Source organism: Triticum dicoccoides, chromosome 7A (assembly GCF_002162155.2).
Source record: "Triticum dicoccoides isolate Atlit2015 ecotype Zavitan chromosome 7A, WEW_v2.0, whole genome shotgun sequence".
In the NCBI taxonomy this organism is placed as follows: domain Eukaryota; kingdom Viridiplantae; phylum Streptophyta; class Magnoliopsida; order Poales; family Poaceae; genus Triticum; species Triticum dicoccoides.
In genome coordinates this window covers 325,113,907-325,164,834 of record NC_041392.1, presented here as the reverse complement: position 1 = coordinate 325,164,834, position 50,928 = coordinate 325,113,907, and the positions used below count along the sequence as shown (strand labels likewise).

At 44.5% G+C, this 50,928-nt stretch overlaps 1 protein-coding gene and 3 long non-coding RNA genes across 9 annotated transcripts; 3 read left to right on the top strand and 1 right to left on the bottom strand.

The window, feature by feature from the left end:
- The first annotated feature begins 16,911 nt into the window (after positions 1 to 16,911).
- LOC119328960 lies at positions 16,912 to 22,155 on the top strand. 3 transcript variants are annotated; one of them, XR_005159233.1, is made up of 3 exons: positions 16,912 to 19,063; positions 19,287 to 19,350; positions 19,497 to 22,155. It is a non-coding gene; the product is annotated as an uncharacterized LOC119328960 (long non-coding RNA). The 3 variants fall into 3 exon arrangements; XR_005159232.1 differs by having other exon boundaries at positions 16,914 to 17,410; positions 17,472 to 19,350; XR_005159231.1 differs by having other exon boundaries at positions 16,917 to 19,350.
- A 791-nt stretch (positions 22,156 to 22,946) lies between these two features.
- LOC119328959 (RNA-binding protein 42-like) lies at positions 22,947 to 38,349 on the bottom strand. Its single transcript, XM_037601945.1, has 6 exons — positions 37,848 to 38,349; positions 37,663 to 37,760; positions 24,998 to 25,094; positions 24,803 to 24,888; positions 24,620 to 24,717; positions 22,947 to 23,356 (listed from the first exon to the last, which is right to left on the bottom strand). Exons 1-5 carry the CDS (start codon positions 38,212 to 38,214, stop codon positions 24,664 to 24,666), a joined length of 702 nt encoding a protein of 233 aa, XP_037457842.1. The 5' UTR covers positions 38,215 to 38,349; the 3' UTR covers positions 22,947 to 23,356; positions 24,620 to 24,663.
- A 127-nt stretch (positions 38,350 to 38,476) lies between these two features.
- Positions 38,477 to 42,573, top strand: LOC119328961. 4 transcript variants are annotated; one of them, XR_005159237.1, is made up of 4 exons: positions 38,477 to 39,171; positions 39,315 to 39,430; positions 39,524 to 40,718; positions 41,213 to 42,573. It is a non-coding gene; the product is annotated as an uncharacterized LOC119328961 (long non-coding RNA). The 4 variants fall into 4 exon arrangements; XR_005159235.1 differs by having other exon boundaries at positions 39,524 to 41,467; positions 42,281 to 42,573; XR_005159234.1 differs by having other exon boundaries at positions 39,524 to 42,573.
- Positions 42,574 to 45,429: 2,856 nt separating this feature from the next.
- On the top strand, positions 45,430 to 48,839 carry LOC119328963. The gene is made up of 2 exons (XR_005159238.1): positions 45,430 to 45,698; positions 47,908 to 48,839. It is a non-coding gene; the product is annotated as an uncharacterized LOC119328963 (long non-coding RNA).
- Positions 48,840 to 50,928: the final 2,089 nt, after the last annotated feature.

The following is a 50,928-nucleotide window of genomic DNA, read 5'->3' as shown; positions in this document are numbered from 1 at the left end:
CTTGCCAGCTGTTCACAGCCGTCAGGCGAGTGTGCCGGCTGCGACTAGCAGCCGGCTCAGGGTTCCGCTGGCCGTGGCCGCCACCACTTGAGGATCGAGAGGTCGCTCCATTCTCGCGGCGGGTGGAGGGTTTTTGGCCTGCTGGACGGCTTCCATCACGCGGTCGCACACATCTTACTGCGTGTTCGCCACGTCGAGGAGCTCCTGGAGGCGGTTTAGCTGGCTGCGCCGTTCCTCGCCCTCTAGGTTCTCGAGTTCTGTCGCCGCCGCCTGCGCGACACGCAGGTTTTGCACTAGGGTGTGTAGATCGGATGTCCGACTCCCAGCATGCTAGCGATGGTCGCGCCGTGCTGCCGGATGGTGCCGGCTTGGCTGGGCTCCTCCGCAACTGGCGTGCCGCCCGCTATGTGGTCGATCTCGCGCTGGTTGGCCTTAACGTGGTGCTTCATGGCCGCCATCTTGTTGGCGCTGTCGAGGAGCTTGACACGGATTTCTTCTAGCTCCGCCGGGCCAGCGTCGACACCGACGGGAATGGCCAGGCTCTGCATTGCCGCTTGCAATGGGTCCTGAGCGGCCCCGCCAGTGTCCTGGTTGTTGCCAATGACCATCACCTCCACAAAGAGGCCAATGCCGAGCGCGCGTGCGGAGGCGTCCCTGCTGACAGGAGGGAGCGGGTCATCGATGACCACCACGTTGTCGAGGAACCCATCGGTGGAGGCCACATCGGAGAGGGTGAGCTTCTCAAAGAGATCGGCGAGGTGGCTCACGAAGCAGATGGCTCCTGTGCCGGTGGTGACCGCGTCGGAAAGGTTGAGCTTTCCGAAGAGTTCGATGAGGCGGCTCGTGGGGCAGATAGCTCCCACGTCACGCGATGTCTTGATGCATGCACAAACAAACGCATTGGGCTGGCTGGTCAGGCCACACGCGATGCGCTCGTCGGAGGGAAAGGTGGTTCCTGTCCGGAACACAACTCCAACCGACGCCGCGGATGGGCCCGCGGTGGGTGCCAACTATCATGGTAATCTCACGTCAGATGCTAGGGGGTGGCTTATCATGGGTGGAGCCATGAGGACGTCGTCGGGTTCCGGAAGCGAGAGTGAGCACGAGCTCGGTAGCACACGAGACGTACCCAGGTTCAGGGCTCTCCGGAGAGATAACACCCCTAGTCATGCTATGATGACTATGATCAAGTGTATACAAGGTTGCTGCTGGAGCTGTATTGCTAGAGGAGGAAGAAGGGTAGAGCTACCTCTCTTCTCATAGCTATGGTGAGTGTGTGTGAAGTGAAGGATGAACGCTTTGCATGGGTGAGCCCTGGGGGGTTTTATAGGCCAACCCCCCAGGGGTACAACGGTAATACGGCCGGGTGTAGGACCCGGACGTCGGTGTCTAGGGTCGCAGGATTCTCTGCCGACTACTGGGGCCCGCCTTTGGAGGGCCCCGCCGGCTGCCGAGAATCCGACCGACATGTAGGTCCCGTCACCTGTGGGCCATGCTGATTGCCTTTCGCTGTAGCACGGTCCTTGCTGACGAGGGCCACGTCATGAGTCGTATGGCTACAGTCTTGCGCCGTGCGGGTAGGTGGCCACCTGGTTAGCGCGTATTGTAGCCACGCCCCTCCTGGATTCGGGGGGAGCAGGTGCCGCTGTAGCTACGCTCCGTCTTGTCGTAGTGGGTGATTGCAGACTCCGAGGGGGAGGACAGGTCGGCTGCTGGAAGCCGGCCTGCACCTGAAGCCATCTTCTGGGGATGCGCCATCTTCTAGAAGTCAGACGCGTAGTCCTAGCCGATCCAAGGGGCCGGCCACGTGGCCAGTCGGCATGAGGAGCTTTGGCCAGCCCCGATGTCTTGAAATGTCATTAGGTGCGGATGAGGCTACCCGGGGTCCATCCCCCCGACAATGATAAAGAGAATGATGAACACAGATACACAGGATGAAGACAACGGAACGAAATGATCAAGTAAACTATCGGCACAGAGCACGAATAAAAATTGTTGAATGAAATGCAATGACGAAGATGTAACCAGTGGTGCTCGATGGCGCAGAGAGATTTGGTAGACCAGTTCACCCTTCTGCCAAAGGGCTATGTCTGGTTGGAGGGGCTATGACTTAACACTGAAGATAAACTCTCTTCACCCTATTCTCCTTCAACACAGAGCTGATCAGACTCAGGTTGATTTCACTCGTGGTAGATCCTTGTCGGCGATCTCCAAACCTTCCGCCGACCTTTGCGAACCACAATCACTCTTGGTTGCTGAAGATCAGGCTCGGTAATGACAACAACTCTTCATCACTCGAAGCCAAAACCTATCCGTCTCGAGAGTGCGCAGCTCTCAAGAGTAATAGGTACAAGAACTCTCACTCGGAACTATTGTGATGCTAAACCACTATCTAAGTTTGGGCTCTTGGTTTTTCTCTTAGTGGATCTTAAACTCAAATCACTCGCAGAGGGGTTGCCCAAATCAATCTTCTAAGAAATCTCAAGCGGAGCAGCCACCGGACAAAGCCGACGCGGGGTGGCTATTTATAGCCGCGACCTTCCCTGATGGGAAATGACCATTTTGGACATGAGGTCTAGCCAATGGCCAACCAACATGTTCACAACGGTCGGATTTTGGAGCAAAGGTAACATTACTTGAGGAACAAGTAATGCTAACTTCTCGGTATGAGGCAAATCTCTCGCAGCGAAGAAGATCACTGTCTCTTGCTGCCAAGTATTTGCTCGGAGCACAAAGAGATTTCTGTCACAGCTTTCATGGAATTTGGGTAAGCATCACGGCGGATCTAAGCATCAAGAACCTATACCCCTCTTAATAGTACGGAGGTCCTATGACTCAAAAGAATGAAAAGAAGAACAACGAAATGAATACTATGTCTTCACTTTATCTTGGACTTCAATCGCTGCAGTCAATTTCTTTGGACGATAGTACCGAACCAAAAGCTTTACTTCAGCAGAAAACTTTCGAGGGGTCGATCTCTTCACATCAATCTCCTCGACTCTAGTACTTCAACAAATATAGTTCGTTCTTCTCTGCAATGCAGATGTACTTTGGTGAAGTTCTTCGAACTCAGCATCGGAGACAACATTCTCTTCAGTTGTATATGGACTTTTTCTCTCTGTTATGCACTAGCAAACAAATCAGTCCATACGTGTTTCTGTCAACAATCTCCAAAACACAAGGTAGGCAGATATGCACCAATAATGTGACCCGATGTTTGTAACAATCATGACCCGGTATGATCAGTTTCTGTAACTCGACAATTTCGATGGAGCAACTCGACAAGCTCTACATCCTCAAGCCGGCTAAAAATCAAATGAATATCTTAAGTCCAATATTTTTTGTCAAGGCAGAGCATTGGAAGCCGACTCAAATGGATTATTTTTCCTCGATATTTTTTTGCAAAAAAAATAATGTCAACAAATTGATTTTGAAACTTCCTACTGCTATAACAAAGAGACCCAAACTTTACAGGAGGGATTCCCTTGAATATAACAAAGAGACATGATGTCAACTAACTCAAGAATTGCACGACCCGACAAATATTGACTCGGTCGAGTGTTTTCACAGAAGGGAATGATAAGGACTTAAGGATGAATAGATGTCGGCTCAGAAGAACCTTCGACCGGTGCACAACCTTTCAAATTTGTTCTTGTTTTTATTTTGTAGGATAAATCCAAATAAACTGGGGGCTAATGGCGGGGGTATACCCCGCGGTATAATGATACGTCTCCAACGTATCTATACTTTTTGCGTGTTCCATGTTGTTATATTATCATTCTTGGATGTTTTACAATCATTTTATAGCAACTTTATATAATTTTTGGGACTAACCTACATAGTGCCCAGTGCCAGTTGTTGTTTTTTGCTTGTTTTTTACTTCGCACTAAATCAATACCAAACAGAGTCCAAACGCAGTGAAACTTTTTGGAGAATTTTTCTGGACCAGAAGACACCTATTAGGCCAAAGAAGTACTAGAGGGGGCTCCAAGGGGAGAACCACCCACTTGGGCGTGCCTCGGGGCCCAGGTGTCGGGTAACGCACCAGAAAACAAAAAAATTCCGACCTACGCACCAGCCCAGGACCACTATGGAGACTGCATACATGGTTTGATCTTTTTCGTTACTGACTTGTAGCGCAGCGGGAAGTAGAGTCGATGACAATCGGCGGTGTAGATCCCCGCAGCTAGGATTTACAACCTCCCAACTGCAAGGATGTATACCCTCATCTGCTCCTCAGACAGGCCTCCGGGAGGCGGTCGAATAGCCCCCCGAACGGTGTCGCGGACAGCCCTTCGGGAGGATCTTCGAAACTCGAGCGGTCACTCGGATAGCCCTTCGGGAGGACCTTCGAAACTCGGACGGTCACACGGACAGCCCTCTGGGAGGAACTCACGAACTAAGACCGAAACTACGATCTCTCTACAGAGTTGCACACATACGGTGTCATCTATCCGGCAGGGCTTTGCCGTCCAGAACTAGTTCCTGCCGGAACCCAGACAGCCTTTTGGCTCTACGAAACTATTTCGCGGGGAGGGAGAGAGAAGCCAAATCATTGCATGGCACTTGTATGTGAGAAGGGATGAGGAGAATGGCAGCCCCTTCTCCTCCTTTTATAGGCCAAGGCAAGGGGTGGGGTGGTGGAGGAAATACCAAAACACCCATGCTACATGTCCCACATGAAGGGTGAAATGGTAACTCAAGTGGGGCACCAAAGGGACACCATGGAGGCACCCCCTTGGCTAGCCACAACCTTGCCCTCTCCCAGGGGGGCAACAAGCCACCAACATGTCTCCTAGAAACATGGGTGCTCCCTAGACAAAAAGCCACCAAACATGTAACCCCCGATTCGTGGGATCTTGTCCCCTCGTGCTGAGACAAGATGTTTTCCGTGAAACAATTTTTCTAAAAAATTCCGGAAGGTCCCAAAACATTTCTGGCACCCTCTAAAATTCTTCTGGGCATGATCCTAAACATTTTCGGTGTGGTGATTTTTATCAGCGAAAAGCAACAACGGTGGTTACGGCAGCTCCGAAACATTTTCGGTGTTTCTCTCCGAAAATTCCCAAAAGTTCCCAGACCAGTTCTGGGGCCCTCTAAGAATTTCCAGGCGAGTGCCAAAACCATTTTGACCTAATAATATATTCCGAAACAACTTTTCGGTTTTACCAGAACTCTTTCGGTGTTCTCTCTCCGGAACTCTTCCGTTGTCTCCGAAACTTTTCCGGTGACTTTCTCTCAGACTCCCTGTCTAGTATTCAGCAGATAGATGACCCTTAAGCATGTGACCCTGTAGGTTCAGTGAAGTATATACATGACCTGGAACCCCTTCCGATCAATGATCAACATCGGAGCCGTGGACACCCATATTGACCCCTATACCCACACGAATGAATATTCGAGTGAACCTCCAGTTGCTGTGTGCTATTCCTATTACTTCATGATATGTTACAAATACCCAAGGTGAGATTTACTTGCATCCCCGTGGATCAACGACTTGTCCACTATGCTAGTTACCTCGTTACCGGTTTTGTTCTCTTTTCTCGTTTCTGTGTTGCGGCATCCCTGTGATCAAATCACACTGTGTCTGGCCATATGATGATGGATACCGTAACACCGAGAGGGCCCGAGAATATCTCTCCATCGTCGAAGGAGCAAATTCCAATCTTGAGCTATCAAGTTACTTGACACACTTTTCCATGAAACCGTAAGCCGCCGTAATAGCCACCCATTTACGGATGACGTTTAACAACCCCCAAAGTTCATGAAGCAAGTATGAAGAAACTCGATACTCTCATGGTCTAAGGAATTATGCAAACGTTAACCATCTTTGTGTTATGTACCATTAACTTGTGACGAACGAATCTCATAGCATAACATCAATCCGGGTCGATTCAACACAAATGTTCTCTTAACATTGTGCCCTCAAAGTTGCTCACATAGACATGCCCATGACCAGGAAAACAGAATCATCATGCAACACTTGAGCTAGTCTTAGAGGCCAGGCTAGGAATACTTCTTACCGTTTATTATTCCACACGTGCATATGAGTCTTCCTCCGAGCCTCGTGTTATTGCAGACTCGAGAACCATAACAGTTATAGCATGGAACATAAACATAATTATGAACATGGAGATAAGTAATAGCATTTATTATTGCCTCTAGGGCATATCTCCTACACCTGGCGCGCCCTGGTGGGTTGTGCCCACCTTGGCCGCCTCCCGCACCGCCTCTTTGCTCTATAAATACCCCAAAAATCCAAAAAACCCTAGGGGAGTCGACGAAAAACAATTCCAGCCGCCGCAAGTTCCAGAACCACGAGATCCAATCTAGACACCATCACGGAGGGGTTCATCATCCTCATTGGTGCCTCCGATGATGTGTGAGTAGTTCATTGTAGACCTACGGGTCCGTAGGCAGTAGCTAGATGGCTTCCTCTCTCTCTCTCTCTTGATTCTCAATACAATGGTCTCTTGGAGATCTATTTGATGTAACTCTTTTTGCGGTGTGTTTGTTGGGATCCGATGAACTTTGAGTTTATGATTAGATCTATTTTATCCATGAAAGTTATTTGAGTTTTGATCTTTTATATGCATGATTACTTATAGCCTCATATTTCTTCTTTGAATCTTTGGTTTAGTTAGACCAACTAGATCGATTTTACTTGCCATGGGAAGAGGTGCTTTGTGATGGGTTCGGTCGTGCGGTGTTCTTTCCCAATGACAGAAGGGGCAGCAAGACACGTATTGATCGTTGCTATTAAGGTTAACAAGATGGGGTCTATTCCTACATTAATAGATCTTGTCTACATCATGTCATAATTTGTATTGCATTACTCCATTTCTCCATGAACTTAATACACTAGATGCATGCTGGATAGCGGACGATGTGTGGAGTAACAGTAGTAGATGCAAGCAGGAGTCGGTCTAGTAATCTTGGATGTGATGCCTATATAATGATCATTGCCTCGATATCATCATAATTATTTGAAGTTCTATCAATCCCCCAACAGTAATTTGTTTACTCGCCGTATGTTATTTTTCTCGAGAGAAGCCACTAGTGAAATCTACGTTCCCCGGGTCTATTCTTTATCATATTTGCTTTCTGATCTATTATTTGCCACTTTTATTTTCAGATCTATTATTCCAAAAACCCAAAAATACCTTGCTACAATTTTTTGTTATTTATTTTATTTCGCGTTTCCACGAGATCTATTTATCCAATCTACTACAAACCAATCTATCTTTTACCCGAGAGGGATTGACAACCCCTCGTACGCGTCGGTTTGCAAGTATTTGTTCTTTGTGTGTAGGTACCATTTACATAGTGTTGCTTGGTTCTCCTACTGGTTCGATAACCTTGGTCTCATCACTGAGGGAAATACCTACCGTGGTTGTGCTGCATCATCCCTTCCTCTTCGAGGAAAATACTGACGTGGACACGAGCCATCAAGAAAGGATTTGTAGCACCATTGCCGGGGAGACATCATCAACATCTATCAGGTTCCTAATCACAAATCTCATCTCCTTGCAATTTACATTATTTTCCATTTGCCTCTTGTTTTCCTCTCTCCCACTTCACAAAAATTTGTCGTTTTTTTCGCCCTCTTTTTCGTTCGCCTTTTTCTCATCAAATCTTTTGTTTGCTTGTGTTACCATGTTCCTTCTATATGCTTGCATCTTGCTAAAAATCTATGGATCCTCATCCACTTTCTAATCTTTTTAAAAGATCCAATCATGATGAACCAATTGCTAGTGAGCTGAGTGCACTAGATTATCTTTATGAAGTTTTGCTTGAGATTCGTGAATCTGAGAATTGTTATGAAGAAATTTATGAAGTGATTCATGATAGCTCCTTGAATGAAAAGCGTGATTGCAAGGATTTTACTATTAATTATATTAATGTCAATTGTGCTAATAATATGCAAAACCCCAAGCTTGGGGATGCTAATTTTTCTATGTCCACTACATATTGCAATGATCATGATTGGGGTGATTTTTCTTATGATCTTGAAATTTTATTTAAGCCTAGTGATGAATATGATATTGATAATAATGTTTTCAATAATATTGAAAGTGGGTTTGGAAGAACGTCAACTTTAAGTAAAAATAATCCCACATATTTGGAGAGTGTTCATTCTTATGATTTTTTTATGAAAGTGGGTTCGGACAGGTCATGACTTTCGTTGATGTTAATCCCACTATCTTGGAAGATTATAAGACGTTTATGCATGTGGATCATGAAAAGAAAATTTTATATAATTACTATTTGAATTTGAGTATGATCCTGCATGTAACTATTATGAGAGAGGAAAATATGGTTGCAGAAATTTTTCATGTTACTAAATTACCTCTTGTTACGTTGAGATTTTCAGTGTTTTATTCCTCTCCTTTGCATATGCTAGATATTTCTTGTCATGGTAATTTGTTTGCTTATAAAATGCCTATGCGTAGGAAGTATGTTAGACTTAAATATGTTTGTCACATATTTCATGATGCTCTCTTTGTGTTTCAATTATTATCTTTCATGTGAGCATCATTGAAATCTTTCTGCCTAGCTAGGGGCATAAAATGATAGCGCTTGTTGGGAGGCAACCCAATGAATAAATTTATTTTTGCCCTTTTTTTTCTGTTCTTGAGTGTTTGCACAATTATGCCTCTGTTATGATTGTGTTTTTTATGTTTTAATTAGTGGTTGGGCCAAGCAAAGCCTTTGGGATCATGTTGGGTGATAGTTGATTTGATCTTGTTGGAAAACAGAAACTTTTGCGTTCGGTAAAATAATTTTCAAAAATCACATAAGCGGCGAACAATTCTAATTTTTTTACACAAGATTGATATACAAATTCCCACATTGTCCTAATTTTTCAGAATTTTTAGAGTTACAGAAGTATACAAAGTTTTCAGATTGCTACAGATTGTTCTGTTTTTTTACATATTATGTTTTCTTTGCGTTGTGTGCTTATTTTGATGAATCTATGGACTTTATCGGGGGGTATATGCCATAGAAAAATTGGAATGCAGTAGATATAATGCAAAAACAAAATATGAATGGGTTTGCAATAGTTATTAATGTAGTGATTTGCTTTCTTATACTAACGGATCTCACGAAGGTTTTGTTGAGTTTTGTGTGATTGAAGTTTTCAAGTTTTGGGTGAGATCACGATGGATGAAGGAATAAGGAGTAAGAAGAGCCTAAGCTTGGGGATGCCCCATGGCACCCCAAGTTATTATCCAAAGAGAAACAAGCAACTAAGCTTGGGATGCCCCCGAGTGGCATCCCCTCTTTCTTCTAATGACCATCGGTATTTTACTTGGAGCTACATTTTTATTCGTCACAAATCATGAGTTTTGATTGGAGCGTCTTGTATTATATGAGTCTTTGCTTGTTTTGCTTTTTAGTTTGTGTCATCTATCCTTGCTGGACACACCTATTTGAGAGAGCCAAAATTATGATATGATTTGTTAGAATTGCTCTTTATGCTTCACTTAAAAAATTTGAGCTATGGAATTGCTCTAGTGCTTCACTTATATCTTTTTTAGCACAGTGTGCTTTAATATTTTTGAATAAATACTCTCATGCGTCACTTAGATTTATTTGAGAGTTAGTAAACTTTTGAAGAAATTCTCTCATGCTTCACTTATATTATTTTTAGAGATGGAAAAATTTTATGCTCATGTTCTTCACTTAGATTTGTTTGAGCTATCAAAAGCAACATATGAAGCTAGTCCCAAAGTGATAGATATTCAAGAAGGATATAATAAAAACTTTCATGAAGATCATTGGAAAAAATAAACTTGATTCCTTGTAATAGTTTTGTGATATGATGATAGTGATATGTGAGTCATGTTGATGAGTAATTGTGTTTTAGTAAGAATATTGGTGTTAAGGTTTGTGATTCGCTATGCAAGCACGAAAGTCAATAGTTATGCAATGAAATTACATCCTACTAGTGGTGCATTATTCGGTGTTAGTTATGCTCAATGCTCGCTTATGTGATTTTTCGTTTCTTGGTTGGATGCTTCTCAATCTTTTTGCTACCTTCCTTTGTACCAAGTAGGAATACTACTTGTGCATCCAAAATCCTTAAACCCAGTTTTGCCAATTGAGTCCACCATACCTACCTATATGTGGTATTCTCTTGCCGTTCTAAGCAAATTTGTATGTGCCATCTCTAATTTTCAAAATAATTTCCTTTTTGTGTGCTCGTGCCGCTCATGAAACGGTAGGGGTGGCTGATATTTTTCCATGCTAGATGTGCTATTCTCAAGATGAGTCTTTATTCACTTGTCACTGCACGAGAGTACGGCAAAGGTATTAGGGATGCCCAACCCCAAAATGAAAAATCAATTTACTTTATGTTGTCAAATAATAAATTCCTTGGAAAGTGTTGGTATGGACGTCACCCATGGATACGGCTAGCCGTGGAATATGAAAGTATGGTGGGAAAAGGAATAAACTTTATTTTTGGTTTGGGAACCACCTATGATATATCTAGCATGGAAAGTATTGGGAATTACTCAATCGTTTTCGTTGACAGGAAAAGCATGCCACCCAAAATGTTTTATCTCTATCTTTTTGCTTTGAGCTCTAGCACCTCTACAAATCCCTACTTCCCTCTATGAAGGGCCTTTCTATTTACTTCATGCAATTTTTATTTATTTTTTGAGTCTCCATCTTCTTTTATAAAGCACCAACTAAGGGGCACTATGATCGTACTTGATCATTGGGTCTAACTAATATGCGAGTGTGTTTCATGAATGGGTCAATTATTGAGCATGATGGGCTAAGGATAACTTGATTTGGTGTTAATATTTTGAAAGACATGGTTGCTTGTTAATATACTTGACTATTGAAATCTTCATGACAAAACTAGACTATTGCTTTGAATCATATAAAAGTCCAAATGTCCATGCTACAAAAGAAAAGAATATGTGATGAACATGTTAGGCAGCATTCCACATCAAAAAATTTGTTCTTATCATTTACCTACTCGAGGACGAGTAGGAATTAAACTTGGGGATGTTGATACATCTCCAGCGTATCTACAAATTTTTTTCTTGTTCCATGTTGTTATATTATCATTCTTGGATATTTTACAATCATTTATAGCAACTTTATATCGTTTTTTGGGACTAATCTATTGACATAGTGCCCAGTGCCAGTTTTTTGCTTGTTTTTTACTTCGCAGAAAATCAATACCAAACAAAGTCCAAACGCAGCGAAATTTTTTGGAGAATCTTTTTGGACCAGAAGACACCTGTTGGGCCAAAGAAGTACCAGAGGGGGGCTCCGACGGGAGCACAACCCACTTGGGCGCGCCGTGGTGGGTTGTGCCCACCTCGGCCACCTCCCGCACCACCTCTTTGCTCTATAAATACCCCGAAAATCCAAAAACCCTAGGGGAGTCGACGAAACACAATTCCAGCCGCCGCAAGTTCCAGAACCACGAGATCCAATCTAGACACCATCATGGAGGGGTTCATCATACTCATTAGTGCCTCTCCGATGATGCGTGAGTAGTTCATTGTAGACCTACGGGTCCATAGGCAGTAGCTAGATGGCTTCCTCTCTTGCTTTTGATTCTCAATACAATGGTCTCTTGGAGATCTATTTGATGTAACTCTTTGTGCAATGTGTCTGTTGGGATCTGATAAACTTTAAGTTTATGATCAGATCTATTTCATCCATGAAAGTAATTTGAGTTTTGATCTCTTATATGCATGATTACTGATAGCCGCGTATTTCTTCTTCAAATATTTGGTTTAGTTAGGCCGACTAGATCGATTTTTCTTGCCATGGGAAGAGGTGCTTTGTAATGGGTTCGGTCGTGCGGTGTTCTTTCCTAGTGACAGAAGAGGCAGCAAGACACGTATTGCTCGTTGCTATTAAGGATAACAAGATGGGGTCTATTCCTACATGAATAGATCTTGTCTACATCATGTCATCGTTCTTATTGCATTACTCCATTTTTCCATGAACTTAATACATTAGATGCATGCTGGATAGCGGTCGATGTGTGGAGTAATAGTAGTAGATGCATGCAGGAGTCGGTCTACTAATCTTGGACGTGATGCCTATATAATGATCATTGCCTGGATATCGCCATAGTCATTTGAAGTTCTATCAATTGCCCAACAGTAATTTGTTTACCCGTTGTATGCTATTTTTCTCGAGAGAAGTGAAATCTACGGCCCGAGGGTCTATTCTTTATCATATTAGCTTTTCGATCTATTATTTGCCACTTTTATTTTCAGATCTATTATTCCAAAAACCCAAAAATACCTTGCTATAATTTTTTGTTATTTATTTCATTTTGTGTTTCCATGAGATGTATTTATCCAATCTACTACAAACCAATCTATCTTTTACCCGAGAGGGATTGACAACCCCTCTTATGCATTGGGTTGCAAGTATTTGTTCTTTGTGTGCAGGTACCGTTTACATAGTGTTGCTTGGTTCTCCTACTCGTTCGTTAACCTTGGTCTCATCACCAAGGGAAATACCTACCGTAGTTGTGCTGCATCATCCCTTCCTCTTCGGGGAAAATACTGATGCGGACACGAGCCATCATATAACCCGACCTGAAGTATGACCTGGTCGGGACTTGGCGACTCACTGGTGACCCGGCCGAACTTGGCGACTCACTGATGACTCGGCAGGCGGGAGAGACGAACGACAAGACCCAACGGTCTAGAAGGCGGCTCATGAGAAGACCGGCTCAAAGTACAGTATCCGGTGGGCCAGCTTGGGAGGAAAGGCATAAGGAATATTTCCCTTACAAGGGAAGCAAGATCTGGACTAGGATTCCACTTGTAAATAAGAAAATAGAGTAGTCCTAATCCTACTAGGACTCTACATGTAAGCCACCCCTTCAACTTCGCCCAGTTGGTGATGATGGTGTCGTCGGCAGTCACTCCGCGTCGGAGTTATCATCTCTGTTCTTGACGCGTCGAGGATCACCATCGCCACTCTCCTCCTTGTCGCTGTCGCTGGAGGAAGGGTGTTGGAGTCGCTCGAGCTTTCTACGCAGCAACCAAGGCGAAATCCAGACGCCTCGAAGAACTTCACGGAGAGCGTACCCGCTTCCACAAGCTTGAAGCGGAGAAGATGCCCTTCTCCTAAGCAATGGGCACGGACGAAAGTCTTCCATCCATGAGCAAGGTACATGGTACCATGGACAGAAAACTCCACCGTGACCCATGAAGGACCATTGTCGCAGCCGCTTGCGCGCCTCCATAGACCGCGCGAGCGGTCCTCCTCCATCACCCTCGAGAAAGGTCGTGCAAGCCACAGTCTGCTCTTCGGGCGGTGGCGCAGCTCCACGACGAACTCTGGCGCGGTGTCGCCCGTGTGGCCCTCCGCCGGCAACGGAGCAGCCGATGAGGCAATGACAAGCGCGCCACCACGGCTGCCCCTGCCGCGATCATTGCGCCTTTCGTGCCCTAGTCCAGCATCTCTTCCACGAGCGCTTGGTCCGGTGTCTACGACCGAGGATGGGGGCTGCATGCGACTGCGAGAAGAGGCCCTTACAGCAGTAGGCACATGAGCCTGACTCTTCCCCCTAGCCATGGGGACTAGAAGGGTTGGCCGAAGACCAGAAGAAGGAGAAGGGTTGTGACATTTGGGGGGTTGAGATGGAAGGAGGATCAATGAGCATCACTCGCTGTAGCCTGCGATTTATAGAAGGAGCACGGGGGCTGGCTCATCGTCGCTCTTGAGCAACCGCCCAATTCCGCCAATCCCACACCCGAGCTCAAGGGCGGGCGCATCACTCCAGCAACCGTCCCACTACACCAATCCGCGGCACTGTGTCTTCTGCCAAGGCACATGTTCCCGAGCCCTGCTCGTCCACCACAAACCCCGCGCAATGCATGCGGCGCGAGTGGCGGAAATGGCAGAGGCGGTGGGTGAACAAAAGGTAAATTGGCAATTATCCCGGCTCACGCGCGGGTGCCCTAATGGCACCCCATGGGCACGAGCGCCCCTGGTTTTTTTTGGTACGAATGGTCCATGTCGCCCAAACACCGAAGATGCCAGGATAGGACTGGGGGTTGGCCTGAGTCCGGATTAATGAAGCAAAGAAGGTCTCAAAACACAACATAGTTTTCGGCAAGATCAATGCGTAAGTCTGTGCATTATTAGGCCTAGACCAACAATGCTCGGTAGCACGTATGGTCCAGGCCCGGGGGCTCCTGTCGGTGCAACAAATAAGGGTGTTTATTGCCCTGACTCATGCACAGACACATCGCAGTTCCCCCTACGAGCTTCAAGTCCCACACAACAATTAAGCTAGAGAAGCCGCTCTTCGTGAGATAAAGGAGCGCGTTAAGAAGACCAAGTCAACAACTAATCTAAAAATTCTCAGAGAAGTCTGCCTTGCCAACCAGACGAGGCTGGCAGGGTCGAAACTACGGCTAGGATCGAGACCGAGCCACGCCGGCAAGGTCTCCGGGACTGCCAAGGCCAAGGCCAAGGCCAAGCCTCAAGATGAAGGCCCGCCAAGCTCTGTGTCGACAAGCCACCGCCAGTTGCTACCGCTCCACCTCACCGAGTCGCCAGTCGCTAATCGGTGCGGTGTCGAGCCCCCAGGCAGCTAGGTGGATCCTGTCGGGAACGTGGCAGCATGCTGGGGGGAAGATTACCTTTATTGACACCTGCCCCAGAGGCCTGTCAAGTGAATATGAGGTGGTTAAGCAAGCGGTGGAAGGACCTTGCTGTGGCTGCCTCTCCACGCGACACCTAAGATAGCATTTATGGCATTTTGTCCTAAACTGTCAGAGTTAGGTATGATAGCGTTGTTTACTATCTAATCATCGTATAATGACTGTTTTGCCACTATGGTCACTCCTTAAGCTATAAAAGGAGGCCCGAGGCAACCTAGCAAAGGATTCGAACTTTTGATCCCCTAGCACTTGTACGCGCGTAGCTGCACTCCCCGAGCACCCTTGCCGGGCTAGAGCTCTCCACGTCTTCGTGCTCCCACCGATCAATACACCAAAGCAGGAGTAGGGTGTTACGCTGCAAAGCGGCCTGAACCTGGGTAAAAAAGAGCCTCCTCACCACGCTGCTCCTGTTGCCTCTACTCTTTGTGCAATGCGATCACCCCCCCCAAAAAAAACAAAGGGGCCCATGGCCCCATAGGTGATCGTGATCATTCACCACGACACCTGGTCCTGACTTCTGACTGGAAGTACTCTGCAAACTTTGCATTTGTGTTGCACTACACAGGTTGCATCAAGCTAGTGTTTGCCAAGTTGGCATGGAGCTCCCCCCAAAGTGCCAACTCTTTGACTAGCTGGTTGAGCAGGGAGATGCCACACCGCCGACAACCTTATTCGTCGAGGCCACACTAGCAACCCCACTTGACAACTCCACGAAATCCTCGATGCACCTCTTTGCTTCATGTCCATTTGCGTAGAATCTTTGGCGCCTCTCATCCTCAACAAGCGTGGCCGTGCTCCCTCACCCTTTCTATTTAAGCTGAGCATAAAACCTGATACCCGGATCCCGAACCTGAATAATACGATCCCGGACCCAGACCCGAATAACCCGAGCACTAAATTAGGTAGCAGTATTGAAAACCCAAATTTTATTGGGGAAATTCGGGTCTAGATCCACGGTACCCGATTACCCAAATATCCCAAACTAACCATCATGCCCAGTAAAAAACGCAAAGGCCCAAAATAGCCGCAACCCAACCCAAATTCCTCGCTAAACCCGATTTCATTGTGTTCTTGTTCCATTGCCTTCGACCGACATGTTCTTGAGCCTCGATCCCTAGCTCCCAGCCGCCACACCACGTTACCATCGTCGTGCCACCTAGCTCCCGATACCGGTCGTCACTCTCTACTCCCCGCCATAGACTCACGCCGCGCCTCCCAACGCCTGATAACGGCATCCGCCCTTCGCCACTGTCGCACGGCAACACCGCCTGCTGCCCTACATCGGGAGGCCACCGCCCTCAAAGTCATAGGGCCCGGCGCGGCCAGTCGACACTAGTTTCATGTAGGCCCCAGCGCCGCCACCAGATCCTACTCACCACGCCATCCATGAGGACGAGGTCTCCATCGAGGAGACGACAACGAGAAGTCTCCATCTTGCCCAATGCGACACGATGCGAGATAGATGTTCTTCAGTTCCATGTCTCCGTTCTCTTCACCATGATTTATTCCGGGCAATCAGGATTACCCGAATCAGAACCTGGATTTTTAACAAAAGTTAAATTTCAGATGTCATTTCTAAAAACCCAAAATTTCTAAAACCTGAATTACCCAACCAGAATTTTTGGGTAAACCCCAACGCCCAGCCTGACCTATCATCGATTAGGCTTCCCTCGTCTTATGGTCTCAACGCTCCTTGACTGACCTGCCATCGATTAGGCTTCCAGAGAATGCGAAAAGTTGACCAGTGTTTGGACCACACTTCAGCTGCATCACGATCGTCTTGCACGCTCTTCAACTTGCACGGGTAGAAAGCGTGTTCAGGCTCCGATCACTTACCCACTTGAGCCGAACTAATTCTAATCTATAAGGATGCTAGCCGACCCTCCTCCACGGAGCTCCTTCCGTGCGCATCGTTCGTGGCCATCGGATGGGCTTTGACTTCCTATACTGACAATTGGATCGGTTGACCGCGTGCTATAAAGATGCTAGCTGACCCTCCTCCACGGAGCTCCTCCCGTGCGCATCGTTCGAGGCCATCGGATGGGCTTTGACTTCCTATACTGACCATTGGATCGGTTGACCGCGTGGTAATAAACGTGACCGGTGATTGTTTTTCACATCTGGATGACTTGTGGCCCTTGTTGGGTAAGGTTCGGCTGGTCCTTCGCGGGTGAATTGGATGGCCGGTGAAAATCAACCTGTCCGGTTGTGGTTGAGGAAAGGCGGAAGCAACGGGACGTGCGACCATGTCGAGCTTCTTGTCTTCTTGCACGCGCGCCCTAAGATTCTTTCCCCCCCAATCCCCGCGGCCGTCTCCCTCCCACATCCTTCCTCCTCCTTCCTTCCTCGCTCGTCAGCCGCCGCACTCCTCCTCCATCTCTTTCCTCCTGCATCCTCCCGCGTGGGACGCCGCTAGGCTCCTCCCTCTCTCCTCCCAGCCTGACGCAGGCGGATCCATGAGTAGCAGAGAGGAGGAAGGGAGGTAGAGGAACGACGGGGAAGGGGATGGGCAGGAGCTTCATGCCCTGAATCCAGTCGCCCCGGGCCGTGCCTACATGAGCAGCGCCGCGGCTCGATGCTTCCCCGCCCGACGAGGACGGAAAGCTAGGTGTTGACAATGGCAGCCCCAGGCCATCCGATCTGTCACCGCCGCCATTCTTTTGGTCGAGGCCGCCGTCGTCCACGTGCTCCTCCTCACCCCCACGGCTGCACGCTGGCGAGGCCAGCCTCCCCTCCAAGCGCGGGTACTTCCCCGCTCCTTTCCGTGCTCTCTCTCTTCCCCTGATATATCTCTCTCTTGTACAGGGAAGCAAATTTATTCAATTCCCAGTCTAGATTTAATGAAGAAAACTGCGGTTCATACAACGCCAATGGATATGGATCCATCTTGCTGCGCTGGATGAAGGGCTGGATATGGATCCATCTTGCTAATTGGGAAGAAAACTGCAGTTCATACAATGCTAATTATGGATATGGATCCATCTAATACAGTTCTTCACAAAGCCCAAGAATCGCAAGGTCATGTACATGTAACAATGCAGGCCTAGAATTAGTCATGTATCCAAATTGTTCAGTTCCAGTTCAGTTATGAGCTAACAAGATCACCTTAATGTGCAAGGTTCAATTGCTTTCGGGGTCGTACTTTTCCTGGTCCTTATTGGCTGGCTTGTCTTCGGCATGATGGCGGAGTCGTATGGCTTTGCCCTGCTATTCTGGTTATCCTCTATTGTGCATTAATATGATCATTTGATGTCTGTTTTTCAGTGTGCATTAAGAAATGGTAGAAACTTTTGGGTATTGTATTTGACTGGTACTGAATTTCCTCACAGCAGCTTCTGGCCTGCTGCTGTTGTTTACCTGCAAAAAAAACCCCACCATCGGTTGGATTTTCCAGCACCCTTATGTGATATCGGTAAGATCATACTTGGGGCTTTGCTGTTGCCGAGCTTCCTAAATTTTCTTCGAGTCCAACCCAGTCTGGTCGCCACTTTATTTACATGGTCTTGTTCTTGCTAGGGATTGTTTTTATCAAGAGTGATGAACTATATGACTGGATCCCAGCCCCCATTGTTCTTACTGCTGTTACCTACTTCTGTAATTAACCTTTACTGAGTACTGTTAGGTCTTTAGCATAGCACTCTAAATATTTAAGCTAATAAGGATACCATTAGATGACTGACCCTGTAATTAACCTTATTCAGTTTATGAACATATATGTACGCTACAGAGCATGAAATTGGGAAAATACAAATATGATTGGTGGTTGGTTCACCATTTAAAAATTTGATCTACCAATTGTGTCTCAGTGATTTCTACTTGAGCTAAAACCACACCAATAATTTTGGAACGAGGGAGTACTTATTTGTTGTTGTGTATTTGATGGTTTGATAAAAATATCATGAAGGTTAAATCGGGCGTGGTTTTGATATATTTTTGTTACAAGATATTACATCGGCTTTCTGGTTTGGAAATACTTATAATCGTTTTCTTCTAACTGCATGTGAGCCCACACTTTTGTAGATTACTTAGGATAGAGATGATATGAATGTGTGCAACAAAATTCTTTACTCGGGAATGGCTTGGTAGGTCTCTCGACTATTCGGTTTCATCCGTAGGATTAAAATTTCTTCAACTTGCTCTCCTCCCACCTTCAATTTCTTTAAAACCGTTGTATTGACAAGTAGAAACAGTAGCTTGTTTGAATTATGTAAAGTTCATCCATGTAACAGTTGCCTCTTAAAGACTGCTGACAAAGTGCAAATTTGATATAATTTTGCTGATGACGCAAATTGATCGTACACTGAAACCGAAGCCTTTGGAAATTGAAACACAAACCTTACTTAAGAGCAGGCAGAGGCGCAGAGCCAACGGCATGCTCTTGGATCAATATTCTACAGGTTAAACAACATTCATATGTTCTAGCATCTTTAGATTTACATTTTCTTTTTAACAGTCTAATTACTCCATGTAAAAACTGCATCCATTTTGGTATGTGATACTGCAAGTGTAAATTAAGAAAGTAGCCTTTACGGTCTAGCTTCAGCATCTGTAAATCATGAATATGTACATACTACATAAAAATGGAGCATCCTTACTCGATTGCGTTCTTCTGTTTTACAGGTGACGTTGTTGCCTGCTCTTCTAAACTGCCGCTTGTTTATCGTTTGCTTTTTTGTGTATCAAGGTCTGTGCTTTCTCTTTAAGCTATATTTTCTTTTGATTATTGTTTTTGTCTGTAGTTTTTTTTCTTCTCTATGGCAATGTATTTGGATCATGTTTCTCTGTGAAGCTTAGCATATTGGTTGTCTGGCTTGATCTTTTTACTAGCAGGAGGGTAACTACTGGAAGCAGTTGGCAAGACAAGCAGTCAATGGATCTCAAAGCGTTGATCCTGAAGGAAGGTAACTACTCAAAGGTATGCACATATTCATGTTGGAGAAGTTAAGTTTGCAAGGATCTGCTGTTGGAGGGCATGGTATGTGCTCTCAAGAAGTTCTTTATGATCCGGTGACATCTTTTGGCCTATTGAGGAACTGGACATGATTTATATAGCGAAGTTAAGTGTATGGATGACAACTTCCTCTCATACCTCTTTTGGCCTATTGAGGAGCTGGACATGATTTATATAGCGAAGTTAAGTGTATGGATGACAACTTCCTCTCATACATGTTATCTGTATATTTTATATACATGGCTTTTGTGTTCTGTCATGTGTGTTCCTGCTGCAGACTTTTGTAGGAAATTCACCATGGGAATTTAAATAATGGTTCCCTGCCCATCAGTTTACTTTGTTGCATTTTATAGGCCACACTTTTCCTATTTTGTTAAAGAAGTGAACTCATTCCTAAACTTCCACCGTATATACATCAACGCTGGGATACCGTATATACATCAACGCTGGGATACTGTACCAACCCAGCAATACTAAAAAGCTATGAATTGTGTGTCAGTGTAGTACTATGTCCCACTGATGATGCTTCTCTGTAACATGTTTATCTATTTGATTGCATGCCTTGAAGTAGTAGTATATTGAGCACCCTGAGATAATCATCGAGAAGTTTGGCGGAATTTTAAATGATTTATTAAGCGACCTTTTATGATTGACCATTGTACGAGAGCATGTTTTAGTACTACTTGAGCGAGTTAGAATGTATATATTTTCAACTAAGACCAATTTTTTCAAAAGGCAAAATAATTTCTGCATGATCACATATCATGATTATCTCCATGAAGAATGCTTTAGACAGTACAATAACGAAAATAAGCATTTTTGGCCTTCGAAACATATACTGTTGTTGGGACATCTGATTGGACCTTTCTATGTAGAAAATGAGAAGTGCTAAGTGTACAGAAACCCGCACTTCATATTTCTTACATGCGTGATTTATCATCTACGATCCTCTTTTATATTGCTTACTTGCGTGATTTGTCTGATTGCCAGTAGAAATGTTTATGTTAGCATGTCAGTTTGCTAACTTAATACCTTCCATCTTATACATCGATAATGCTTTGAAGACACCGACAAGAATAACTAAATTAAATTGTGCCTGAACATGTCAATTGCAATGACAGGTTCTCACCTTTCAACGAAGGATCTCATTATAAATCCTAATTTTGGATGTCTAGGTGGTTGGCTGATGGAGAGTGTTGCACTGCTGCTTATTTAATGATCAGTAGTGCAGCTCACGATTTGATTTAATTAGCGTTTTCGTAGTGAAAATATGAAGACAAATTTTCTAAACAACTTTAGGATTTCTTCGAAAGAATGTGCTAGATTTGGGTCCTATTATATTTTCTCAATTCCTATGTCATCTCTCACATGGCTATGTGGTCTCCCCGGTTTTGTCTTTACATTATACTACTGCTACCTCCCGCGCCACAGAAAGTATTTTTTATATCAGCTTTGCTCTCGTGTGTGCAAGGATTCCATTCAGGTACGAAAAACACCACCCCTCATGAAGTTACTTCTTTTCAGAGAGAGAATGATCATTGGTTTTTATATGGATTCAGTGCACATAAATAATTAGCTCGCATTTTAAGTTTGGTTTTAGAATTAGCTTTCCAGTTCTGTACATGTTTTCCTCGCTGATGATGGATTTCTTCTTCTAAGATGAAACTTTAGCACCAAATATGAAGTTATTTGGACAAAGAAAATCTTCCTTCCTCTTTGCTATTTTCTCTCTTTAGTGTTGCTTTTTTAGAACACTCTTTAGTGTTGCTTTGATGTTCCTTTGTCACAGTTCGATATTCTGCCTTGTGTGGCCTCTGTCTTGGTTTACAGCTCCATATGGCTACCTATGTATATATACGTAGGTTTTGTTTGAACTGTACTCAAACCATGCAGATGTTTCCACATTCTTGCCTTCATCTTTTTAACTCGTGACATTGTTAGATAGTTGAATATCATTGGCCTCTGTCAGCATTCTATTTTTGCAGTTTGAAATGAGTATTGGTCCATTGATATTAAACTTCACAATAGGTGGTGGCATCTCCAGGAAAAAGTAGTGACAGATATGCTGGACATTTCTTTTCTGCTGTCCTAACACATTTTTTAGTAACGGAGAGGATTACTCACCTTTGGTGCTGCAGGCGTTCAAGACCTAGCAGGGCTGGGCCAACCGGCCCTTCGTGTTTGAAGATGCCTGACACCCCATGCTACCAGCCGGGCATCTTCTTCCTGAGCCATGTCCGGAACCAGACCAGCAGGGGCACCATGAGCGAGTACTCGAGGCATGTCGTCAGGTCGGAGGGGTACAACCAGGCCAGCTGCCGTGTGTGTCATACAGTCAAGGTGTTCGCTCATCTCCCAAGATGAGCCAGAACGAGCATTACAAGATGAACCCCCCATATTTTTCATTCCTTGATAAATGGTGTTGTATGTTGGTTAAAGACTGTTTTTCTTCTCCAATTATGAAACCTCAAACAACAGCAAGATATAACATTTTTGTTTGTTTTGCAATCAAAGCTTCCATCGAATAATTTATTAGAATTATGCTCCATCTTATTCAGAAATTGTGGCTATTTTGTATATTTATACAAGATAGTAGCGAGTTGGCCTCTCGGTCTTATTTCTTTATACATTTTGACTCATACGCACAGCCAACGTGTCTGATTTGGATGAATTTCTCTATCCTATTTTATGTTGTGATATCTTTGATTTTTTGTCTCTCTTCCAGATTTACATAGAGATGCCTCGGTCAGTATTTAAGAATTTTGTGTTCTTTTCGATTGATGGCCTTTAAGTACCTTTTAGTTTTAGAATGATTCTGAAACGAGGTCACTTCCTACTTATCTTGATCTTCACGTCTGGTGGTAGGATGCTAGGTCAAGAATGCAGGGTGAGCAAAAGAAAAAGGAATACTCTGAACGCTTTTATCTCTGGTCATTTGGAGCATAATGGAGGGAGCAAGACAGCAGGCTTTGACAGATTGCATATGGATTCAGCGGGATATACAACCTGTGTGTGTGTGTGTGTTCAGACATATATTTAGTTTTAGATGACTATACTATCAAGTTAAAATGTGTATATTCATCTTATTGTACACAACAATTCATAGTGTTTGCTATTAGAGGGTATTAAATCCTGGGCCTTTTTATTAATTGCGGACATGGCTTTAGCGTGCCTGTATTGATTGACAAAAAAATTCTTATTTTTCCTGTTGCCCCTTGGGCTCTTGACCTGTACTCCCTTGTATATGGGATGAAAGCAGTACTAACTGAATTTCGTCAATAAAAAAATTAGCCATTGCAGGCCATGGGTGGGCTATTCATGCGAGGATATACCAAGACTGCCACTATCAGCATCAGATACTCCCTCCGTCACATAATGTAAGACGTTTTTTAACACCAGTGTAGTGTCAAAAGGTATCTCATATTATGGGTCAGAGGGAGTATAATCTTATATTCCACATTTGCTTGGTTGATCAAAGGTTCGAATTTACAGGTCTGAAAATTCTTCCAAAAAAGGAACAGTGCCTAACCTCTATGTTGCAATACAATGACATCGTTACAACGGAACAAGCTGATTATAAATACTAGTTGTAACTCTTGCAAATGTAAAAATATGCCTGTCACCCAGATGGAACATTGCTTAGTAAGCGTTACAATTCAATAGGTATAGTATCATCCTTGCACGCATTGACCGGTGCCCAGCCTCTGTACTTTTCAGATGTCCTTTATCCAAAGGAGCACTGCATGAAACAAACCATCCATCAATCTTTTGCAGAGGCAAGGCAGGTTTTGCAATAAAGTGTTAAGTATAGAAAAGAAAGAGCCAAGGCACCACAAGTCCACAACTGTTACCACAATAAAGTTCACTAAAGTTAACACGTCATGGTGCTCGTGCAAGTTAAAGGGCCACCAATATAAACATGTAGGAATCCGAGTGAAGACACTCACAAAATCAGGGGCAGGGATAGGCTTCAAGGACAGGGATTATGGTCTAGTGTCTAGCATGCGCACATTTATGGCGATGGGAGGCCAAGGGGATGTTCAATGCAAGCTAGCTAAATGAGGAAGTAAAAGAAACATAAGCAACCTCACAATTGAACACTCTCAAGTCTGCTCTATAGGATCAGACAGACGGTGCACTGTGCTGATTGCCACAGTTCTCCGTATTGCGTAACTGATACTGATTGAAATTTTTGGTTGATTATATACCCTATATGTTATGGCAGCATCACACCAAGCATGGTTGGCACTATTCAAGTGGTTCCAATCACAAGATCAAAAGTCAAGCAATTGCACCTGCGGATAGTCAGATGGTGGGTCTTCTCCTACTTGAGTTGCAACAATCTAAAGTTCACAAAACTGACCGCAAGCTGATATCTCTCCACTTTGTGTTACTTTTGAAAAGACGGGCGTTGTCAACTAGGGGTACAAATTTAAAGTTATGAAGATATTAGTTATCATTCCAAATAGATGAATCATAGCCTTAAGAAAAAGAAAATGGAAAATAAGTCAAAACAAGTTTATTTGAATACATTGGAAACCAACCAGTAACAACCCGAAATAAGCTATAAGCAAGGACTTGACATAATAAGAAAAAATATCAACCAAGTCCTGGATACTGCTTCCACTGCTTCTTTATTTTTATTTATTTAAAACAGGCCTTCCACAAAGTCACCAGAAACAACTACATGGTAGAACAATGTTTCTTTATTCCACAACTTCTCTCCATGGAATCATATGGGCAAATGATAAACCTGAAATGACACAAGGTCGGTGCTATGTACTCCCTTCGATCCAAAATAAATGCTGTGGTTTTTGTTCAAATTTAAACCAAGACCATGACACTTATTTTGGATCGGCGGGAGTATATCTTTAATTTTTTGTGCAAATTATGAACATATAGAATGGCTCAGTGCACTAAAAACATGCTGTGTCACTGTACTTCCAGGGCCCATGTGATTATTTAAAATTAAAACTATCATGTAATCTCAAAAGGAACTTACAGTCTTGTTCTACAGGGCTCAGCCCGGTACAACCCAATAGAGCTTTACTTGTGAAGAATACCCTTCTTTTGTGTTTTAGGTTTCTTCTGAATATGATTCTGAAAGATGGGAAATATGAAGAAAAAAATTAGAGCGGACAAGAAGACACGCGGACTTGGCTAAAGAAGGAAACATGGTATAAACCTTTTGTCTTTGTAGAGCCTCGACATCTGTCCTCTCCTTCCAATTGCTCTTACGCAATTTAATAGGGCGATTCCCAACATACTTTCCTGAGAAAAGTGAGTTCCAAACAAAATAAGTACAAGTATATAACAGTAAACCAGATCATATTGATAAGTGACAGCAAGTGAATCAATAGAGCTCATTGGAAATGCTAACCATTCATTTCTTTTATTGCTGCAGCAAGGTCTGTAGGGTTTGAAAAACTGACGAATCCATAACCTTTTGTTTTGCCAGTCCTCTTATCTCTAACAACCTATAAGGGTGGTCATATACATCAGGTGCAAGCCAGATTTTGCAGATAGGAAAAAGCACACCGCAGCTACGTGTAACTCAATATCTTGGTCAGCCATAAACAGATCATGAAAGTCTAGTCTGTTTAGACAGTCCAACTAAACTACCAAAGCCTTATAGCTATATAGGTGAGGACCATGTTGTACGAAATCCATGAAACTGTGTAGCTTAGCCTAATAAATGAATACACACGCGCGCGCGCATACACCTAGGAGTACATACTCCCACCACCAAACTGCCCTCGCCAACGCAATACCGGGTGGCCCCATGCATGCCCGTTTAGCCTTCTGTTTTAAATAAACTACATAATTAACCACAGTCCAAGTCCCCTTTGCATGGATAAGGCTTACTTCCAAAACTGGTCTCGTGATAGTAGGGATTCTTATTGTGCATTGTTTGCCAAAATTAATACCAGGCAAGGCGGTTACTCGTCCGACGGTGCTCATCAAGACGATCTCCATCGGCATCATGAGACCCGGCAGTGTGCACCTCATCCCGCGGCCATCAGCGTGTCTAGGTGGGATGGTACCTGCGGCGACAACAAATGTCTTGGATGGCAAATTGCAAACGAAAGCTGCTGCTAGAGACGTGAGAAATATTCTTGCCCTTAATTCCAATTGAGTAGGTTGGATGCATGAGGTATTCTTGCTAATTCGCTGCATTCATCTACTACTTATCCCGCTCGATACAGATCAGAGTCAAGAAATCGTGCGGTCGGGCTGCTCAATAGCATTTAGCATACATGAGAAGGCTCCACGAGAAGTCCTGCGGCGTCTCGACGAGAAGGCTCCACGACGATGACGGCATGCGGCTAGTGATGGGCGATGAGGACGACATGAGGGCAACGACGGTTGTACGATGATGATGGACATGATCCACGTGGCTGCACACCGATGGTGATGGATGCAGGGCCATCTCTAGAAATCTGAGGCCCCGGTGCGAAATGTAAAATTAGGCCCTTAAATTTGAATATTTTTATACAACTAAAGTATATTTTTACTTAACTATATAACCTAGTGTTACTTCGTACTCCCTCCGTCCCAAATTACTTGTCGTTCAAATGGACGTATCTAATACAATTTCGGTTCTAGATGCATCCATTTGAGCGACAAGTAATTTGGGACGGAGGGAGTACTATTTATAAAATAGTTTGTTTTTACTTAACTATATAACCTAGTGTTACTTCGTACTTTGTTTTTGCCACTCTAGTTTTTGCCCACTTTGCTTGTGCCACTCTAGAATTTGACATCTCACTTTTGCCACTCTTAGCTTTTGAAAATACATCACAAATGCCATTCAGTGGCAAAAACGATAATTTTTCATTTCACTTTTGCCACTCTTAGGTTTTGCAATGTATCACAATTGCCACTCTGAAAATTTTGCTTTTGCCACTGAACGGCAAAATTGATATATTGTCAAAAGCTAAGAGTGGCAAAAGTGAAATGTTAAATTCTAGAGTGGCATAAGCAAAGTGGGCAAAAGCTAGAGTGGCAAAAACAAAGTTTTCCCTTCAAGTATTTACAGGAGCATAGTATAGAAAGTTACCTAGAATTGGTGCCAGGCTTGAGGCGGCAAACCAGGCGCAGATGGGCTAACAAGTTTTGGATAGCGTTGTTCTGAGCTGGACCCGCTAGCGCAAGAGGTGGGCGTCTATTCCAAGCCTGCACCGTGCAGCAGCCTATCTTCAGATCCAGCAGGGCAGCGCCGTTGCCACCGGCAAAGTTGAAGACACCATCACTGGAAGAAGACTACAACTCCAACAACATGACGCACGACGCCAGCAGCCAGATTTCACGGCAAGGCAGCGAGATCTTTTCTTCTCTAGCATCAACGCCGGCCTCGGCATCGATGGCTGCCGCAGGGGTCCCTAGATCCTACCGCTTCCATTGCTCCGGTCACCGCCGCGCAGGAGATGTATTATTGACCGACTCGATGCGGGGTTGATTGGTTTTCGAGGTGGTGCGGAGTGAATTGGGTGAAATCTTGATTAGGGCAGAGCAACGCTTTCCCTTCCGGCCTAGACTCGACCTAGAAATGGGTGCATGCGTTCAGGGTGCTTGGGGCGTGGAGCGACTCAGGTCAGACATACGAACCAGGCGGTTCATCAGTTTTTCTTTTTTTGCGGTGCTCCGATTTTCTCTTCGATCGAGGGCCCCTCGATTTTGGGGGCCCTGTTCGGTCGCTCACCTCACACGCCCTCATCGACGGGCCTGGATGGATGCATTTTGCATGGGATGGCAGCCAAGTCTTGAACATGGAGCGCTGACGGGTGGCCATGCATGCAACGTAGCGCTCCACGTTCCTTTGGATCTCATATGCACAGGAGAGGCTTAATGGCACAAAGATGATAGCAAGATGATTGCACGCTAAATGTAGCTATGCGGAGTAAGCGTATCACTAAGGTGCACAATGAGCGTGGCCTGACAATTTTCAACTCGCTAGTCAATCGACGCCAAGATGGAAGCTCAAATGGAGGAGCTCAAAGCCCTCATCAAGACCGCCAAGAGATCTTCCTCATCTTCGAGAAGACGCTCAAGTACACATGCTTCCGGCCTATCATCTCCAGCAAGGTCACATCGGCATCGACACCATCAACGACAAGAACGTGAAGGTCAAGAGCTCAACACCAACCACCGCTCTACGACTTCACCATCTACCTTGGCATCTTCGCCAAGCGACTTCAAGGCATCTTTGCCTCTGGACATGCGGCATCTTCGCCGACAAGCACCTCAAGATTACGCTCAAGTGAAGCTCCCCAAGCTCAAGTCCGCGACTTCCACGAGCTAGACCTCAACACCGACCAGATCCATCCGTACGAGGCTTGTTAGAATCCCCTTCCTGCCCGTTAGTTCCTTTCTCTGATCCCCTCTTGATGCGGAGCATCCTATGGACATCACCATGTCAAGAGTCCGTTTGGCAAGTGACACACGCGACATCTACTTCACACACATAAAGGTGAATCATCTACGTATTCACTTGACCCCTTTCAGGATGGTATACTACTTGACACTCCTCTCGTGTGCATGCATAGGTATTACCAGAGCTTCACCATCAACAAGGAGTGCGAGTGCATGTGTATGCTTACACCATCCGCGAGGGAAGCATGGAAGAGAAGACAGAAGAAACGAGAAGATGGAGCGGCTGCCAGAGACAGGCCGGACATCCGGGTCCCCTCCCGGATCATCCGGGCTTCGGCCGGATCATCTGGACGAGCTCCCGGATCATCCGGCTAACTGCGTCCGAAGACACCCGAAGGCTTCCACCCAAAGCCGGATCATCCGGGACTCCGTCCGGATCATCCGGCCTTACCTGTGCGCAATGCGGCCCAAGTGGCCTTGTATCCCCTCCTCACTTACCCCTCCGTGCCTAGGACTATAAATAGACCTCCCCTTCCTCATTTCTAGGGTTAGTAAAGTTATAGCTCGTTCTAGTTGAGGTTTGCTCCTTACCTCTACTCCTCTTGAGAGAGAGGGACACTCCCATGGAGTTCAAGGCCTCCATGTGAGAAGATCCCGAGGGATTCAAGACCCCCATGCGGGAAGGATCTACCTATATCATCAAGACCTCATCTCCTCTTGGATTTGGGATGAACTCTACCTTGTATCTTTCCCTTTGATTGTTCATGTACCTTGTGGATCTTGTGTGTTTGATTGTCTACTGGATGTGTGATTGGACTTGTTCTTGAGTGTTCCTCTTGTGATTTCCCCCTCTTGTTCCTCCTCGTAGCACCCTCCAAGTCGTGAACATCAAGACAAATCGGGTACTTTGGCCCGTACCCTTCATCATCTTGGTATCATGAGCCACGTTGACACGAATTTGGAGCCCCCCCCCCCCATGTTCTAGCCTAATTTTGTTTGACTTCGTCGCAATTTGAAAATCCGCACCAAATTTTTTGCATTTTGTTGGTTCTTGTGAGATTTTGTTGTGTTTGATCCACGATTTTGTTGTTTGGCAAGTCGATCTTGGCTTTCCCCACCTCCCCATCACAAAATTCCTCCAAAAATTTTCTTTTCCCGTCAATTTTGACCCCCTGAAATCGAAAATTTCCGCCCAAATCGCGTCCCCGAGAGGAAATCCCGAGCAGTTTGACTTGCCCGGATCATCCGGACATCCTCCCAATCAGCTGGCCCCTTTCCCGGACGTCCGGCTAACCCACACACCCAAACATCAACACCCGAGTTGACAAACCTGGATCATTCAGACCTACTCCTAGATGTCCGGCTACCCCTGAAACTGACACGACTGGATTCTTGTTTCGGTCATAACTAATTCATCCAGAGTCCAATTTTGACGTTCTTTAGCTCGTTTTGTAGCTATTGACATCCCATAAAAATACTTCCATCACCATTTGACTCCATCAATTTTTGTGTATTTTGGCATCTTTGCATAGGCCATCCACCAAACTTCCGCACCACAACCCAAAACTTCCGCAACCTAACCCATTTCGATCCCCATTGCATTTGTGGTTGCTTGAGTTGTGATTCGAGTCTTCTATGGTGTTTCGGCTACTTAGGGACGGCTACTTCTTCACAACCACCACCATACCATTCCACCAACTTTCCCCAATTTTGTTTGAGATTTTGAGTTGCGATTTTCCGTTTTCTAAGGTGTTTCGGCTAATTAGGAATGGTTTCTTCCTCCGCCACTCATCATCGCCACGGACTCAACAACGACCACTTCACCTTTTGACACCGTAACCGTAAGCAAGGACGGTAACCTCGACAACACCATTGTACATTTCCTTGCCATTGCATTGATAGCCCCGAGCCTATTGCGTACCTTTCCCATCGAGACTAGCGAGTTGAAAATTGTCGGGGCACACTCATTGTGCATCTTAGTGATACACTTACTCCGCATAGCTACCTTTAGTGTGCAATCATCTTGCTATCATCTTTGTGCCATTAAGTGTCTCCCACGCATATCTCACATACTTGTCTCATATCTTGGCTCGAGCATCAAGCATAGTGGCAAAGCATACAAAAAAAGACGAAAAAGCTTTTAAGCAAAAGAGGAGATACAAAAGAGCATGTAAGCAATAGAACTAGCATTGAGCCATTTTGCATGGTACATCATATTGGATCATACATGCATAGCATACTTGGGACTGAAGACGGCACGTTTACTCTCATAGGTTGGTGCACAAGCGTATCTAGCCCATTTGAGCAATCGAGCTATTGTCTCTCTAGTATCCGTGCAACACGAGCTTTTGCGTGGTTACACATTTTGTGCTCATTCCTTGGTTGTGCGAATCCCACTTATCTATCAGTGTGTGTTCCTTGTGCCACAATATAGCTATTGATCTATTTGCTTTATTGCGATTTTGTGAATCTTCCTCGACCTTATTGATATCATTGACTAACACTTGCTTGAATTTTGTGCCACTTGTCCTAACAAAGCCACTCAATAAGCTTTATTTTGTAGGTGTGAGTGAACAAGTCATGTACCAATTTGACTATTCTCTCAATTCACATTGAGTGACACGGGATACATCCTCAACTTTGGGAAAAGGTATCTTGGTATTGTTTATCTCATTTCCTACTTACCTTTGCTCGAGTCTTGTGATGGATAGGCAAGCACATCTACTTCGGTCTACAACCACAGCGACGAGTTCGATGCCACGAAAAACTTCATTGACGCCAAGATGGATGCTCAAAGCCCTCATCAAGACCGCCAAGAGATCTTCCTCATCTTCAAGAAGACGCTCAAGTACACATGCTTCCGGCCTATCATCTCCGACAAGGTTACATCGGCATCAACACCATCAACGACAAGAACGTGAAGGTCAAGAGCTCAATACCAACCACCGCTCTACAACTTCACCATCTACCTTGCATCTTCGCCAAGTGACTTCAAGGCATCTTTGCCTTTGGACATGCGGCATCTTCGCCAACAAGCACCTCAAGATTACTCTCAAGTGAAGCTCCCCAAGCTCGAGTCCACGACTTCCACGAGCTACTACGACCTCGACACCGTCCATATCCATCCGTATGTGGCTTGTTTGAATCCCCTTCCTGCCCAATAGTTCCATTCTCTGATCCCCTCTTGATGCGAAGCATCCTACGGACATCACCATGTCAAGAGTCCGTTTGGCAAGTGACACGCGCGACATCTACTTCAAATACATAAAGGTGAATCATCTCCTTTACACGTGTTCACTTACCCCTTCGAGCATGGCATACTACTTGACACTCCTCTCGTGTGCATGCATAGGTATTATCGGAGCTTCACCATCGACGAGGAGTGCGAGCGCACGTGTACGCTTACACCATCTGTGAGGGAAGCATGGAAGAGAAGACGGAAGGAAGGAGAAGACGGAGCGGCTACTAGAGATAGGCTGGACATTCGGGTCCCCTCCCGGATCATTCGGGCTTCAGCCGAATCATTTGGACGTGCTCCCGAATCATCCGGCTAACTGCGTCCGAAGACACCCGAAGGCTTCCACCCAAAGTCGGATCATCCGGGACTCCGTCTCGATCATCCGAAAGATGCCCGGATCATTCGGCCTTGCCTGTGCGCAATGCGGCCCAAGTGGCCTTGTATCCCCTCCTCACTTACCCCTTTGTGGCTAGGACTATAAATAGACCTCCCCCTCCTCATTTCTAGGGTTAGCAAAGTTACAGCTCATTCTAGTTGAGGTTTGCTCCTTACCTCTACTCCTCTTGAGAGAGAGACACTCCCATGGAGTTCAAGGCCTCCATGCGAGAAGATCCCGAGGGATTCAAGACCCCCATGCGGGAAGGATCTACCTATATCATCAAGACCTCATCTCCTCTTGGATTTGGGATGAACTCTACCTTGTATCTTTCCCTTTGATTATTCATGTACCTTGTGGATCTTATGTGTTTGATTGTCTACTGGATGTGTGATTGGACTTGTTCTTGAGTGTTCCTCTTGTGATTTCCCCCTCTTGTTCCTCGTGTTCTTCGTGTTCTTCGAGTTCCTCCTCATAGTGTGACGCCCCAAGACCGACGCTCCAGAAGACTTCCATATTTTCGTGACCTCCGTGTGTTTCATTTGTGCTTGCTCTATTTATTTTTGCATTGCATCATGTCATCATGCCATCATGTCTTTTAATTTTGTAAAACTCAACTAAATAAATTGCATGGATCTTCGGTCCATTTAAACCGAGGGAATTCACATGGTGATTCTCTTTATAACATACCCTCTCGATATTTAGAGAGCTATAATAAATATTCCATTCTTTTGGACTTAACCATAACACACGTGCAAAAATAATTCCCATGCCTATTCCACTTCAAGTTTGACCTTCAAATCTTGTCCACAATTCTTTATCTCTTTTATTATCGAGGCTCCTCTAAAAAACCGAACAATTTTGTACCTTCTTTTTACCAAGTCCTAGTTCAAACCCATTTGAATTAAATTCAAATGAGTTTGAATTTACATCTTTCAATTATGGCCTTCTCTATTTTCTAGGAACAAACTCATTTTTATGAGTCCGGGAAACTTAACCGCATGTCCAAATTCTTCCTCTAACCTTCTCTTCTCTCTTTTCCTTTCTCTTAATTCTCTGTTAATGAAAAGAGAAGGAAATAGGGGAGAGGGAGAAGAGAGTCCAGCCCAGCTGGGCCTCTCACCGGCCCAACCTTCCCCACAACCCATCAGCCAGCTAGGCCTCCCAGCTGCTGCACCTAGGCCCATTTGCCCCTAGGCCCAGCCGGCGCCCTTCCTAACCCTAGCCGCCAGGGAGCCCGATTCCTCTCTCTCGATCTCACCTTCTCCCTCCAGGCAGCGCTGCCACACCCGTCATCCCTCTCCCTCGATCCCCATCTCTCCTTCTCTCGCTCGTCTCCCCAGCCTCTCCTGCCTGATCCCCATCGACACTCTCTCCCTCTCATCCTCCCACACCGCCGCCACTTCATGCCCACACAGCCAGCGCCAGGGGTAGGCGCCGCGTTCGATCCACAATGCCTGCACCTCCTCCTTTCTCTTCTGCCACCATGACGCACCCGCGCCACCGGGCTCCTCCCCTCAAACCCTGACCTCGGCCTTCGGCCATGGCGCCGCGCCGACAACCACCAGCAGGATGCCGCCCTGCGTGCATTTTGCCCCTTCGGAACGCCAAGGTGGGTCTCTACCGTTGACGAGGTTCCGATAAGACCGTCAAGTGAACGACTACTTCCACGACGATACGAGAACAACTACCGTCGACGTGCATTTTGCCAAGTACCACTACCGTCGACCCTCGAAGACTCCGTGAACGCCGAGTTCCTCGCCGTGACCCCGAACATCTACGAAAACTTGTGCGACTAAGAACGTGAACGACTACCGTCGACCCCAAGTGACTCGGATTCGTCAAGTCCCTCTACGAAACGTGTATCACTACTTCCATTACCGACGCCGTGTACCACTACTTCCACTACGACCGTCCCGAGAACGCCTACTTCCTCTACATTGCACCGAACCCGAACCGTCCCGTTTGCACGCTTCGAAGGTATAACCCCGAGACGACGCCCATGATTGAATGCATGTGAGTCGTATGAGATGAACCCCGCGTTTGCACCGTGTCCGAAATTGTCGCTTGCATGTTCCTCCTTGTTGCCATGCCGTCCACCCGTGGGAACCCGGTAACCGGGATCACCCCACCATCTTTTGCACGCTCCCGCCACACTTCCTTTGCACCGATATCTCCATGAGCTACCGGAACCGATATGTTGTCGTGGCATCATTTTTGGATTAGTTGTCGTGGCCCCCTTTTCCTTCCGCCATGGCGACAAATGCTTCATAACATGCTCATGTCAACATTTTCTTAAAATTGCATAAAACTTGTATATGTCATCTGCATCATGATAACAACATTTAAAATGTTTAAAATTGTTGTTTGCATTAAATTGCTAAATATGCATATGGGGATTTTCCGGAATTGTTGTTTGTTGTTCCGGCCTCATTTAAAATGCCTAAATAGTTAGTTTACTTATGCCTCGCTTCTTGCCATGTTTAACCAACATTGAACATTGTTGAGTACATAAACAAGAGGAAACTAAATAACCGATTGTGGTGTTTCATCAATATGCAACTCATTGCATATTGAACTTCACTTAATTTGTAATGTTGTTTGTGCACTTTGCCATGCCATGCTTATTTAAACCGGACATGCATCATCCTTGGTTGTGCATCATGCCATGCTTGTGATGGTTGTTTACCATGTTGTTTGCTTCTTTCCGGTTGCGCTTCTCCTTGATAGTTCCGGTTACGTTGCGTTTGTGAGGATTCGCGCGACTACGTCCGTTTGTCTTCTTCATGCACTCGTTCTTCTTCCTTGCGGGATCTCAGGCAAGATGACCATACCCTCGATATCACTTTTATCTTTGCTTGCTAGTTGTTCGTTCTATCGCTATGTCGCGCTACCTACCACTTGTTTATCATGCCTCCCATATTGCCATGTCAAGCCTCTCACCCACCTTCCTGGCAAACCGTTGTTTGGCTAAGTTACCGCTTTTGCTCAACCCCTCTTATAGCATTGCTAGTTGCAGGTGCCGTGCAGGTTGTTCCCTGTTGGAACATGGATATGTTGGGATATCACTATATCTATTGTTTAATTAATGCATCTATATACTTGCTAAAGGGTGGAAGGCTCGTCCTTATGCCTGGTGTTTTGTTCCACTCTTACCGTCCTAGTTTCCGTCATACTGGTGTTATGTTCCTTGATTTTGCGTCCCTAACACGATGAGGGCTATGGGACCCTCTTGACAGTTCGCTTTGAATAAAACTCCTCCAGCAAGGCCCAACCTTGGTTTTACATTTGCCTAACAACCTATAACTTTCCCTTGGGGTTGCAAACCCGAGGGTCATCTTTATTTTAACCCCCCCCCCCACCAGTGCTCCTCTGATTGTTGGTCCGAAACGAGCAGCCTGCGGGGCCACCTCGGGGAAACTTGAGGGCTGGTTTTACTCGTAGCCTGACCTATCCGGTGTGCCCTGAGAACGAGATATGTGCAGCTCCTATCGGGATTTGTCGGCACATTCGGGCAGTCTTGCTGGTTTAGTTTTACCATTGTCGAAATGTCTTGTGCACTGGGATTCCGAGCCTGATCGGGTGTCCCGCGATGAAGGATTGTCTCCACGGATCATGAGCTTGTGATGGGCTAAGTTGGGACACCCCTGCAGGGTATAAACTTTCGAGAGTCGTGCCCGCGGTTATGTGGCAAATGGGAATTTGTTAATATCTGGTTGTAGAGAACTTGACACTTAACTTAATTAAAATGAATCAACCGCGTGTGTAGCTGTGATGGTCTCTTTTCGGCGGAGTCCGGGAAGTGAACACGGTCTTGTGTTATGTTTGAACGTAAGTAGTTTCAGGATCACTTCTAGCTTCACGACCGTTGCGTAGCTTCTCACCTTACTCTTATTTGCGTGTGTTAGCCACCATATTTGCTTAGCGCTTCTGCAGCTCCACCTCATTACCGTATCCTACCCATAAGCTTAAATGGTCTTGATCTCGCAGGTGTGAGATTGATGAGTCCTCGCGACTCACAAATACTTCCAAACAGTTGCAGGTGCCGATGATACCAGTGCAGGTGACGCAACCGAGCTCAAGTGGGAGCTCGATGAAAATCTTGGTCGTTGTTATGTGTCTTTTTTCGGTTGATCAGTAGTGGTGCCCAGTTGGGACGTTCGGGGATCTAGCATTTGGGTTGTCTTCTTTTATTTTGGTTCCATAGTTGGACCTTGATTGTACTCTGGATGATGTATGTTTAACTTGTTATTTGTGTGAAGTGGCGATTGTAAGCCAACTCTTTATCCCTTTCTTATTCAGTACATGGGATTGTGTGAAGATTACCCCTCTTGCGACAAAACCACAATGCGGTTATGCCTCTAAGTCGTGCCTCGACACGTGGGAGATATAGCCGCATCGTGGGCGTTACACATAGCCTCCTCCAATTCGTGAATGTCGGGACAAATCAGTGTACTTTGGCATGTACTCTACATCACCTCTCGTCTTTGGTTATTTACTCACGATTGCAGTTGATTGCAGCCGATTCCATGGGTGCGGCGGCGCTAGCGGGGATGGACAAGCTGAGCATGCCACTGCATGCATTGGGGGTCCTAGAGGCACCACACAACGTCGTTGAAGGCCACCGGCGAACGACGGGAGGAGCGGCGCATAAGGGGCGGTGCAGAGCAGCGAATACTATGGAGGTTCACTGGAGAGGAAGCACTGAAGGCGGCAACCGGCGGTGGGTTTGTGGCTGTTTTTTAACAGCGATACTTCATTTTTGTAAGTGTCTAATTGCGCCTAACTTGTTCCATGTCTACGGATTGTCTCATTCCATGTCTTGACATGCTTTTGCTACTTATGATTCACGTTCATGTTATTTACTTGTCAAGTATGAGTATGTCTTGTGAGTACGAAAGTTCTCATCGGGGATTCCAATCCTAATATCTTTGCAGGTGAGTCCAGCATACGTGAGTACTTTGATTCCGGTCACGTAGGCGATGCCTAGTTGTTAGGTCACTCGGTTCGTTAGCTCAATCCGGGTTGTTACTTTTGGGCGGGGTGGCATGGCTGTCATCCCATGTTTATGCTTTTATCATTGCCTTGTTATTATGACCGGCCTTAAAGCCGTTTGTTTGTAATTATCTACCTCTCATGTATTGCCCTTTGGATCCCAAATGTGAAGTCAAACGATAAGGGGTGATCGCTCGTCCAATCTTGCCTGAATTGGCCTCTTTGGATTACAGGAATTTGAAAACGTAGGAGCAGGAAAAACGCAGGATTGAGATGTCATGTACCATGGAATCCTACAGGATTTCAAAACATAAGAATACTGAAGCATGTACCTTTGGTGGAGGACAGAAAACGAAGACTGGAATTTCAGATGATTTGAGGAAACAGGGTAGAGAGAGATCGAGTGAAAGTGCATTGGACTTCGCAAAGGAAAAATGAGGTTTGAGCTCATGTTAAGATTCGTATGTAATGGGAGGCATAGGAATGGAATTTAGTAGTCACAATCCTATGATCCAAAGGGCTTTCATAGGGGGGGGGGGGGAATCCTTAGGATTCAATCCTCCAATGTTCCCAGTTCCCATGAAAATTGTACAATCCAAAGAGGCCCTTTTAAATTATGTGAACCAATGTGGTCACTGGTGCATCAGAAATAATGTTCAACTTTTGCTATCTTGATTTATATTATCTAACTTATGCATCTAGCTAAATTCATTCCTAGGAAGTGTAAATTTTGGGTTGTACACTAGTCCAGATTATTTTTTGTTGAGGACATATCTTTAGTTGGTGCAGAAGTGAAAGAGAAACCGTTCAAGTACCCTCTCTAGTCTCAAAATCTTGTTACCAGGGATAAGTAGATTCAGAACTTCTACACTTGACCAAAATATCATTTTAGATATTTGAAACACATATAAATTATTTTGTCAAGCAAAATACTGTCATGATATTAAACCTCTGTGTTATTTAGAAATGTAGTATTGTAACAGAAACTTGTGAATAAATTGAGACTGCGACACTGAACAGTGGAGAAATAATAAGAATTTAGTGGACGCGAGGAAGTTGTTACCTTTGCCATATTGAAGGAGGGGAACCGCGAAAAGGCTTTTGAGAGAACATCGTCATTAACTTCGTTACCTAGATCTCCACAAAACAACCTGTAGTCATCTGTAAAAAAATCGAACAGAATGAGCAATTGGGGAAAGTAAATTTATGGATGAACTGTAAACTGAAAGAGTATGAGAGAGGATATACTTTCGGGCCACTCGGTGAGGGTAGGATCCTCCCAGGACTGTCCGGCTGCACGACGAGGTATTGTCTTCTTCTTGGCGGCAGCGTCGGAGGAGGAGGCGGAGGCCCTGGCAGCAGAGGGGTCGAGGACGTCGCTGGTGGCGAGGGCGGCCTTGACGCTCTCGAGCGCCTCGGGGGTGATGGTCTGCGCGTCCCGCTGGAAGAGCTGCTGAGCTTGCTGCAGCTGCTGGTACTGGTAGGTCGCCACCGGCTGCTGCTGCTGCAGGTGGAAAGGGAGCGGGAAATAGCTGCCCCCCGCCGGAAGCGCGGATGACGAAGAACCGGGAGGTGGAGGAGGAGGAGGATTAGGGTTCCGAGGATCCGACGACATCTGCTCCAATCCAATCACCCCACAAAAAAAAAATCCTCGCTTTGAGAGAGGAGGCTAGGGTTAGGGGTTCCTTCCTTCCCTGCCGATGCAATCGAAAGGAAACTAGGATTGGATCCTCTCTTTTTTTTTCGCCCCCACTTTACCAGTCCGTTGAGATAGCAATGAACTGCTTGGGCGCTCTTTTCTCAAAAAAAAGAAAAAAAAACCTGGTTGGGCGTTCATTTCTCTTCTCTATTATTAAAGGGGATCGAACGTCGTGATGGTTCGACCTTCCCTCGTGATTTGACCACCTCGTTCGATCTCTCGCCTTGTACAAAAACCATCGCTCGGTGTCCCACACGGCCACACAAAATCCAGCCCGCAAGCCCATGTACCATCGATACTGCATTGGACGTGGCCCACCCCGTGTTGGACGTGGCCCGGAAACCAGCCCACACTTCCTCCCATCCCAGACCGAATACAGAGAGAGAGATTGTCGCTAACACGCACTCACGTCTCTGCCTCCCCCAACTCCCAACTCACTCCCGATCCCGACCCCATCTCTCTCCAGGAAAAGTCGCCGCTGCCGCCGGCTATGCTCGTCGCCCCGCCGCCTTTCCATCCGCTGCCACACGCCTTTCTGGATCAAGGTGAGGGATGCCTCCCGTCCCGTGCGCCCGCCTTGGAAGAGAGAGGGGGAGAGAAAGACAGAGATAAGAGAGAGGGAGGGGCGGACAGCGGCGGCGCTGGCCTAATCGCCGACAGAGGAAGATGAGGTTGTGGTTCCAAAGCGTGACGGGTCGGCGCTGCTGATTCACGGCTGTCGACTTCCTTGTTTGCTTCTGGCTGCGGGCGCGGCGCACCTTGCCTTCATGTCACCAAGAAGGTCTGCAGTCCATCATCATCCGACGTAAAACTTCAGGGCGGCCACCAGAAAGATCATGATATGCCGCCATTATGCAGGAGCTCTCGGTTATGGTGAGACAGAAACTCCAGAATACTTACACTTATAGCTATATTGTGTCTCTTTTTTTCTTCCAGGCTTCATATTCATTGGTTGATATGATTTCTTAGGTTAGGATAATTTTTTTTGGATAATCCTGGTCTGAAACCTTGTGCAGAAGGAAAAATCTGCTTCCCAATCAAGCAGTTCATCAACAACAATGCCAAGATTAATAATAAGTTCAACAAGGAAGCCAAACAACTTTTTATAGTGTGCACTCTCACAAGTATTATGGTTGGTAGTTGTTTCCCCTCTCCTGATCGAATGAATTATGGATGTCTCTGGTGCTACTGATAGATTGGTTTGGTGGTTGATGTGATTTTTCAGGCCTGGTAAACAAGAAGGCGGCCAACTGCTTGTAAAGAGAAACCGATAAGGAGAGCTCGACATATAAGGTGATTATCGCTTCTCTTTGATTTCTTTCAGCATGAACGTAGATGTGCAAATTCAGATAACTTTTATTGTCTGTGTCGCTTCAATACAGATTTTATTATCTGTTCATCTTTCTAACTTTAACCAGTGGTTTGGTTGTAGACCGGCAGCAAACTGTAGTACAATAAATCAGGTAATTAATTTGTTGTTTTACCGCATTCTGGTATCAACTACTAAGCAAAGTAGTACAATAAACAATTTTGGCTTGCATCGATTTTTCTTGTTACTATGTCTTTTTTGAAAGGACAAATTAGTTTTAAAGTTAATTTTATTTTTCACCATTTGACATGTTAATATTTTTGTCGTGTACTGATATACTCCCTCCATCCCAACATAAGTGTCTTTGATTTAATAAACTTTACAAAATTGTACTAAATCAAAGATGCTTATTTTGAGATGGAGGGAGTGCTTGCCTTGCGTTTTTCCTTTCTTTTAGTGCTAGGAAAAAACAAATGTCGGTTGATATGCTCTTGATATGGCCCTGCTAAGTACAATTAACTTCGTTTTAAAAAATCACACATATATTCTGATTCATAATAGCATTGTAGGCAAAGGGTTGGAACACGCGGTGTTTAAAATTTAGACAATAATTTTTAGTATAGTATTCCGAGGATTGGACAACAATTTTTAGTATAGTATTCCGAGGACTACTAGATGGTTTAAGGTGACAGCTTCGGATCCCAAAAATGTGTGTGAGGAGTCTCCAAACGCGCGCTACAGGCTACATCCTTAGGTTTAGTCGTCTATTCTAGCTTAATCGTGTATAGACCATTCCATTAGTGATATTGATCCCTCCGTTCATTTTTATAAGGCGTTTAAAACAACTGGCTTTGAACTGTTTAGAACACTGTCTGAACAGGCTTAAACGTCTTATATAAGTGAACAAGGAGAGTAGTAGTTATCACGAGGAATCCCTCATATCTGGATTGAGAATTTGCTATTATGAGATTTTTCATCCATGTCGTGCTCTACTCAATTGGCATACTAGGCAACCTGTACATGGCCAAAAAAGATCTGACCGCCGAATCCCGTCCTCGAGCAGGCTTAGGAATTGAAGATACCTAGACTCCCATGAGGTGGGTATCATCAGGTAAAGCTATGTTATGAACAGCGACAACTCATATGAGGATGTCGAGGAGATCAATTTGATTCCTTTATTGCTATTATTGCACGACAATATCCATTATTGTCGCTATTGTTAGGAAAAATATCCCAATGTACACACTGTATTTGCTAATGTAACAGCACGATTAATCTCAATCTGGGACAATGCATTATTTTCTAAATATAGTCAAACATCACCGGATATATACTTTGAGCAGTCAAAGGAACATGCTACCAGCAGGAAGAAAACATGCTTGCATTTTCTTAGATGGTATGTAGGACCTGAATACTATTTGCCGGACTGCCCACGTACTATGTATATTGTAACAGAACTACATGGATAATAATATCATTAGAAACACTTGAAAGAATTACGGTGGCTGTTAGTTTGCTTGAAGTGAGTATACACTACAATGCTTCTCATAGCTTTATACTTCTATGATGCAAACTTATGTATTCTGGAGTTTTTTTTTTTGCTAGGGAACTCTGAAGCATGTGGTTGAAGTAAATCTACATTCTGAGAAAGAATTTGCATATTCAGGAGCACTGCAAACGTAGTGCTTGCTTTGTTAATATTTTTATGTTCTCAAGGATGTTAAAGGGTTCCTCCTGAGAACCAAGAGGACAAGCTTGAACTCAAGCTGCCTCTTCACATAGAAGTGCTTGAACGCAATATGCTCCTCCTGAGTCAGTTGACAGATATAGAAATAAGATTTTATGAGAAGTAACCTGAAGGTCAGATTTGTTTTGTAGTAACTGTACCTCTTATGTTATCTTTTTCTTCTTTATGATTGGGAGTAGTATATGTTGTTTTAGAGGGTCTATTTTTCAGAAAATAAGATTATGCTTTTTTGTTTCTGTACTCAACGTAATTCATGTTTCCTTTCACTTAGTTGCGAGAGGCACTGGTTAAGTTTTATTTCAACTAATTGGTCGCTGAAAAAGATATTAAAATAATATTTTGAATTGATAAAACATAATATATATAAAAATACAACATTTTGAAGAGGGTTCAAACACAATGGCGACAAAAAAGGTGAAGGGAAAGGAAGGGTAAGGATAAAGATATGATGTGAGGAGAGCGTGGTTAAATAAACACAACCATGCCTACGAAGAAAGAAGGGGAAGAAATAATGAATCTGTTGTTATAGGGATTGAAACAATCATGCTTCACTATGTTTTCTGTTTGTATTTGCCAATGTAACATCATGATTAATCTCGATCTTGGACAATGCATTATTTTCTAAATATAGTCAAATATCACCGGATATATACTTTGAACAGTCAAAGGAACATGCTACCAGCAGGAAGAAAACATGCTTGCATTTTCTTAGATGGTATGTAGGACCTGAATACTATTTGCCGGACTGCCGACGTACTATGTATATTGTAACAGAACTACGTGGATGATAATATCATTAGAAAAACTTGAAAGAATTACGGTGACTGTTAGTTTTCTTGAAGTGAGTATACACTACAATGCTTCTCATAGCTTTATACTTCTATGATGCAAACTTATGTATTCTGGAGTTTTTTTTTTTTTGCTAGGGAACTCTGAAGCATGTGGTTGAAGTAAATCTACATTCTAAGAAAGAATTTGCATATTCAGGAGGACTGCAAACGTAGTGCTTGCTTTGTTAAGATTTTTATGTTCTCAAGGATGTTAAAGGGTTCCTCCTGAGAACCAAGAGGACAAGCTTGAACTCAAGCTGCCTCTTCACATAGAAGTGCTTGAACGCAATATGCTCCTCCCGAGTCAGTTGACATATATAGAAATAAGATTTTATGAGAAGTAACCTGAAGTTCAGATTTGTTTTGTAGTAACTGTACCTCTTATGTTATCTTTTTATTCTTTATGATTGGGAGTAGTATATGTTGTTTTAGAGGGTCTATTTTTCAGAAAATAAGATTATGCTTTTTTGTTTCTATACTCAACGTAATTCATGTTTCCTTTCAGTTAGTTGTGAGAGGCACTGCTTAAGTTTTATTTCAACTAATTGGTCACTGAAAAAGATATTAAAATAATATTTTGAATTGATAAAACATAATATATATAAAAATACAACATTTTGAAGAGGGTTCAAACACAATGGCGACAAAAAAGGTGAAGGGAAAGGAAGGGTAAGGATAAAGATATGATGTGAGGAGAGTGTGGTTAAATAAACACAACCATGCCTATGAAGAAAGAAAGGGAAGAAATAATGAATTTGTTGTTATAGGAATTGAAACAATCATGCTTCACTATGTTTTTTGTTCACCCATAGCAACGCACGGGCGTTAAACTAGTAGAAATTAGAATGTCCATAAAAAATAAGATATTACAAAATGTGGAATTTCAAGAAAAACTGATAAGTGCCACTCATGTGGACTGAAGGAGGGCGGGGCACACGACCTTTTAGCCACCCATTATGACACGTTGACCTTTTTCTATTTTCCGCATGCAAACATGATAGTAAATGATGATATTAGCGGGAATCTTTGGGTTTTCAAAAAAATATATCTCTTAAATGACAAATCTGACTGAAAAAACGTTTTGACCGTTAAATTCATTGCGACGAGAACTTCAAACTAGATCCCACATCGATATGTTTCGACGATATTTTTTGGCGGTCAAAAGTTTCCATGTCTATTGCACATAAATTGTCATGATGTTTATACTTAAGTTGCCATGATATGTTTCAACTAGTTTTCTTCTACGCTTAAAGTAATTTTTGACATGTTATAAAAAATGAAATAAAAAAACTAAACTTGCCATGATGAATTACTAAAATTTGCCATGATCCATGAAATAATTTTGACATGGTTCATAATTAAAAAGAAATCAGTTGTCAATTACTTTAAAAATGCATGGTCAGTTACTTAGAATTGACATGAATAAGAAACTAAAATTGCCATGGTGAATTACTTAAATTTTCCATGATACATGCACAAAAAATTGCCATGGTTCATAAAAATAATAATTTCCATGATCAAAATATTAGAATTGCCATGGTCAAAATATTAAAATTATCATGATCCATAAACTAAAATTGCTATCATGAATTATTCAAAACTGCCATGATCCATGGATTAAGTTTGTCGTGGTTAGTTACTAAAAATTGCCATGGTCAATTAATAAAATTTGCTGCAAAAAGTAGTTGAAATACAATATAGTTTTAAATCTAGAAGAAAAAATAAATTAAATATATCATGGCAATTTTAGTCTAAACATTATTGCAACTTCAGTGTAACATTATGGCAATTTCAGGCCAAAAAAAGTCATCGAAACATATCAACATGGGATCTAATTTTGAAGATCTCATCCGGATAGATTTAATAATGAAAACGGATTTCTAATCGGAATTTTTATTTAAGAGATAAAACATTTTTAAGTCTGAAAAACTAAAAAAGATTCAATTGATGGCATTTGTTTGTTGTGGCAAAATAGATGGCAATGAAGATGTTTCGACCATATTGCTTCGTGCCACATGTGTGGCACTTATCATTTGAAGAAAATAGAAAACTGGAATCGAAGAGAATACTGTCTAGGCTTAGAGCAACTCCATCTGGGGCACCCAAATGCCTGCAAATGTTTAGACAATGTGATTTTTGTCCCTCCAACATCATGCACCAAACACTACTGGAATCAGGATCTTTACCGTCAGCCTGTACTTTACCCTCTGCTAGCTGACGGCAAAGAAGGTCTTTGCCGTCATCTTATAGAAAATTGACGGCAAAGAACTGGCTAATGGCAAAGATCATATTTGTCGTCAGCCAGTTCTTTGTCGTCTTCTAGTAGACGACATAGCTGTCTGCTAGCAGATGGCAAAGAAAGTGACCAAGCTAACGACCATTCCCCCAAGCCCCACCCCACTAGTTAGGATCTTTGTCGTCTGCTAGCAGACGGTAAAAAAATTGACCTGGCTAAAACGATCAGCGCCCCCACCCCTCTCTCTCTCCCCTCCCCTCACCCGCTCCGGCCCATAGCCCGAGCCGTCGCCGGCCCGCGCCACGTCCGGAGCCTGAGGCGTCGCCGGCCCGCCCCGCCCCGTCGCCGGCCCGCCCCATCGCCGGAGCCGCACCACGCCCCGCCGCCCTTCCCCGCAGCCTTCCTCAACCCGCACCCCTCCCCGTGGCCTGCCTCCACGGACCGACCTCGCGCGGAGGTGAGTTCTTGTGTTTTTTCTATTTTTTAGATTTAGTTTAGGTTAGTTTAGTTTAGTTTAATTTAGTTTAGTTTAGGTTTAGGTTTAGTTCTGTTTTTTTTCTTCTGTTTTTTAAGAATAAACAAGAAAGATGAAAAAAAGAAGTAAAAGAATAAGAGGAAGAAGAAGAAGAGGAAGAAGAAAAAGATGAAAAAAAGAACAATAAGTAGAAGAAGAGGAAAAAAGAGAAGAAGAAGACGAAGAAGAATAGGAAGAAGAAAGAAGAAGATGAAAAAAAAGTTGAAGAAGAAGATGAAAAAATGAAGTAGGAAAAGTAGAAAAAGAGGGTCATCGAGGGTCGAGGGTCTTCGAGGGTCGAGGGTCACCGAGTGGTTGAGGGGTCGAGGATCGAGGGGAAAAGGAGTCGAGGGTCGAGGGGAGAAGGGGAGAAGGGGTCGATGGTCGAGGGGTCGAGGATCGAGGATCGAGGGTCGCCGAGGGGTCGAGGGGTCAAGGATTTGCCATCCCGACCCCGACACCCCGACCCCGACACGACACCCCGACTCCGACACGACACAACACCCCGACCCCGAACGACACCCCTGACCTCGACATAGCACCCCCGATACCTCCCGAAAAGGTGCTCTTCGGCCTTCCAGAGGCCTACGGGGTCATATATTTGTGAATTATGAGTTAGGTCATATATTTTTCGATTTTGTTATAAAAACATCGTATTTGTGTTGATCAGGTGGTTTTAAATGTGCAGTTATTTCATCGTTGCGAGGGTCTGGTGTTCGACGACCTCCCCGTGCGTTCGATGAGCTCCGCCCCTGCGTTCATGGGTGAGCACAAATGACATCTCTTCCTCCCTCCTTCATTTGCTCTGTTAGTACAATAAATCAGGCAATTAATTTGTTGTTTTACCGCATTCTGGTATCAACCACTAAGGAAAGTAGTACAATAAACAATTTTGGCTTGCATCGATTTTTCTTGTTACTATGTCTTTTTTGAAAGGACAAATTAATTTTAAAGTTAGTTTTATTTTTCACCATTTGACATGTTAATATTTCTCTTTGATTTAATAAACTTTACAAAGTTGTATTAAATCAAAGATGCTTATTTTGAGATGGAGGGAGTGCTTGCCTTGCGTTTTCCCTTTCTTTTAGGGCATCTCCACTAGTCCCCCCAAGAAGCCTCCTCAGGGCACTTTTTCACTGCCGGCGAGAAAAATTCCTCCCAGTCGCACCCCCAGCCTCTTAATTTTCGCCGGATTCGACCAAAAACAGAGCCGACGCTCCCGACGGAAACTCAGGAAGCCGGGGGGCACCTGGGGGCTTAATCTCGCCGCTTGCAGGCGCTGGCCCACCTGCCAGCGTCTCTCTACTCTCTCCTCCCTTTTCCTCCTTTTTTATTAGCCGCGGCGCTCGCCTGTACGCTCATCTGCCCGACATTGACCCAGCACCAGGATGGACGCCGCCGTGCCACCGTGCTCGCCTGGTCGCCCACGCCCAGCCGCCCGACTTCCCGGCAGCCTCAGCCTCGCCGCCGTGCTCGCCCTGTTTCTTGCTCCTCCCCCTAGTTGGTTCTTGCTCCTCCCGCAGAGCTCGCGCAGGAGGAGGCGGTGGCCGCGGTAGTCGACGAGGATGAGCTGTTGCAGCGAGATGCGGTCGGCGGGGAGGAACACGATGGCGAGGAAGCCGATGAAGCGGTCGAAGGTGACGTGCGAGACGTGGCGCACCTCTGTGGGCTGCCCTATCTGCATCCCCACAGCAGCGGTGCCGGCGCCATCCTCGGCGCGCACGCTGCTACACAACATCAGTGACCTCCGCAGCGCCGCAGCCACCATATCCACCACGGAAACCCCTCTCCTTGCCGCCGGCAGTATCAGCGGCCGCCAGTGGACGCGCACCCGACGCCGTTGATGGGGCGCGAGTGCGACGCCCGCGGTAAGGACGAACGGCGGCAGCGCGGACGGGCCGTGGTTGCGGAAGAAGCCGAAGTGGCGGGGCGGGGAGGCCGGGCGCGCGGGACACGACGCGGCGCCAGCGGCGGCACACCGCCGCGCACCAGCAGCCGCCTGAAGACCTCCAGCAGCATGCCGTGGGGCAGCGCAGACGTGATCGGCATCCACGGCCTCATCACCTCCGCCAGCAACTACCCCGTCCTCGAGTACATGGAGCACGACCTCGCCGGACTCGCTTCCTCCCCTGACCTCTCCAAATGGAGGGACTACGCCGCGAGCAGGGCCTGTATGCACCGGAGCGTGCCCACGGCATCACCTGTGACCTGCTCGACGAAATGCTGCTGCCTACTTGAGCCTCAACACTGCTCCTGGAGGGCGCAACGAGTGGAAAGATTTGCGCCCCCAGGCAAAAAAATTCGCCGGCAGCCCCCAGGAGGCGAAAAATGCCTCCTGGGGGGCTCAATGGCTGGAGATGCCCTTAGTGCTAGGAAAAAACAAATGTCGGTTGATATGCTCTTGTTATGGCCTTCCTAAGTACAATTAACTTTGTTTTTGAAAAATCACACATATATTCTGATTCATAATAGCATTGTAGGCAAAGGGTTGGAACACGCGGTGTTTAAAATTTAGACAATAATTTTGAGTATAGTATTCCGAGGATTAGACAACAAGTTTTAGTATAGTATTCCGAGGACTACTAGATGGTTTAAGGTGACAGCTTCGGATCCCAAAAATGTGTGTGAGGAGTCTCCAAACGCGCGCTACAGGCTACATCCTTAGGTTTAGTCGTCTCTTCTAGCTTAATCGTGTATAGACCATTCCATTAGTGGTACTGGTCCCTCCGTTCGTTTTTATAAGGCGTTTAAGACAACTGGCTTTGAACTGTTTAGAACACTGTCTGAACAGGCTTAAACGTCTTATATAAGTGAACAAGGAGAGTAGTAGTTATCACGAGGAATCCCTCATATCTAGATTGAGAATTTCCTATTATGAGATTTTCATCCATGCCGTGCTCTACTCAATTGGCATACTAGGCAACCTGTACATGGCCAAAAAAGATCTGACTGCCGAATCCCGTCCTCGAGCAGGCTTGGGAATTGAAGATACCTAGACTCCCATGAGGTGGGTATCATCAGGTAAAGCTATGTTATGAACAGCGACAACTCATATGAGGATGCCGAGGAGATCAATTTGATTCTTTTATTGCTATTGTTGCACGACAATATCTGTTATTGTCGCTATTGTCAGGAAAAATATCCCAATATACACACTGTATTTGCCAATGTAACAGCATGGTTAATCTCAATCTGGGACAATGCATTATTTTCTAAATATAGTCAAACATCACCGGATATATACTTTGAACAGTCAAAGGAACATGCTACCAGCAGGAAGAAAACATGCTTGCATTTTCTTAGATGGTATGTAGGACCTGAATACTATTTGCCGGACTGCCGACGTACTATGTATATTGTAACAGAACTACGTGGATGATAATATCATTAGATAAACTTGAAAGAATTATGGTGGCTGTTAGTTTGCTTGAAGTGAGTATACACTACAATGCTTCTCATAGCTTTATACTTCTATGATGCAAACTTATGTATTCTGGAGTTTTTTTTTGCTAGGGAACTCTGAAGCATGTGGTTGAAGTAAATCTACATTCTGAGAAAGAATTTGCATATTCAGGAGGACTGCAAACGTAATGCTTGCTTTGTTAAGATTTTTATGTTCTCGAGGATGCTAAAGGGTTCCTTCTGAGAACGAAGAGGACAAGCTTGAACTCAAGCTGCCTCTTCACATAGAAGTGCTTGAACGCAATATGCTCCTCCTGAGTCAGCTGACATATATAGAAATAAGATTTTATGAGAAGTAACCTGAAGGTCAGATTTGTTTTGTAGTAACTGTACCTCTTATGTTATCTTTTTCTTCTTTATGATTGGGAGTGGTATATGTTGTTTTAGAGGGTCTATTTTTCAGAAAAAAAGATTATGCTTTTTTGTTTCTTTACTCAACATAATTCATGTTTCCTTTCAGTTAGTTGCGAGAGGCACTGCTTAAGTTTTATTTCAACTAATTGCTCGCTGAAAAATATATCAAAATAATATTTTGAATTGATAAAACATAATATATATAAAAATACAACATTTCGAAGAGGGTTCAAACACAATGGCGACAAAAAAGTGAAGGGAAAGGAAGGGTAAGGATAAAGATATGATGTGAGGAGAGCGCGGTTAAATAAACACAATCATGCCTACGAAGAAAGAAGGGGAAGAAATAATGAATTTGTTGTTATAGGAATTGAAACAATCATGCTTCACTATGTTTTCTGTTCTCCCATAGCAACGCACAGGCGTTAAACTAGTAGAAATTAAAATGTCCATAAAAAATAAGATATTACAAAATGTGGAATTTCAAAAAAAAAAAACTGATAAGTGCCACTCATGTGGACTGAAGGAGGTTGAGGCACACGACCTTTTAGCCACCCATTATGACACGTTAACCTTTTTCTATTTTCCGCATGCAAACATGATAGTAAATGATGATATTAGCGGGAATCTTTGGGTTTTCAAAAAAATATCTCTCTTAAATGACAAATCTGACTGAAAAAACGTTTTGACCGTTAAATTCATTGCGACGAGAACTTCAAACTAGATCCCACATCGATATGTTTCGACGATATTTTTTGGTGGTCAAAAGTTTCCATGTCTATTGCACATAAATTGTCATGATGTTTATACTTAAGTTGCCATGATATATTTCAACTAGTTTTCTTCTACGCTTAAAGTAATTTTTGACATGTTATAAAAAAAGAAATAAAGAAACTAGACTTGCCATGATGAATTACTAAAATTTGCCATGATCCATGAAATAATTTTGACATGGTTCATAATTAAAAAGAAATCAGTTGTCAATTACTTTAAAAATGCATGGTCAATTACTTAGAATTGACATGAATCAGAAACTAAAATTGCCATGGTGAATTACTTAAATTTGCCATGATACATGCACAAAAAATTGCCATGGTTCATAAAAATAATAATTTCCATGATCAAAATATTAGAATTGCCATGGTCAAAATACTGAAATTATCATGATCCATAAACTAAAATTGCTATCATGAATTATTCAAAACTGCCATGATCCATGGATTAAGTTTGTCGTGGTTAGTTACTAAAAATTGCCACGGTCAATTAATAAAATTTGCTGCGAAAAGTAGTTGAAATACAATATAGTTTTAAATCTAGAAGAAAAAATAGATTAAATATATCATGGCAATTTTAGTCTAAACATTACTGCAACTTCAGTCTAACATCATGGCAATTTCGGGCCAAAAAAAGTCATCGAAACATATCAACATGGGATCTAATTTTGAAGATCTCATCGAGATGGATTTAATGATGAAAACGGATTTCTAATCGGAATTTTTATTTAAGAGATAAAACATTTTTAAGTCTGAAAAACTAAAAAAGATTCCATTGATGGCATTTGTTTGTTGTGGCAAAATAGATGGTAATGAAGATTTTTGGACCATATTGCTTCGTGCCACATGTGTGGCACTTATCATTTGAAAAAAATAGAAAACTGGAATCGAAGAGAATACTGTCTAGGATTAGAGCAACTCCATCTAGGGCACCCAAATGCCTGCAAGTGTTTAGGCAGCGTGGTATTTGTCCCTCCAACATCATGCATCAAACACTACTGGAATCAGGATCTTTGCCATCAGCTTGTACTTTGTCGTCATCTTATAGAAAACTGAAGGCAAAGAACTGGCTAATGGCAAAGATCATATTTGTCGTCAGCCAGTTCTTTGTTGTCTGCTTGCAGACGACATAGCTGTCTGCTAGCAGGTGGCAAAGAAAGTGACCAAGCTAACGACCGTTCCCCCCAGCCCCACCCTACTAGTTAGGATCTTTGTCGTCTGCTAGCAGACGGTAAAAAAAATTGACCTAGCTAAAACGATCACCGCCCCGCCCCACCCCTCTCTCTCTCTCCCCTCACCTCACCCGCTCTGGCCCCATAGCCCGAGCCGTCGCTGGCCCGCGCCACGTCCGGAGCCTGAGGCGCCGCCGGCCCGCCCCGCCCCCCGAAGCCCGCCCCGTCGCCGG

Coding starts and splice junctions, on each gene's coding strand:
- LOC119328959 (XM_037601945.1), bottom strand. CDS start 38,214: ATGTCGTCGGATCCTCGGAACCCTAATCCTCCTCCTCCTCCACCTCCC. Junction 25,095..37,662: donor CCTCCTTCAATATGGCAAAG/GTAACAACTTCC, acceptor CCACCCTTATAG/GTTGTTAGAGATAAGAGGAC. Junction 24,889..24,997: donor AGCAATAAAAGAAATGAATG/GTTAGCATTTCC, acceptor CACTTTTCTCAG/GAAAGTATGTTGGGAATCGC.